Below are 72,089 nucleotides of genomic sequence, written 5' to 3' on the forward strand. Positions count from 1 at the left end.
TTAAGTCTCAAGTTGATTAGATGAGATGGCGGAATTATAAGATGGATATGAAACTTAGATTACTGTCTTAATCCCTTTTTCCTAATCTCAAACTCCCTTGTGAGGACGTTCTCGAATATAGGGAATCATCAAGCTTCTACGGTATCTCTAAGGTCAATTAATATGAAGAAGATTAAGATACATGCAACCACATTAAAATAGATTAATCTCCCACTTTCTTTACGTAGTTAATTCGCTAGGGTTAACACAACCCTAGTCAAGAAAATTAGCCGCTCATGTTCATGCAACAATCCCTTATAATCAATAAAGAAAACATCTAGTTAATTGTAATAAGAATAAAAGGAAGAAAATCCAAAGTCTTCAATTGAATAAAAACCCAAAATCTCAAGAACAAAAATCTCAATGATCAATGTATGTTAAAAGTAGTAAAAGTAATGTTAAAGTGCATAACCTAATTAAAATAAAATAGGAGAAGTATGTCAGCACAAGGTGCAACTTGTGTAGTCCACTCTTAAGGCATTCTTACGAGTCGTACAATGCTAGTCATAAGTACTCCAATAACTGATCTTTTAGGATTCAGTCTTCTGTTGTCTATACGACTTATCCTCACGAGTCGTAACCATACCTTATGACTTGTGGTTTTCACTTATCACTACCCAGGACTTATTCTTCATGGCTTTTGTACACTGGTTAGCTCACGACTTATCACTATGAGTCATTATCAAAACTTACAACTCGTCTCTTCCTTTGACTTCACCTCTGAATAACATCTTGAGTTTTTGCTCTCTTTATGATTGCTTGTTACGACTTGTAATTACTCCTTACGAGTCGTGATCGTTCTTTACTTAGTTCCTACAGCTTAACCTTGGTTACTGTTATGTTCACGAGCGAGCCTACGATTTGTATGATGTGTTAACGACTTGTATGCTTACTCGTAAGATGAGCAAACTTTATCTTTTTCAGAGATTTTTCTTCCAATTTTCATTCTAGGTGTTTCATACCTATTTTTTTGCAATCAAGTAACAAACACCTCATATCTACGAAAATAACCTAAGTGCAAGCACAAATTTTTTGTTTTTAGGTATCAAATGTGCCGTGTTTCCACAACACATCAACACCCTCAACTTAGACTTTTTGTGTGTCCTCAGGCAAAACAAAACTCAAAACTACTAAAAACAATGATACTTAAATAGGAATATCCTATGATACCCATGGCCGTGACTTTTTATTTTAGTTATCAACATTTCATTCCTCTTCCTAGTTTTTTTTACTTTTCAAGAATCCAACTGTGTATATTGATTTGGTACATGGAGTGATAGAATGGAATCCAATGATGGCATTACATTAGTAACAGACAACTTAGGCATAAACACAAATAACATTTATTGAATTGTTTAGTAACCTAATAAAATAACCCTTACACGCTCTCAATCAAAGAAATCATATTCACTCAGTTTAGATTAATAATGTTTATTAAGGGATGTTTCAAAAGATGCTCTTGCTCACAAATAAGTATCGGCTGGTATATATAGAATACCATAGGGTTGCCCATGTGCTGCTCTCTTTCTGAGTTTTCAGACAGCCGGGATAGGACCACTAGAGGATTTTATTCATCTTGTAATATAGGTTTGGGGCTGGTATGATATCTTTTTGGAATTTTCAGTGACTAAGCCTCCTTGATACTATGCTTTATTTGGGGTCCACTTATTTTCCAACTTTGTTTCTTTATTTTATTTTTGCCCTTATTTCTCCTTTTTTATTTTAAAGTACATTAAGATTGGGCTAGGTGTGGTTTTCTTTTCTCACTTTTTTCTTTCTGTTTCTTTTCTTTTATTATCTTTTTATTTTCACCGCACCTGTCCTTCTTCATTTTTCTTTCTACACTTCTTTCTTCATACTCATTTTTTCCTACACACCCCTATAAAAGCCATCCACAACTTAGGCGATTTGCTTGAGTTGAGTTGCATAGTGTCCAAGGAGAACCATGGAAAAAACAGGTTCATTGTAGTAGAAATGGAAAGGTGAAATTGGTGTAAACAATAAAAATGGGTTAATTAGGCTAAACTTTTTAGATCAAAGGATTCATATTACATTTGGGTAGACATTTAGGCTCGAGTGGACTGATAATTAAAAATGACCTATGATTATCTCCTAGTAGACTATCCTAAACCCTAAGTAAGAGCAATCGGGAAAGTTCTAAATTTTGACATATTGGAAACTAGCTAACGCCTCACACACTCCTCGTACAGGGTCATCCTTCTAGTTACTACTTATCTAGTTATGCAATTATTTCCATAGTTGTTCTATCCCTAATTCTAATGCCATTATTATATTCACAGTCATCCCTCACATATATGCACTTCACACAATCAACAAAATTTTCGGAAGGGTAGCCATTTTTCAACACAGTTATTCAAAATCAAAATCAGTTCAGCGTAATCACTAAAAACCCTATATACCACCGCAAGTACAAATTTTCTTCCAATTTTCAGCATCACATACAGATAAACTAACAAAAATAAAAACAACAACAAAATATGTCAGTTTACAAGCTTTTCATATTATGGCCTACGGGTTTTGAAACACGGCAAGTGTAACCCATGGAAACCTTGGTATACCCCCACCCCAACTAAAATATATGCGCTATCCCCAGTGTATTTAATAATTTATTACAGGGATCAAGTACACACCTGGGCGCTCAAGGTGCCAGCTCATGCTGCAGCATCACAAGGGCCCTCATATCGGGCTCCACCATCCTCAACAGTAGTCCCACCAGATGTTGGGACTATCTCCACAGTAGTGGCACCGATTGTAGCCAGTGTAATTAATGGTACATCAGATGTTGGGGCTATATCATTTCCCCTCTAGTATCTTCACTTGCCGATTTTGAGCTATCGGTACCAACTGTAATTTTCGGACCCTTACCTGCCTGTCCTTTTCATTTTGCCCACTAATTTTCTTTGTCTTTTTTTATTTTTTCTTTCTTAATACTTTGGGTTTTTCTCTTCTTTCTCTCCTTACCCTCTTCTACAATGAGGACCTTCCAGATGTTTTCAACTTCAACCTCAGGCTCGACCTCCGTTATAATAGGTGCTGGGATAAATGACCTATCGTACATTTCCTATATCATCTTACTTAGCTCAGCCACTTCATCTTTCACGTCTGTAATACTGGGGTTCTGGCAACCTGTAAGCTACTGTGTAAGTCTTCTCTTAAAATTATCCAATCTCATTTGGACTCTCCTATTCTACTCTTCCAGTTTATCTTTAACCTAGGGTTGAACACCCTCCTCTATATATTGGACCTTCGTCTCCAGCATTTTCAATTGCTTTATTACATCATCTTATATGTCCTATGAGATGACTATCAAACCAGCCAATATTGATCTGGAAAAAACTGGGCAAGGTGGTGCAGACTGTGCAGGGGGAGGGGCAATGGATATACCCGCTGCATCAGACGATTGTGGCTCAGTTTGAACACCTTCACCTGTCTCATTCAGCCTTATAGCCTTAGAATTTTCACCCTAGTTTCTAAATATTTCAGCTAATAATGCAGCTTCTTGCCTTGCTTGCCGGGCCATGGGGTTCGTTGTACCTTTAATTAACCGCAAATCCATAGTATTTTTTGACTCAATGTATTGATAAATGTTGGGTAGGTCTGACACTCCTGCAACCAAGCAATTCTATGTTAATAAATAAGGGAATGCTAGAATTACTTTCTCTATTCCCACAGCTCTATCACGTATCTCTCTCATAATAAATTGGATGGCATCAAACTCTTATCTGGCCATAAGTCCTGCTTCCAATGCTGCATGGACAAATCTGAGTACATTGTCCCCTATAGTGGGACATAGTCTGTGTTGAGCCAATGTCTACTGAGCCTTGGCTTCAAAATTCAGGGTCTGCTTCTCAATTTTACGTGAAGAAATACTTGGGCTACTTATCTCCCAACTTGCTTCTTCCTTAAAATAAAAAAACCCATTAACTGAGTAATCTACCTCCCAGTGACGGCCGGAGTGACGGCCTATCACTAGGTTGATGGTCAGTTAACTAGGCCGTCAACTTAAGCCAGTGGCAAAATATGCTGGGCTTCTTGGTACGGCTCTAGTGATAGCCAGTCACCTTAGTGATGGTCCGTTGCACCTCTAGTCAGGCCAAACTAGTAAAGTACACTTTTTTTCTTATCTCCATGGACTCCTAAACTGATCCTTATTATATGGTATCCCTTGATACACATCAATAAAAGCTTTATCACTTCCTCTTTGGCAAACATAGCTTGCAACTCTTGGAGTCCTTTAGTTTAGCTCTGAGTGAATGGCCTTGAGGATTTTTGGCTTGCATCAGGATATTAGGGAAGCAAAGGCAGAAGAGTTTGTTAATTTGAAGCAGGGTAAGATATCAGTCAAGGAGTATGCCTTGAATTTTCACCTGTTATCTTAGTATGCTCTGGAGTTGGTTTGTAGCATGAGGGCTAGAATGAGGAATTTTTCTTCTAGTTTGTAAGGATGCCTTGTTAATAAAGGACATGGATATCTCCAGATTTGTTGTGTACATACAACAAGTGAAGAAAGAAAAGAAAAATCAGACTGAGATAGGGGAGAGATAGGGCAAGAAGTTTAGGTTCTCTGAGTAGGTTTGTGGCTAATCGCAGAATAGTAGGGAGGATGGTAAGTGACCCAAGAAGAAGTGGGGCAATTTTAGGTCTTACTCGACGGCTAGTGCTCCCTACCTAAAGCCATCAGTGACAGGCATTTTTAAGGTGGCAACAACTTTAGGGAACAAGATTCCCAATCTCAGGCTAGTGGGGGCCAGTCAGCTCTTTCATATTTTTTCTGCAGGTTTTATGGTAGACTACATCATGGTTTCTGTGATGAGGGAAGGGACAGGTGTTTCAACTATGGTCAGCTAGGGCACATGCTTAGAAACTTTCCTATTGGTATGGTTGCCTCTGGGGCAACCAAGGTTCTAGTTGCCTCTTCTTTAGCTCTGACACCAAAGGGTGCACCATCTATTTGTAATACTTGTCAGAACTGTATTTATGATCTCACTACGCATCGAGAGTTTGAGTCATTGCCTAATGTCATGATTAGTATGTTGAAACTCTTTTCCCGTGATGTGTATTGTTTACTTAATCCAGGGTCCACTCTATTTTATGTGACCCCATTTGTGGCTATGCATTTTGGTTTTGGTCTGGAGTATGTTTCAGACCTATTTTCTATTTCTACCCTGATAGGTGACTGTGATTGCTATAAAAGTCTATAGGGTATATGTGGTATCTGTTGGTAGTAAATAAGCTTTGGTGGATTTGTTTGAATTAGATATAGTGGATTTTGATATCATATTGAGGATGGATTGGTTGCACTAATGCTATGATTCTCTAGACCGTCAGACCTATAAAGTGTTCTTTAAATTCCCTAATAAGCCGGTTATTGAGTGAGGGGTGGTTCCCTAGCCTTTAAGGGGAAGTTCATATCATATCTTAGAGATTGGAGATTAATCTCCAAGGGGTGTCTCTATCATCTAGTCTAGGTTAAAGATTCTAACACGGAGGGTCTTTCTTTGCATTCCATCCCTGCGGTGAATAAATTTCCTGAGGCCTTACCTAATGACCTTCCTGGTGTTCCTCCTGATAAGGAGATGGAGTTTGGGATTGATCTTACTCCGGACTCTCATCCAATTTCTATTCCTCTGTACAGAATGACTCTGACTGAGTTGAAGGAGCTTAAGAAGTAGCTAAAGGGTTTTTTAGATAAGGGTTTCATCCATCCTAGTGTATCCCCATAGGGTGAACCGGTGTTATTAGTGCATAATAAAGATGGTTCCCTTCGGATGTTCATTGATTATCAGTAGTTGAATAAGGTGATGGTAAAGAATAAATATCTGCCTCCAAGGATAGATGATTTGTTTGATTAGTTGTAGGGTGCTAAGGTTTTCTCCAATATTGATATTTGATCCGAGTATCATCAGTTAGAGATTAGGGAGGAGGATATCCCTAAGACTGCTTTTTGTACTCGATATAGGCATTTTGAGTTTTTGGTTATGTCTTTTGGGTTGACCAATGCCCCAGTGACATTTATGGATTTGATAAATAGGGTCCTCCATCAATTTTTGGACTTGTTCATCATTGTATTCATAGACGATATTCCGGTGTACTCTAAGAGTGAGGTGGATCATGCCGATCACCTCTGTATTATGTTGCATACCTTAAAGGAGCAGTAGTTGTATGGGAAGTTTTCAAAATATGAATTCTGGTTGAACGCTGTCACTTTTTTGGGTCATATCATTTCTATTAAAGGGATCATGGTAGATCCGTAGAAGGTTGTAGTGGTTAAGAAGTGACCTAGACCCATGACTCCAACCGACATTCGAAGCTTCTTGGGTTTGGCTGGCTATTATAAGAGGTTTGTGTAGTGTTTTTCTACTATAGCTGCCTCATGGACTAAATTGACTCAACAGAAGGTAAAGTTCTTGTGGTCTGATGCTTGTGAAGGTAGTTTTGAGAAACTAAAGGATAATTTAACTTCGGCTCTGGTTTTGACTTTGCCCGAAGGCACTGATAGGTTTGTGGTCTACTGTGATGCGTCCCATATGGGGCTTAGTTGCATTTTGATGCAACATGATAAGGTGATAGCTTATGCCTCTAGGAAGTTGAAGGTGCATAACAGGAATTATCTAACTCATGATTTGGAATTGTTATCTATGGTGTTCGCGATGAAAATCTGGCATCACTATTTTTATGGAGTGTATGTGGATATCTTTTCTAATTATAAGAGACTGCAATATATGTTTACTCAGAAAGATCATAACCTCAGGCAAAGGAGATGGCTTGAGATGCTCAAGGAATATGACATGAGTCTTCACTACCATCCAAGTAGAGCTAATCTTGTTGTTGATACTCTTAGCAGGTTATTCATAGGGAGTCTAGCTCATATAGATAAAGAGAAGTGGGAGTTGGTGAAGGACATTCACCATTTGGCTAACCTTGGAGTTTGTCTCTTGGACTCTGAGGATGGTGGTGTGTTCTTTAAAAAGCGGTGCAGTTTTCTCTTGGTGCTAAAATTAAGGAGAAACATATGTTAGATCCTTTCTTGATGAGGATCAAGGGTGATGTAGGTGGGCAGAAGGTTATGGCCTTTGAGATTAGTGGTAATGGTACCAAGAAAAGTTATGTATTCCTGATGTCGATGGTTTGAGAGAGAGGATCATGGCTGAGGCACATGAGTTGCGCTATGTCGTTCATCTTGGTTTAATGAAAATGTATCATGGCCTCAAGGAGAAGTATTGGTTGAATAATAGGAAGAGGGATGTGGCAAATTTTATAACCAATTGCATGGTGTGTCAACAAGTGAAGATTGAGCATATGAGGCCTGGAGGTTTGTATTATGAAATTGAGTTGCCAGAGTTGAAGTCAGAAGTGATTAATATGGATGTCATTATCGGTCTTCCTCATTCTCGGAATTAGTTTAATTTGATTTGGGTAATCATGGATAGGATGACAAAGTTGACTCACTTTTTACCAGTGAGGATGAACTTCTCGATCGAGGATTATGCAAGGTTGTATCTCTATGAGGTTGTGAAGCTGTATGGGGTACCTATTTTCACCATCTCGGGTCATGGTATGCAGTTTTATTGTACTTTTAGTGGTCATTTCAGAAAGGTTTGGGGACCAAGGTGAGTCTTAGTACTATTTTTTACCCACAGTCGAATGGACAGGCAAAAAGGATTGTAGATGCTAGAGGACATGTTTATAACTGCGTGATTGATTATGGTGGTAGTTGGATTTAGCAGTTACCTCTTATAGAGTTTGCTTATAATAATAGCTACCACTTAAGCATTGGGATGACTCTATTTGAATCTTTGTATGGTAGGAGGTGTAGGTCTCCTATTGGTTGGTTTGAGGTTGGTAAGGCGGAGAAGTTTGGCCTAGATTTGGTTCACCAAGCCATGGAGAAGGTAAAGGTGATTCGGGATAGACTTAAGGCTGCCCAAAGTCACCAAAAGTCCTATGTAGATGTGAGGTGAAGAGAGTTAGAGTTTGAGGTTGGGGATAAGGTATTCTTAAAGGTATCTCCCATGAAGAGAGTGATGCGGTTTTGGAAGAAGGGGAAGCTCAATCTTTGGTATGTTGGTCTGTACTTGGTTTTGAGGTGGGTTGGTAATGTTGCTTATGAGTTGGAGTTGCCTTCTAGCTTGAGCTCCATTCACTCGGTATTCCATGTCTCTATGTTGAGGAAGTGTATGGGTGATCTGTATCAAATTGTTCCTATTGAGGATATTGATATTTTGGATTCTTTGTCTTATGAGGAGGATCCGATTGAGATATTGGATCGGTAGGTTCGTTGGTTGTGGACAAAGGACGTATCTTTGGTGAAGGTTATATGGAGGAACCACAAGTTGAAAAGACTACTTGGGAAGCTGGAGAGGACGTGAAGTCTAAGTATCCGTTCCTATTTCTTACTCTGAAAATTCATGCGGAAAGTATGTGTTTTCATCATACTTTTGTTTTCTAACTTAGCTAAAGGAAAGATTGCTTTCCTTGTATTTTTGTTTTCTAACATAGTTAAAGGTCAGAGTTAAGATATTGGGGTGTAAATCGTGCTTGTACTTCCTTGTTCTATCATTTGAGGATGAATGATCCAAGTAAGGAAGAATTTAAACACCCTTGGTTTTGTCCCTTAGAAATTTCCTGAGTTTTGAGCCTTCTGTTGATCATACAACTCACCATACTATTCATATGGTGTGGGTATAGGTATAGGGACCCTAGTTGTATGGTGGTCATTGTGATGTTGTCCAAGTTTTGTTCTTGGTAGGAGAAGACTCCATACGAGTCATATGTATATGATACGAGATATAGGGTCCAACTGTATGTTTTCCAGTGTCTAGCCTAGATGTTTTTGCTTTGGCTACAACTTGAAGGGAACTAGCCATATGGTTAGGGTACGAGTTAGGTTAAGGAGTTGAATATTGGAAAAAATGTGACGTCCAACTTTCTAATTAAGATACGTGTAGAAGGTACCACTCGTATAATGTGGGTACGAGTAAGGGGTTCAAATTGCACCCACCTGTGGAAATTTTTATAGTTTAAGTTGGGGGTATTATGGACATTTCCCCTCTTAACTTCTTTTGACTCCATGACTTAAAACACTCTTGGGACTTCATTAACCTACTATTCCCAAATCAAACACTCCCAAAACACTCTTAAATCTCTCTTAAGCTCTTCGTTCAAAAGAGGCTAGGGTTTCTTCAAGGTGGTCAATTAAGGGTTTCAAGGGCGGTTTCACTCTATTTCCTTGGTATCTAAGTCATGTTACCCATCCCTAATTTTTAGTTCAACTAAAAGCATGTTTTAATGAATGGTTTTCATGGCATTATTATGGGTTTGTGTTGCTTTTGAAAAATATGTTGGGGGTTTGGTTACTAATGATTGGATAATGTTTTCCCATGTTCTATTTATGGTTTTCCATGTTATAATGTTGGTTTGAACATGTGGTTGCATGGAATGATTATTTGGTTCTTGATTTTGGTTTTGGAAATTATATTCCCTCAATATGTTTGTTAAAATGCCAATGAGAATGTTTTTGTCACATAGTTGACTTTTATTGTAAACCTTGCATTGCATAATATGGTAATGGAACCTAAATTGGTTTTGTTGAATTAAGTGATTTGGAAAGGCCTTGGTGGCCATGGTTTTAATTAATTGGAAATCCTATGGGGTACATGGGAATCCCTTAAGTGTTGGCTAATGACATTGTTTGCAAGCTATAGTCGGTATGATGATACCACTCTATAATGCCTTGGTAATTAAATTCTAGAATTGGTCGTTTGATTATGTGCTAAAGGTTTTAATTGGGAAATAATGAAGGGTTGTGATAGATAATCATGAAGGTGTGAGTTTGATGGACGGACACTACAAACTCATGTTTGCCGACTTGAGGGTTGGTCATGGTGACCATATACTTTTAGGCTACATGGAATCCCCTAAGTTTATACTTATGTAGATGTATCATTGAGGGAGAAGGGCATGTGGAATCCCTGATCCCTATGATGTCTCCAGTTCGTGCGGCTACATGCACTGGGGCTCGTTCAGGGGGTAAACTGGACCCATATAGCCCGTGGGTGGTTTTAGGACGGTCAAGATACACAACCCAGTTTAAAGGTTTAAAATGCATTGTAAACCCAATTCTCTTTTCTAGCATGGTATATATGTATATATGTATGTGATCGCACATGGTTATTTACTTTGGTTTTGAATGATGACATTATTTAATCCTTACTTCTGAGTACATACTAGAGTTTATCATGCTAACCATCTTTGGGCGTTGTTTCCCCACGCGATATAGGAATCGACCATACTATTTCTCCTGCTCAGTGACTTAGATTCGGGGACAACATTAGAGTCAGATTGAAGTGGTGAGCATCCATACTCCAAAAGACTCCATTTCATGTTATGGATTTCTTTACTTTGTTTTTATTATTTCTTGGACTTTGGTTTTGCCTAGGGTCAAGGGCATATCCTGATCGAATGTTCTTTGCTTTCTATTAGAGGCTTTGTGTGACTACTATGGGTATGGACGGTGTCGGTATTGGTGTCAACCTTGGCATTAGTATTGGTATTGAGGCTGACACCGGTTGGATACTTGGATGTTTATGATTATGAACTTTATCTAATGCTCTTTAATTATAATTGTTTATCTTGTTATATGTTTGGAATTTATCCAACATAGGGTGCATGGTGGTTATGGTTGGGTATTGGGGGTAGTCTCCAGTCCCGGTTGGGCTTGAGGCACCCACATGACTAGGCCTTGGTTTGGGTTGTGTCAAAAAAAATATTGAAATGTATTGAATCCCATTGTTTGGGTTTTCACAGGTAATTGGTTGAAATGGAGTGGAATCGATGCTGAAAAGGAAAGAAAAGGACCAAAATCTGTAAAAGCTAAAAATTAGGACCAGGGATCGACCCTTAGGTACCGCGATCATGATTCAAAGCCAAGTTACGCCACTGCGGTCATGATGCGACTATCATGATTGTGGGATCACAATCACCGTTGGCATATGGTGATCGCGATAGGGCGGAAAAAGCTCAGGGGAAAGATTGTAATTTCACAGAGTTGTTTCCCAAATCTTAAGGGGCTAAACCTTTTCACAAGAGAACATTGATAAGTCATTAATTTGAGGATTTTCTACCACCTTTTAAGCCTAAATTACCATGCTTTTCCATTGATTTTGTGTTCATCTCTTACTTAATGCTCATTTGTGTAGGAAAAGTCAAAAAGGAAAGATGAGTAAGTCATTTAAGTCAAAATGAAGTTAAATGTGAAAGAAAAGAGCCAAATGCTAGAAATCAAAGCCTAAAAATCGACCCTCAGTTACGGAGATCGCGGCGTGATGGTCGCAATCGCGACCAATCAACAAGTCAATCAGAGGGCGATCGCGATATGACTACCGCTATCGCGGGAGTAGCGAATGCGGTGAAGAGGTGGCGATCGCGGTAGAGCGAAAAACTTTCAAGGGAATTTTTGTAATATTTATAAAATATGGAATTGGGGCTCAAATAAGGTTTTTTAGCTTATTTTTTGCCATCTTCATCCATTAATTATCATACATCAGCCTGAACTTAACTTTGTTTTGGGTTTTCTTACTTGGCGCTTGGAGAAAATTTTGTACTAATTTTGAGATTAGAAGAAATTAGAGTGACTCCTAAGTGAAGAATTGGCAAATCCCATTAAGGATTCATTGAAATTTAAAGTGTGGTTTGAATTTTTCTTCATGAATCAATTTGATGGAGATTTTGGTATATTTTTGTTTATTATATTTATGAGTTGCTAGTTCTTCCTCTTGGGATTATGTTAGAATAGGGTGCAATTGTGTGTGGGTTTTGATGTATTTGTGTAGATTCTAGTTTGTTGATGATGGGTTTCACTATTGCTTGATTTAATTAGTTGGGATTTGTGGATGAAAACCCCAAACACCCAAAATGGGTTATTGGGTGAAAACCCTAAACTCTTGAAAGCTCACTTCATCCTTGAAAGAGGGATGTGGGTGAACTTTGGAACCCATGGCATCCTTGAAAGAGGGATATAGGGGACAAAGCAATAGTGGACAATAATGAATGTAGTTTACTATCTTTTTGCTATATTAGAAATAAGGGTGAATAGAGAGTAGACTATGTTTTGGGCATCTTCCTAGAATAAGGGATGCCCAATTGAAGTGTTGGGTGACTTTAATTGACACACTCTTTAGATATTCGAAAGGGTCAATGAGTGACATCGTTGAGACTTTGTTGACAAACTAGCCTCAAGGACATTCAACCTAGCCTACCACGACATTAACAATTATAATTTGCATTGAATCATCATGTTCCCATGCATAACTTGCACCTAGGAAAGCATAATCCCAAGATCTGTTTCGAATTAATTATACTCTAATTATTCTTAGTCTCGAATTAGTCCTTTAGAAGCCCAATAATTATCTTACACATTTGAAAACATTTAAAATCTCCCAAAATACCTGTACCTTAGGCTTGAACTTAACAAGTAACTTTAATTTTGAACTTGTTTAATCGCCACTCATATTGTTCCTCGTGGATTCGACCCCTACTCAAAGTTGGATAATTATATTGATGATGACCGCCTTGCACTAAAATTGACGTGTAAGTTAAGCATTATCAAAAATGGCACTGTTGTCAGGAACCAATTTAGCATATTGAGTTAGTTTGGAATTTTAGCTTACTTGATTGGATTAAAACTTATAAATATTTGTTTGTGATTTTCTTTTGTTTCTTGTGTTAGGTAGATTTTTTTGGTTGTTTGTTACTATGGCATCTTGGGATGAATGTGAGTTTGGTGGTTGGAAATCTTATCTTGATGATCCACGTTCATATTGTGAAGGACCCCAGTTTTGGCGAGATTGTAGATATAATTCTCGAGAAGAGATGTGTGCACCATCTCGATCCTATTAGGAGTATGATTGTTCTTTATGTGATGGTCGGGATGAACGTTGGAGTGATTGTCTAAATGCCCCTCCCCTTGTTATGCTAACTAAATGCCAGTTCTTCTTATGAGTTTGATAGGTCTCATGATGCATTAAAGGAAGAACAACATATCGCGTAGAATAGTTTTGAAGCAATTCTTCAAACTCTTTTGGATCGGGCAACTACATTGGAGGAGGACATGCATGACTTGCATCAATCCATGGAGGCATTTGTAAAGGAGAATGAAAAAACAGAAGAAGTGGGTGAGGGCACCGATCTTTCAAGTACCATAAAAACACCCAATCTTCAAAATGAGGAGAATAAAGAAAATATATCAAGCCATGTCATTGACGGCGATCTTGATAGTGAAGAAACCTCAATGGTTTCCCAACCAACCGAACCAAACATGAGAGATAATGCCAAGCACGAGGAAATGGTACTAGAGTCAAAAGAAAAAGCCAAGCAAATTCTTTGTGAAATCTCTAGTTCATTTCAAGGTGAGAATATCGAGAAGGATGCAACTCCGGAATCAGGAAGAAAACCTCTCTCAAACTATTTTTCAACATTATGCTTGGTGGATGTGATGAAAGTCGAACCTGCAAATAATAACTTTTGGATGCGAGGAGATAAATCCCTATATATGGAGTTTGCCATTCCAAAAGGGAAAAATAAATCCCACCAATTAAAGGTCAACAAATGCAAAATTCTAGGTGTATCAAGTGGATTTTTGATGTCCTCACAAATACCCAATGATCCTAATCAGAAATTTAATGTAAAGTTGGGTAAGAGATTCAAGTATTTAAAATGGCGTGATAGAGGTAATATTGATGAATCCTCACCTCGTCCCCGAGTTCCACAAAGATGTATGGATCGAAAGTTGGGGCATTGTTTCAAGTCTTCCAAATGGATACATCAATGATAGGCAAAAAATGTCATGCCGCGACTTTAACTAAGGCGCTTCTTGGGAGGCAACCTAAGGAAATTTTCTTGATGTTTTCTAATTTTTTTGGTTGAATTTTTAGCTTGTTTTTGGGTATTTGTAGGTTATAGCACAAGTTTGAATGGGTACCTCAAAAATGAAACACCAGATAAGTATATTGGACTTTCTTTTCATCACTTTCCTCTCTTAAGTAAGCTTACAAGGTATGATCTTTAAAATATAAATGATGATTACATTCCATGGTTTCTTTTGGTTTGAATTTAATTAACTTAAGCTTAATGTGGTAGACTATGGTTGTTGCGATATAGATTTTTGAATGTGTGCCTTGTCTCAAATGCTAAATTGCAAAATTTTTATTTTCATACACTAGTGCACACCATGTGTTTGATGAAACACCCACTTGAGGTTTGTTTTCTTAATTGAGTGGTGGGTGATTTAATTGGGTTAGTATGATTACAAGTGGTGTGTTTGGTGATGAATTGATGCATTGGGCCTTTTCACATGTTTTGTTATTCTATCTATTCAATTTCTTATTTTTCATGCACACCACATGTTTATTAAAATGTCAATAAGATAAAAATGCATTATATGCTTGAAAAGGTTAATGTGAACTTTCTTGGAGCATTATATGATCATTTTTAGAGCATAGGCTTGAGTTCAATTTGTCTTGAATGTAGAATAACCGGTGGTATTTGGTTTAAATTATTGAGGAATGTTACGCCCATGGTAAGAGAGACATGAATGCTTGCCTTGCCCTATGGTAGATTGGGTGACGCCATTCTTAAGGGTATAGGGTCATTTGTATTTCTATTAGTGTTATGAGTGTTTTATGATCTAGATGGGCGATATGTGAAGTTGTGAGGAAAGAATCCCATGAAGTTTAATGATAATTTTGCCTTGCATTCCCCTAAGTTTTTCTTTAATTATTTAGGAAGAGGAAAAAGTTCAAAAATGCTTTCAAAATGTTATTGGCAAGAAATGAAATGATTTTGGAAAAAAACCAAAAAACTATAATTTTCTTTAAGAAAGTGATCAAGGATGTTTTTGAGCTTTCTTTTGAATGAGGACATTAAATTCAATTTTTAGCTTTCTCTTTACAAGGATGAGTTCTTGACTCGGAGTAACTTATTAAGCTCAAATTGCTCAAATTTGTTGGGAGATTAACTTTTTGATCTATAAGTACGATGCCATGAGTGGTGAGATTTTTGAATAATTCTTGTACATATGTGAAGTCTAGAACTTTTCCCGAGTGTTTTTAAAGAGAAATTCTAGACAAGCCTGGTTTGGAGAATTACCCGAGGCCATCCAGTCATATAGCCAAATTCTCACCTTAACATCATTCCCTGGTTAGCCCCTTTGAACCCTTTTGCCCATTTTCTTTATTTTTATAATGATAACCTTGCTAAAACACCTAACCTTTTTAAAATCTTCCTTTTGGAACTTAAACTCCTTTGATGCATCGAATGATTCAAAGTATTAAAATATGTGAGAAAGCCTAAGTTTGGGGGGTTTATGTAGTTGGGAGAATAATATAAGGGTGGTTCAAACTCTAAGTTTGAGGGGGGGGGGGTTAATGTGATGTGCTAAGATAAGCCAAGAAAAGTGTGTGTAAGGTGGTCAAATCATGTGCTTAAGAGACAAGAGACATACTTAATGGTAAAGTTGTATAGCCTAGCCTATAGAATGTGAAGAGAAAAAAGGCAAATGAGGGGGCTAAGAAGAGCTTAAAGTTAAAAAGTCTCTTGAATAAAAATCCAAAGAAATGAAGAAAGAAAATTGTGGCTTTGAATTGTTTGTAAATGCTAATAAAAAGGTAGGGAAATATAAGAAATGATTTGAAGGAGAATAAGGTTGATAGTTTGAAAATTTTGGGGTAGAAGGGGTTGAGGAATTACATTGAAGGAGGTATTACTTGATCCATGTATATTCCTTCCCACACCTTGAACCTTCATCTTGACCCATAAGACCTTGGTGATTCTAAACTAGGTAAGTCTACATTAGTGGCTAAAAAAACAAAGAGCAAGCCTATGGTTCTACTCATTGTACTTGAATTTCTTTGCGAGAGTGAGTGTGAATTCTTTTATTATTTGAGCCCCTTTATAATTTTCAATGTCTTTCGTGTGTGTGGAGATAACCCTACTTGTGAGTGGCATCAATACTTTGGGGTAGAGGGTGAAGTCTTACTCTCGGTTTGGGTAAATGGATTAAGTTGCATTGTAAAGATTGAGACAATCTTTGAACATTTTGTGTCTCGTCTTAATATGCTTTGTTGATTTGGAAGGTTCATGTGATATAAACTTGCATCCTTGCTTCATAAAGATGTGCTTATTAAAATTTTTTAGTTCACTTGTTGCCTTGACATGTTTGAAAGTCCTTATAGAGCTTTGTTAGATTGTTCCTTTAGTATAGCTTTCTTTTGGGTGGATTTGAGTTGAATACCCTATATCAGAGAATTGTTCTTAGTTGCTTGAGGACAAGCGTTAGTTTAAGTTTGGGTGTATTTATAATTCGTCAATTTGAGGATTTTCTAGAACCTTTTAAGCCTAAATTACCATGCTTTTCCATTGATTTTGTGTTAATCTCTTACTTAATGCTCATTTGTGTAGGAAAAGTTGCAAAGGGAAGATGAGAAAGTCATTCAAGTCAAAAAGAGGTTAAATGTTAAAGAAAAGAGCCAAATGCTAGAAATCAAGCCTAAAAATCGACCCTCAGTTACTGTAATCGCGGTTTGAGGGTCGCGATCACGACCAGTCAAAAAGTCAATCGGAAGTCAGTCACGATATCACTACCGCGATCGTGGGAGTTGCGAATGCGGTGAAGATCACGGTAAAGCGGAAAAGTTTCAAGAGCATTTTTTCTATATCTGAAAAATATGGAATCGGGGCTCAAATAAGGGTTTTTAGCTCATTTTTCACCATATTCATCCATTAATCATCTTACATCATCTTGAACTTAGCTTAGTTTGGGGGGTTTAATCACTTGGATCTTGGAGTAAAATTTGTATTAATTTTGAGATAAAGAAGATATTAGAGTGACTCCTAAGTGAAGAATTGGCAAATCCCACTGAGGATTCATTGGAATTTAAAGTGTGGTTTGCATTCTCTTTATTTTTGATGAATCAAATTGATGGAGATTGTATATTTTTGTTTATTATCTTTATGAGTTGCTAGTTCTTCCTCTTGGGATTATGTTAGAATAGGGTGCAATTTTGTGTGGGTTGTGATGTATTTGTGTAGATTCTAGTTTGTTGATGATATGTTTCACTATTGCTTGATTTAATTAGTTGGGATTTATGGGTGAAAACCCCAAACTCTTGAAAGCTCACATCATCCTTGAAAGAGGGATGTAGGTGAACTTTTGTAACCCATGGCATCCTTGAAAGAGGGATATAGGGGACAAAGCAATAGTGGACAATAATGGATGTAGTTTACTAACTTTTTTCTATCTTAGCAATAAGGGTAAATAGAGAGTAGACTATGTTTTGGGAATCTTCCTAGAAATAGGGATGCTCAATTGATGTGTTGGGTGGATTTAATTGACACACTCATTAGGTACTCAAAAGTGTCAATGAGTGACATCGTTGAGACTTTGTTGACAAACTAGCCTCCAGGACTTACAACCTAGCCTACCACATTATTAATGATTAGAATTTTCACCGAATCATTACGTTCCCATGCATAACTTTCCCCTACGAAAGCATACCCAAGATTCGTTCTGAATTGATTAGGCTCTAATTATTCTTAGTCTCAAATTAGTCCTTTAGAAGCCCAAGAATTGTCTTACACCTTTGAAACATTCAAAATCCCCCAAAATAGTTGTACCTTAGGTTTGGACTTAACAAGTAACTTTAATTTTGAACTTTTTTAATTTTCACTCACATTGTTCCTTGTGGATTCGACCCTGACTCAAATTTGGGTAATTATATTGAAGACAACCGCCTTGAACTTAAATTGACGTGTAAGTTGAGCATTATCAAACATCATCTATCCATCTTTACCCATCATAAATTTTTGTCATCTTTGAAACCCTATTGTACTACTCTTAAGCTAAGAAGACATTAGAGTAATTCCTAAGCGAATGATTAGCAAATTCCACTGAAGATTCATTGAAATTTAAAGTTTGGATTCACATTCTCTTTATCTTTCATTGATCAATTTGGTGAAAATTTTGATATATCTTTATTTCTATCATTATGAGTAGCTAATTCTTGCTTTTGGGGTTATACTTGAATAGGTGTGAGTAGTGCATGGGTGTTGTTTAATTATCTATCTAATTAGTTAATAGTTATGGGTTTTGCTATTACTTTATATTTGAATAGAAAATTATAGGTGAAAGCCCCAATTGGTTTGGATCCCACATTATCCTTGAAAGAGGGATGTGGGTGATGAGTAGTAGTGAACAACTAGTTGATACTAGTTATTTCCTTGGCATTGTCTTAGAAATAAATATGTTAAGTGATGTAGCTAGATTGAAGGGCATCATCCTAGCAATACAGATGATAAGTTAAGGTCTTGGATTGGTTAATTAGGTATGCTCATGAGGTATTCGAAAGAATCCATGAGAGAAATTTAGTGTTTTGTTGAAAGACTAACACTAAGAGTTAAAATCTAGCCTACCCGAATCTTTGACTAAATTTTGATAAATTCCCAATTACCTATGCATGAATTAACACCTAGAATGGAATTACCCCAGAATTCATTCCTAATTGATTATACTCTAATTATTCTTTGCCTCGAGTTAGTCTTCTAGAAACCCTAAAGTTGTTATAGTTTCAAAAACTTTCAAAACCCCCAAATGTTTGTATCCTAGATTTGAATTTAGCAAGAAACTTTCATTTTAAACTTACTCGATCACCATTCGCATTATTCCTCGTGGATTCAACCTTGACTCTTTTTAGGTTTATACTTACAACGATCGCCTTGCAATTAATTTGACTTGTAAGTTGAGTGTTATCACAGACCCAACAGTAAAGATGCTTATAGGTACTTTGTATGATTTTCTAGTAAAGGTCAAGTCATTTATCTTCTTAATTAATTTTGTCATTCTAGACTATAAAGTTAATTTCTATGTTCCCATCATACCGGGGCGACCATTACTAGCTACTAGACGAGCATTAGTTGACGTGAAAATTGGACAATTTTAAATTTTGATTGAATAATGAGGAAGTGATAATTAATGTTTGATAATCAATGAAGCAATCAAATGACATATGTGTGGTCTCAGATATTAATAAGATAGATGAAGAGGCCCTGGTAGTTCCCACTAAAAAAGACTTCATATTGATGTACTAGCAACTGTGATCATGAACTTTGATGGAGATGATATAGATAAGTATGATGATATTGTGAGTGCACTCACCAATATGGTGTCCTATATTTATTCTTTGAAAAATTTATATTTGGATTTGAATAACCATGCAACAACCCTAGCCAAGCCTTCTATTAAGGAGCCTCTAGTCTTTGAGCTCAAGTCTTCACATCCAAACATTAGTATATTTTCTTGGGAGCCAATAATACCTTGACAGTCATTATTACAACATATTTAGTCGAATAGTAGGTTGAGATCTAGTATCTATGTTGAAGAAGCTCAAAAGGGCTATTAGATCGTCTGTTGCTGACTTATTGGTATTCCATCGGGAATCTAAACTCATAAATCCAGCTCGATCTCAATTGTATTTATAGTATTGAGAATCGGTGTAGGATGAATCCACTATGTAAGAGTCTTTGCTAAAAATGAAATCATCAAGTGGTTCGATGCAGGTATGATCTACTCTATTATAGACAGTAAATAGGTAGGTTCGATCTAATGTGTGTTGAAGAAGGATGGAATAGTATGGTTTCTAATGTAAAGAATGAGCTTATTCTGATGAGACCAGTCATAGGCTAGTGAGTATGCATGGATTATCAAAAAATAAATGTATAGACTAAAAAAGATCACTTTTCGATGTAGTTTATGGTTTAAATGTTAGACTATCTTATTGATAGAGGATGATATTGCTTTCTTGATGGTTATTTGGGATATAATCAAATTTGATTTCTCTGAAAGACCAAGAAAATACCATTTTAACTTAGCCATATGGGACATTTTCCTTCAAGAATATGTCCTTTAAATTATGTAATGCAGCAACGACCTTTCGGTGTTGTATGCAGTCTTTCTTCTCAAACATGATGGAGAACGCTATCGGGGGATTCATGAATGATATTTTAGTAAAAGGTGACTCCTTTGAAGATTGTTTTTCCCATTTATCTAGTGTCTCGAGGAGGTATAAAGATGTAATTTAGTGCTCAATTGGGAAAGGTTTTAGTTTATGGTAAAGAAAGGATAGAGCTCAACCATAAGATCTCAAAGAAATGGATCAATGTTGATAAGGCAAAAATTAAGGTGATTGAAAAACTGCCTCCACTGAGATTTGTGAAAGTTATTTGAAGATTTTGGAAATATGGGATTTTATTGTAGGTTCATTAAGGACTTCTCTAAAATCGCACATCATTGTGTAAATCATTGTAGAAGGAGGTGAAGTTCGTGTTTGATTATGTGTGTCCAAAGGCATTTGAGTATCTTAAGGAAAAATTGATATCAACCCGTATCATTATTTCACCCAATTGGTCCATGCCTTTTGAGGTTATGTATAATACTAGTAGAGCGGAGCTAGGAGCAGTCCTAGGACAAAGGCATGGAATGATACTCCATCATATCTATTATGCTATTAAGGCACTTAATCAATCTCAAAAAAATCATATTATGATAGCACAAGAGTTGCTTATTTTATTTTATTCCTTTGAGAAGTTTAGATCCTACTTGCATGGCACTAAAGTAATTATGCATACTGACCATGCAACTCTTAGGTAACTCATGGCAAAGAAGAATGTAAAGACTATATTGATTCGATAGGAACTTATGTTGGAAGAATTTTAGTTCAAGGTCAAGGGTCAAAAATGGACTAAAATTCAAGTTGTTTATTACTTGCCATGATTGAAGAAAAGGAAATAGTAACGCCTGAAAAGTTCCCGAGACTTTAAGACTTAGCATAAAACATCGGTCAGAAAACTGAAAAAAATCATAAAACAACTCAGGCGATGAGTCGTTCTTAGTGCCAATGACTCATTGGGTGAGCCGTCCTGAGTGTTAGCCCAAAGATCTTGAAGATTAAAATTTCTCCCTATGGTAACTAGTGGAGGCCATGACTCGTGGTATCCACCTATGAGTCGTTGTTTGACTCATAGGGTACCTATCAAGTTTTAGCATTCATTTAAAATATTCCTTTCCCAATCCCATGACATATCAACTACCAAGGACCCATATATATATAAGTGAAATGGTGGTATTAGATGTGATTTGAGGTCATAAGAGGTCCCTAACACCGAACTGGATTGGAAGTTCCTCTTCTGACCAAGTTTTAGTACAAGATTCTTCTTAGGTCAACTTCAATCAATAATTGATCTTAGTAGATGAATAGTTAGATAGCCTAATACAAACTAAACTAAATGTATTTGAATTTTCTTACCAATGCCATCGACCGTTTGTCAATTCAATTCTAGAGAAAAAGATTATGGATATTTTAGTAGAGCACGGTCAAATATGTTAGTAGCTATTACTCACACTACAAGCTAGTGGGTGATGTTAAGGATCGTACTCTTGACTCATAAGATGGACAAAGAAGTGAAAGAAAGGGTCTGAATCGACGAATGGGCTACAACTCATCCCCCAGGCTATGGGTCGCCACTTGAGCTGTTGTACTGACACCAACAACTTTCTATTTGATTTTTAAACGGCTTTTTGTTCTTTATACACTAATTAAACACTCATACTATGTCATTTAAGGATATTCTTTGGGATATTAAAGAGGGATTAGTCGAGATTAATTCTCCCATTCTCTTTTAGAACTTAGAAAATAAGAAATCAAAATGCTTAGGACTCTCCCAAGTTAGAAGTTAGGTCTTTCTTCTCTAAAAGCTCAAAGTCTAAGTTCTTAACAATATTCATCCAAATTCCAAGTATGTAGGAATTCAATGAGGGCCTCCTTTCTCCCTCATGTCCAAATATGTTTTCCAGTCTATTTTTATGAAATCATGAATTAGGGCAAAATCTGTCACGCCTCAAATCCTATTGGGGCGGACTGGCACCCGTAACCGAGGAGGCCCGGGAGAACTAGCTCATAACCTTATACTTACCATGCATACCTCTATGACAACTCGAAATTCGGACAACATCATGTCGTATATAAAAGGAAATAATCACCTGTATAAGCTCAAGCACACATATATATGTATATACAATACTTGGCCGTTGGAGCCATCATGTCTATTAACAAAATACCACCTTGACTGTACATTAGGTCTACAAAGCCTCTAGACAATACACAGAGTTTAACTAAGGTCGGGACACACCCCGCCATATAAGTAACTTCTATACAATACCAAAAGTGACTGGATATGACACGGAAAGCCCCGAAGCAAACTGGAGCTCACCAAAAGTAGCTGGGTATCCTGGCTCCTACTTATGCGGTGTATGAGCTGAGGTACCTGTGCCTGCAGCATGAAATGCAGGTCCCCCATGGGGGACGTCAGCACGAAATATGTACTGAGTATGTAAAGCTGTAGATAATCACATATGATATAGGAGCTCAATAGAAATCAGAAACAAGTGAATAAATCGTAATAGGAGTGGACCACACTTACTAGAACTTGTGACAACCTGTACATTGTATTTATTCAATCACTTTACCTTCGTTCTTATCATCTTTGTAACCATTACTGTACTGTACTATGACCATTAGGCTGCCTCCAGTACATATCAACTGGGATCGACCCATGATAGGCTTATGCCCCTGGGATACCACCCGATAAGAGAGAACTTCCATCACTTAGTTCAATTAATCTTTGAGATTGTTATTTCGGTCGCCACCACATTTTTGATACTTTGAAACAATGATACATCAATAAGAGACATATAAATAGACCATCAATGCAATAACAATGAAGTAAGAACTCATTGGCACATCAATAAAGTGTTTTGGAGTCATCAATGACATAACAATGAAGTAGGAACTTATTGGTATATCAATGAAGCGTTTTGGAGTCATTAATAGTACATGGATCTTGTTCGAGTAAGCGGATACCTTATGACATTCATTAGTGCAATAAATATGTAAGATTTGGAAAACAAGTAAGTATTGGAATGTCTTGACATCTTGTAGGGTGGAAACAAGTTCATTGGTAACGTAGGACATCATACAAAATCATTATGGATCACATGTTACTGAATAACTTTGGAAACTTTCTTAATAGAACAATTGTTCACTTTCATGCCAAAGATATGGTATAGAGTATGCTTTACATACCTGACTGTCAACCTTCAATACTAGTCCCAAATTGACTTCTTGTCTTTTCGGATTACTTATCTACAATGAACATATATAGCAATCTAGTATTAGCGACCAAATGTCACAATTCAATTATTTGAATTCACCAAACTAGTGGTTAAGTAGTAAACCTTAATTACACCATAAAGGGTGTCACTTTAACCCTCTTATACTCCAATTACATTCTCATGCCATGCATATTCATACAACATCCTCCAATATCAAGTTTGGATTCATTTATCCTTCCAACCAATCCATTAAACCAAATTGAGCCATAGACATAAATAATCATCAATTCAATAGTATATCACCATATACGCCTTCCATAACTCAATTACCATATCCACCTTCCACAATTCAATACAACCAAACCATGCAAAATAGTCCATAACCCTATTTTCATCACCTTTCAATAACAACCAATACATATAATCCTCTATCACACATATACATATGGAAGAGAACAAAGGCAAACAATATTCATACCTTAGAATTCACCTCTTGATTATGCAATCCTGTTTTCACAAATAATAGGTGCCGTTCGAAGCTCTCGAGATGATAAACGCAGTTATCGGATTACTTTAGAATTTCCACGGTTGAATCAAAAGTAATTTAAAGGTCAAATTTGGCTAGGGTTTGTTCTTTCTCAATGATTGATGATGAAAATGAGTTTTTGAACTCATATACATGTATATATACACATATTCCCATCCATAATATCATAGGGAATGACCAAAGTGCCTTTAAAATTTAAATAATGTCAAATCTGTCCTTTGGTGGACTGTTTTGATAAGCTAAAATAGATCGACCATAACTCTTTGCTCCGATATCGGATTTGGGTGAAATTGGTATCGTTGGAAAGATAATTCAAAGGGATTTCATTTCATATAAAGTAGGCCACCCAGTTCTTCCTGTACAAGGAGTTATGGTCGTTTGAAGTTGACTCTAAAAATCTATTTTGAGAGGCTGAAGTAAAACGAGTATAACTCCTTACTCAGACGTTGGATTTGGATGAAACCAATTGAATTGGAAATAAGACTCAAAGATCTTTCTTTTCATAGGTCGCATCTCTCCCAGTTCATTATATTAAGGGAGTTATGATCGTTCAAAGTTGGCCCAAAAAATTGGTTGGCCTCAGTAGTTTGTGTGCAGGAAATTTCCTGCACATTTATTATTCCCAATATCCCGGCCACCGTTTTATAGTTTCGAACGTGCTCGATTATATCAACAACCTATCCATTTTTGGAAATCTTTATATCGTTGGAAAGCTTATTCAATAACCTTCGTATGGAACCATCGACGGGCAAATTCCGGTATAAAGAAAATAAAAAAAAATTAATTCCATATAAATAAGACCAATACACGTACTTGAATACGCCAATACACGTACTTGAATACGGGGTGTTACAAAATCCCAAGTATATCAGCCTTATAATTTCTTTTAGTGAATTGTGTTTGTAGATATTTTATAATCATTGATATCAGTTTATGCATAATTTTAAATTAGGTTTTGGTATATGTTTGCGTGTTATGAACACATGATTCTAGATTTATGAATAATTAGCATGTCATATATAATTCAAGCATGATCTCAAACAAACTTTTAGTATACCATGATTATTATGATTTTTAGACATAGTAATTTGCATATAACTAGTTCCATGCTTTCTGTTATCTTCAATTATAGTAAATTGAACTATTTTATGTGTTTTATTCGGCTTTCAATATTTTTATGAGCATACATACATATATACATACATACATATACGTATATATAGAGAGAGAAAAGACATCTTTCCCCCCCTGAACTTGTCCTCCAAATTCACTTGAGCACTTAAACTTAACTTTCGTTTATTTACCCCCCTTAACATCTTTAAAGTGAATTATTTTCACCCCTCAATACCGAATACCACTCTCACAACGGAGAGTGTGTTACACTCGCCTACACATCAACGCTACGTCAACGCCACGTCGGAGCCACATCATTGCCATGTAAGAAGTCCAATTTTTCTAAAAAAAAAAATTAACCCCCCACACTTTATTTTTATATATATTTTTTTAAAAAATAAAAAATATATATTTTGCTAGTATTTTATTAAATAAAAAAGGCACTCCCACCCTCATTTTCTTTCTTCTTCACACCCCCACCTACCCCGCCCACCCCGCCCCTACCCTGCAACGCAGCCCCCCTCCCCCCTTTCTATCTTCTTCAAACTACCCCACCTCTTCCCTCACCTCCATTTTCTATCTTCTTCAAACTTAAAGCATATTACCAATTCAAGAAACAACCAATGCAAGAAACAACCAATGCAAGAAACAACAATTCAAGAAACACCAATTATTTCTTCATCAAACCATCAATTCAAGAAACTTAAATTTCAGGCATAACTTTACACATCATCAGAAAACTCCAATAATCAATTTAGACATCAATCATGAATTCAACGAACTCAATTTTTTTGTTTTCAAGTTTTTTCAAGCTTCAACAATAGCGGATACAAAATTAAACTAGCAAAATTCATATCAATCAAACTCAAAATTCAAGTACAACTTCACATCGTCATCAGAAAACCACAATAATCAATTTGAACATCAACCACAAATTCAACAAACTCATTTTTTTTGTCTTCAAGGTTCAATAATGGTGGATACAAAGGGCAATCTCATAAATCCAACAACAGTTTTCTTGAAAAATCACATAAATAATTTAGTTCAACAATCATGTATTGAAAGAATTTTTTTTCCAAAATTATTTTCTAACACATTAAAATTCATAACTTTTCACACACATTTTTTTCTTTCTAGAAGAAATTAATGAAGATAATAGAAGTGAAGATGGATATGGAGAATTAGAAGAAGGAGAAAAGGAATTGAGGTGGGCTGTAAGAAGAAATACAAGAAAACAGGGATGGGGGGCGAGGGGGGGCTGAGGGGTATGAAGAAGATGAAGATAGAGTGGGGTGAGAGGCAAGGGGTGTGTATATATATATTAAAGAAAAAAAATTACTTAAGCTTGAGGGATGAAAATAACTCACTTTAAATATGTTAAGGGGGTAAATAAATGAAAGTTACGTTTAGGTGTTAAAGTGAATTTGGAGGACAAGTTCAGGGGGAAAAAGATGTCTTTTCTCACACACACACACACATATATATAATTATGGGAGTAGTAGTCACGGTGCATTTGTTTTTTTTAAGATTAAGACGTCTGAATCTGAATGAATGTCTAAATGATTAAGATGTTGTTTCTAGATTTGAATACTCAATGATTAAGACTGTTTGTTTTTTTTAACATCTGAATATACGTAATTTATTTATTTGTAATAAATATGTAATTTAAAATTAAAAAAATTATAAAATATCATATTATCTGAAAAATATTATATCATACAACCACTTTCAGTTTCATCCCGAAATTATCAATTCAATCAATGTCTTTTGACGGAGTAGTATGAAACTCTACAAGTAGGATATTTCCTATAGACCCCTGATTTAGGAATGTACAAAGTAGCAAAAGAATAAATTAAAGTGTTCCACTTCTAATCTTAAACGTTCTAATATTTGTTATTTCATTCATTTATATGTTCTAACCTACACGATGAGCAAAACAACAATATACATCTATGCGCATTCTTACAAAAACTAAAGTGAAGCAAAACAAACTACATGTCAATCTTTTCCACCTTTATTTTATACGTAATGAATTAAAAAAATTAAACATGATTTTAATTGAAGATTTAATTATATCTTCTGGAGTAGAGCATGAATATTAAGCAGCAAGCTTAAATTGATAATAAAAATATTTATAAATAATTTTGGTAAATCATACTGAAAGAGAAGGAAAATAATGTGAAGAGGAAGAGGAAGAGAGAGAAACATGAAAAGAGAGAGCAATGTGAAAAGAAGTGTGAAGAGAGGTGGGAGAACAGCGTATTTAGAAAAAATAATAAAATTTGAAATTTTTGAGAAAATAATTATTTAGCTCATTCAAACTTTTTTTCATGTCGGACTGATTCAGAATTTTAAAGATGTTTTAAGAGGTTTTTTAAAAAGAAAAATACACTTAATGCGCTGAACTGTTCAGTTTCAGTACTCCGTTAGACAATTCAAGTCCCAAACAACGTGCCACCAAACGTTAAAACGGTCTTTGCCAGTTGAGAATGTCTCCTCTGCCCAAATGGGCTCATTAGTGAATTCAAGCCAGTCATGTTTCTTTCCCTTGGTAAGGTAATTGAATAACAGGTTGTTGCTCACATGGAAAAGCCTCCTTAAGGTTTGGTTAGGTTAGTCAATCCGGCCGAGACGCGTTCGTTGACAAAACCGCCGCAAAAACCCTTGAAAGGCCGACTCTTTAACAGTTCCTCCTCCACCTAATTTCCTTTTACATATTCACCATACAACAGTTAAGCTCGTATATACATGTATATTTTCTGCTATGCTGAATTTTATCTGCAAACTTTGATGCATCACTTGTGCTTATCATGTAATTTTTTGTTGATTGATTTGCTTTTCTTTTTGTGTGCGTGTGTGTGTGGATTTTGATTCTCTTGCAGCATATTATTCAACCTTTTAACTGAAAATTTCTATTTTATGCAAATTTAGAATTTTTTTGTTAGATTGTGTTTGAGAGTTTTAGAATTCTAAAGGGTAATAGTGGAAAGTAGTTATTAATTTATGTCCTTGAATGTTTTTTCTTAAGGGGTGTATATTGACCTAAGAAAACCTTGTTTACTTTTGTAATTTTGTTATTGGATAGGAAGTAAATCACCCTTTACCATATTGTTGCGGATTTCCACTTACGCAGTTGTCTTCTTGTAACTTAAAATGTGATATTTTCATCTCAATGTCATGGATATGAATTCTAAAGCTCGGTTCATTGAAGGTTGATTTCATTTATGAAAACCTCCAAAAATAGTTACTTTATCGTAATTTGCAATGAAGTTATCGAAACTTGGACGAGGTAAACTGGTGGTTCTATCTGAGCAGGTTTTTGGATAGAGATTATGTGTTGTAATATGGTATTTCCATCTCTAATACATGTCATAATAGTATGTTGAGGTACTAATGGAATTGATTGGAAAAACACAATAGAGTAGTCTAGCTGTAAATTTTGGATTTGAGGCTGAAAATTCTCGTGTATATTTTCTTAGTCTAAGGATTTGAAGGGACACTTAATACGATTTTTAATGGAAGACAATGTTTTGTAATTCAATGGGAAGTTTGGGGAGAGGTGATTAGACGAGACTTGGCGCAACTTCAAGTTATCGAGAACATGACCTTAGATAGGAGAGTGTGGAGGTATCGTGTATTTGGGTAGAAGGTTAGTAGGTAGGAGTGTGTTCTCTTGCTTTTAGAGGGATTTAGTCTTGGTGGTGCCTATTGTAGTATTATCTTTATTCTCGTGTGTCTTGCTTTTGATTTCTATATCATGTTTTGTTTATTGTGTTTAGGTTATCCACTATCGTGGTTGTTACTAATCCCTTATTAGTTGTTATGTTTCTTTTTTTCCTGTTTCATACCTACTTTGATTTGTTGTACTCAGCTGAAGGTACTCCGAAAACAGCCTCCCTACTCCTATGAAGTAGGGACAAGGTCTGCCTACACTCTATCCTTTTCAGACTCCACTTGTATGATGTTGTTGAATTGTTGAGTGTGATTGGTTCGAGAGAGATCAGTTGGATGATGGGTCTTTTTATTTTTGGCACTGGGCTGGACTAGCAATCTGTAAAGAAGGCCCTAATAGGGAAGGTGGATAAATTGCAGAAAATTACGTGAGTCTTTTGACCCTTTCGCGAAGAAGAAAACATCGTATTTCCCTCCCTTTTAAGTAGACAAAAAATCTCAAAGCTTTCTGTCCAAAGTTTCCTAAAAATGTTTTCTTCATCCTCGAGACACACTAGGTTCATTCTAAACAATTCGTCGGAGGAAGAGTTTTTGTTGTTAAAGTGGTTAATGTGCTCCCACGACTCGACATAGCGTTACTTAGGCTGGATAGAAGCGATTGAATGAACCGTAGATACACGTAATGTTTGTTTTTGTTGGGGATGAATTATTTGTTCTTGGAAGTTGCTATCCAAAATCGTATCAACAAGGAGTTATTTGTGGAGTTGGGAGGTTCATTGATTCGCGGTCTCTTTCAAACAACGGTGGGTACAATTTCATCCCAAGGGTGCATCACTTTTATCTTGCCTAAGCAACGCTATGTCGAGTCGTGCAGTTCTTTAACAACAAAAACTCTTTCCTCTGACGAATTATTTAAAAGGGATCTAGCGTGTCTCAAGAATGAAGAAAATGTTTTAGAGAACCTGAACAAAAAACTTTTAAGTTTTTTTTGTCTAGTTAAAAGGAATGGAAATACGTTGTTTGCTTCGCGAAAGAGTCAAAAACTCATGTTTCTGTAATTTATCCACCTTTTCTATCAAGGCCTTCTTTACGCTACTGACTACTTGTAGGATTCATCGTGACATAAGGCTAGCGGAGAAAATTATGGAGTTCCTAGTCGAACAGGATCTTGCTACTCCAGGAAGTTATGTTCTGCTATCCAATATATATGCCGCTTCTGGTGATTGGGATGGGGTGGCAAAGGTGAGGGCATTGATGAAGAGAGGCGGGGTTTGACAAGGAACCTGGCTGTAGCTCCATTGAGGTAAATAATAAAGTGCATGAGTTCCTTGCGGGTGATATGAAGCATCCCAAAAGCAAAGAAATCTACATAATGCTTGAGGAGATGAACAAGTGGCTCGACGCTCATGGTTACTTGCCACAGACTGATATAGTCTTGCATAATATTGGGGATGTTGAGAAGCAGCAATCACTTGCAGTTCATAGTGAAAGATTAACCATTGCTTATGGGCTAATTAGTACACAGGTAGGAGATTCAATCAAGATTGTCAAGAATCTACGTGTTTATCCAGATTGTCATGCTGTCACAAAGCTCATTTCAAAAATCACAGGACGCAAAATCATTGTGAGGGATCGGAATTGTTTTCATCATTTTGTGGAGGGTTCATGTTGTTGTGGTGATTTCTGGTAGAACTATTAGTTCATGTTAACATGAAGGCAGGTTTGCTGTAAAGCACTCTCTTTTTCGTTTTTGTAGATTTCTTTTGCTGTTTTGGATGGAAATCTCCTTTTCGCCTTTTTGGAAGTATTTGGTTTCTTTTTGTATTGTAACATTATTGGGAATGGAAAAAAAAGGAGGACCTTTGATACGGGAATTCCTAGCTCGAGACCTTTCACACGAAGCCAAGCACATGAGTTGCAACGACTCTAAGCCTTGTTCACATCCTTGGCCGTGTGTGAGGCCCTTGTGAGCCCATCTAAGGGCCTATACTTATTAAAGTGTGAAGAGGCCTACCAAAGCAACCCAAACCCGTTCGCTTAATGCCAAGGGTGTCTTGGTCTTTTGTCCCTCCTTTATAATTGACTATATAAGCCATGTGTTAGGGCCAATCCTCTTTAGTTCATTCATGATATTGGTGACTACAAACACCAGTAATATTTTGACTTCTCTCTTCCATTTTGGAGAAGCCAAAACCGAAACTCACAAGTAGAGTGATACTTGTGTTGTATCTTGGCTAGAAACTAGGATCTTGGGGTTCTTTGAATTCCTCTTGGTCCAAGTAAGAGTTTGGTGTTAACATTCATTAATCTTAGGGTCCTTACATGTGGTTAGGGTTCTTAGATTCTTGAATATTATATGTCAAACTATCTATTCATCTCTTTTGTTATCGTTGTATTATTGTTGGTCTTTGAAGTCTAGTGAAGCCGTGTGGGGCTCTTTCGATTCACTAGCATTGTTGTTCTTGTGTTCATCTCTTTTCTTGTTCAAAAACTAAATCTAAAGTCTAGTGGAGCCGTGAGTGGCCTATTTCGATTCACTAGCACCTTGTTGTTCATCTTGTTGCTCTTGTGTTGGCTTGAATCTCTTGATACACACTTAGTCTTGTATCAACCTTCACATGAGAAACTGAATTCAGTTTTGGTATGATAGAGGATTTTTCCATTCTCGCTTATTACTTCCATTTATTTTAATGAAAACGTCAATATGGAAACAAAGTCTATATTTTGTGAATTCTGTGGTTTCACTTATTTTGAGTAATTTGTAGACATGTAAGTCGTCCTCTCCCATCTTTGTATGGATAATCTTTCTAATATGTTTCTCTTTACCACCATCTTTGCAGGAAAGGGGTTCAAGAATTTTCTTATTTGAATATTGTTCAACTTGAGATTGAGTGATTTGACTTTTGGTTACCTGTTTATTTGCCGCCTTCTGCCTGAATTACTTGAGCTTGTTCCTTTTGTCTCTCCCGGTTTAGTTGACAGTTTCTCCGAAATCTTTCATTTTTGTTTTGAGTTTTTACTGGCTAATTCATTTTCATTTTCAATGTATGTGCCTTCATGATTCGACTCATTTCGTAACGAGGATCACATTTGTCTTGTCAATGAAATGAATTGCTCTTATTGATGATAGCTGCTGGTATATGTGGAAGGAGAGTATGTACTAAACCTGCTGTTTGTCTGAGGTACTGAATGTTATACTAAACCTGCTGTTTGTCTGAGGTACTGAATGTTATAACTTCTAAGCATCGTGTTGCACCATGGTACCTGTCGTAGCTTGATGACATCCTCATACGGTGTTATACTCAAACAAAAGCTTATACAGTTGAAACTGCAAATGACCATTGTCTGCTTAACAGAATTTGCAGAACAGGTGGGTAATAACTTGTCTACTTTCTTTCTCAATCATTAAATTTATGTACAGAATTTTGCAGATTTCTTCCATAGTAGCCCCTTCGTCAAGAATCTGATGGTAAACCAGCTGCTATCTTAGCATATTTCCCAGTGCACTGGGGTGCAAAATATGGAAGAAACAAGCGTTTCAATGAACCCTATTTCCAAATTTTCCTCCCCTTCATATCTCCATTACTACATATCACATCGCGTGATCAGAAATTGGAAATATTGTTCTTTTTAGTGACATCAATCATATTTTCATTTTATCTGGAAAGTATATATCTTTTTCTCAATATGGTCTTTGTAATTTGATTCAATATTGTTCCATTATACAGAACTAAAGCTACTAAACAATGATAACTCTCAGTTAGAGCATTAGAACTAAAATATCCATAAGATAATGATATATTGGTTCTAGTACATCCATGTTTCTTCCCGCTATCATCACCGTTAAGGACTGACTTGGCTTGCGTTTATTGAATTGACTCCAGAGAAGAAAAGTAAAGAAGGAGCTTTCTATTTGGGTCCACTCGACGAGTATCCCTTGAATTTACGTTCCATAAGTGAAAGCCTTCCATTTCGGCGGATTGAAAGCGTTGTTTGGAATAGATTCCATTTTGAGAGAGTTGAAAAGGCACTATCTCGTTGAAAGGTTTTATACATCTGCCTTTTCTCAACGCATTTCTTTAGACATGATTCGTTTTTTCCTCTTTTTGGATGATAAATCTTTCTCAGAACGTGGAGTGTGAATCAAACCTGGTCAGGTACATGATCCCGAGAGGGGGAGTATAGGAGTATTTGGCTAGGAGCCTTTGCTGGATAGACTGAACGGAATCACCCCCCCCCCCCCCCCCCCCCCCCCCCCCCCCCGCCGAATCACTTCATCCAGTTGATACGGATAGGGGACCACCTGTGGGGGCTGATTCGATGGACCGGCGGCTGGGGGTTGGTCGACGACCAGGGGCGGTTGATTATCCTGATCTGGGGTTGGAGTTTGAAAATGGTCAATATATTTGGAGAAGTTGCAATTATGCCGTTTGTTTTAAACCACAAATTTCAAAAATTGTTCTTTCATCTTTAAACTTGATACGTATTCAAACATTATATCACATAAATTGAGATGGAAGGAGTAGTATTTAAAACGACAAACTAGGCATATGTAACAACGTCAATATCTTAGTGGAGATTTGTGTAATTATCCATAAATCAAATTAAAATTAGTCCAATAGTGCTCAAAGGGGTGTCAAATGGGTGAATTCATGACTAAGTTGGATGTTCATGGTGAGTTTGGTTCGGATTTATAAAAAACGAAACAAAAACAGCTATTTTTGCTTTTTCTGGTTCAGTTTACCAATTTCTTTTTTAATAATATCAATTTTGTTTTAAATATTTCTAGGCACATTAAATACAAATTCTAGTAAATGAGTCATTATACACGTTAAAATTAAAATATTTAAATAACCAAAAAATTGATCCTCTATAATAGGCATATAAGTGCTACATCTGGAGCCATCAACATGGGTTAGGTCTATTGAGTTGATCCGATCAAGCCTGTAATTAGATGAGATTGAGCTAAGATATTTGCAGTCCATATAAAAATAACTAAAAATTATAAAAATACACAACTTATATTTTCAATATTACAAAAAATCCCAACTCCCTAAAAATACTATAAAAATCTCATCTTTTATGTTTCTCTATCTAAAACTACATATACAAAAGTACTCCTCTTTCTTTCCTCTTATTTTCACCGCCTTTTCTCCTATAAAAAGGCTTCAGTTAAGGGAACGTTACCATTTTGAAATCAGTCGTCTTTGAATTCAACTGATAGCATTCAATTTTAACTTAATCTCCTTTTATCATTATGATTTTTAAGATTTGAGGTTAGTAATTTTTCTTCTATCTTTAGTTAACCGATTTTGGAGATTTTCGATTGAACTTTTTGTTGTATGTTCTGATTAAGTAATTTTTTGGGTTTCTACTTTACCAAATTTTAGTTGTTATATCTGGATTCTCCTTTTTTCTTAGTAAATGGATGATTCTCCTTTTAGTTTAGGTTTAACTCAGGTAGAGCATAATGAACAAACAAATTTCGTAGTTGGGTTCATTCCTGGAGTTTTTGATTACGAGGAACCTAAGATTCATGAAAACAGATTTAAATATCGTAACGACCCCAACAAGATGAAAAAGATTAAAACGGTTGTTGCTGGAAAATCGAAAAAAGTTGATACTGGAAAGTAAAAAAAATCAATTGGAGAATCCTCAAGAAAATTCAAAAAAGATGATATTGCACGTCCACGTCTTCCAAAGGTATTTATGATTTTTTCAATTTTGATTTTTTTTATTTTATTTTGAGTTTTTTTTTTTTTCAGTAATATAAGGTTTTAAATCTGTTAATTAATATGGAATGGTTGTTAGTTGTTATATAGATTATGATTTTTTTAATGAGTTTGAATTTCTCTCAGAAGTTGCATGCGCAAATACAAAACAAATCTTTATATATATTAGGCATATACATATGTGCTGATGTGTTTGTTTGAACTACAATTATCTATATAGTTCATATACATAAATGATTAATGGGTATTTGTACATTAATATGTATGTATTGCACATACTTTATTCAGTAAATATACATAAGTTATGTTTGGTAATATGTTTTGTTATGTTAGTTTGAGTCACTAGACATTTCATGTGTATATGACTTACATATACAAAAACTACCATATGATTTTAAACTTTTAGTGAGATGTCTAGTTCATTACATCTGTTTTTCTATGTATATGTTCTCAATTTTGCTATGAGAAATTGAGGCAATGGACATCATCTATGTATATGTTAATATATACATCAGTTGTGATATGTTGTTAGATGTGTTATTGAATCTATAGTTCACACACTTTATTTTTTTATGTATTTGTTATTAATATACATAAGTGTTGTATATGTATTGAAAACATATGCTCACATATGATGTCTTGTTTCATTTTCAATAGGGTAGGAAATATAAAATAAAAAATATCCCCGCACATCCATTGCATTTCGGTAGTTATTGCAACCGAAATTTTGGAGCAACCATAAAGAATTATCTTGATGAAGAAGTTCTAAATCTGTTCCGTCAAATAATTTTTGGTTCATTTCTAGACATGCCGCAGTTAATTATCAGGGTCAAATATTCAAATGCTTACTTATGCTTGAGATAGAGCAAGACAACCTGGAGGAAATTCACGTTTACGTGCAGGGAACCATTCTCAAGTTTTCTATTATTGAGTTTGCATTATATCTGGACTTAAATGTACAGGGAACATCGAGAAACACATTTATACCAAATCATCAAAGTTCGTATTAGTGGCGAAGTATTTTCCAGCTTCAAAAAATTTGCTTAAAAGGTGTCTTTTTATACAATGATTCAAGTTGAAAAATTTTGACAATAATATTGATGCTTTGAACATGTCAATACTTTACTTCATCCACACTTTTCTGCATTCACAAATATGTGATGCGACTATTAGCAGATCAGATTTTGTGATGGTTGAGAATAGTAGGTATGAACAATTTTCATGGGGGAAGAGTTCATTTCAAAAGCTTCTTGCAACACGGAGACAAAATTTTTGGTTGAGAAATAACTATACTCGATGGGGGGGAATGCCTCATGTGCTGAATGTTTGGATGTATGAATGTTGTTCAGAGGTAGACAGTAATATTGCTGAGCGGGTGGAAAATGTAATTTCACGTATTTTTAACTGAAAGATGGTTGAAATCAAAGTAAAGTACGAGAAATTTATGTGTAGTATGTTCAGCAAGGTAAGCATGTACTATATTATTTCGAGTTTATGTTTATATTTCAAAGCACTGACTTTAACAGAGTGTTAATGTTGCCATTTTTTATTGCTCAACAATTTATACACAACAATTTACGGACAACTCGTGAAGAAGTGCAAAGACTTGATTGCCAATGACTGAGGGCTTTGAATTAAACAATGTTGAATCTGCATTTTCACGTGAAACTGTTGTCGATCGTACTGGTAAAAGACATGTTGTCGATATACATTCACATTCGAACCTCTACATACAAGGTTTTAAGGATTTTAGTACAGTTCCACCTACAGAAATTCTTAAGAAGACAGGTTTGATTACAGATGCATCAGCCAACCTACTAAGAGGCGTAGGACAGTTCGTTTTGATGCTGAAACTGTCGAGGAGCAAGATCACGAGAAAACACCATCTACTATTTCAAGAAGAACTGTGCCAACTAAAAAAATACCACCTTCTGATTTAGAGCGTGTTCATGTCGCAAAGACAACTCCATCATCATCCAGCAAGTCTATTCATCAGGACAATTTTGATGAAAAATGGGACAAGATAAAATTATCTTTACATTCTTATGTAAGTTTATTCATATGGTGAACACTATAAAATACTTTTACAAAATATTAACATGTTTACAGTCATTGATTATGCAGGTTGACGAAAAATTTAACTTTCTTCATGATCTAATTGTTAAACAACATGAAGACTCAAATGACAAAATAGGTAAACAACACGCTGAACTCATGCAAATGTTGAAACACAACAAACAAAAAAATGAAAAGGTAAACTAAATTTGATTTACATTATATAATTAATGAATTTGTATTTCTTTGTTATTTATATTCGTGTATTTATATATTTTTTGAATTATAACTGTCTTATATATTTTTTGTTATTTTTTATGCATGTTTTATAATGTACATAAATGATTAACTTATGTTATACAATATACATACAATGTGTTATGTATATTATATATAATACATGAAAATGTCATGTATATTTACATAACAACAGTGACTTATGTTATGTATGTTAGTTAACGTACATAACAGTGTTATGTATGTTAGTTATGTATGTTAGTTAACAATATGTTATGTATGTTAGAGAATATACATAACTGTGTTATGTATATTACACTACACAAATACAATTAGATGTGTATATTGTAACATATACACATAACACTAATATGTATATTAGATAACATGCTCCAACTGTATTACCTGTGTTAGAGGATATACATAACTGTGTGATAACTAATTTTTCCCAAAAGTACATTATTGAATATCTTTAGATAAAATATTTCATTTCATATTAAAAAACAATAATCTTATTTTGGATGCCATCAGTGTTTGTGTTATTATATAAGGACGGTGAAGAATCAAACCTTCCGGTAGAAAAGGGAGCAGTCAAAATAAATATAAATTGGAATCAAATTAAGGTTATTTCTGCCTATTATTTTAGTCCAAATTGATGTTTTCAAATTTAATCTTACATATCTTCTATAATAAAATCAAAAGAATCATGATTTGAAAGGTTCAACATTGGAGATAAACCATCACAAGAGCAAGTTAATGAGATGAATATCATGCCAAATGTTGAAGACAAAGAAAAAGGGGTATTTTTTTTTATAAATAAACATTTTACTTATCATAGATTGATATTATCAAAATTATTCATAACCATATACCATACTAATTTTAACGGCATCAGGAAGTAGGAGTTTTCAAAACAGAAAATGTACCATCTATAGACGACGTTGAAGAGATTACTATCGTCACAAGCTTGAAAAACAAAGGAAAAAAGGTATTTTTTCATAAATAATATGTTACACCTAAAATTTTTTTGAATATAAATTAATATTATAAAAACCATAAGATCAAGGTTATGAAGGGTGGTGCATATATAATTATCTATCTAAGTAGTGGATGTTAAAATAATTAAATTATATTCCCCTTATATATTTTCTATGATTATTATTAAAAATAAGGTAGGTGGGGACCATCTTTTCTTTTATTTATTTACTTTTTTATTATAATTCCCTCAAAATAGGGTTAAGATATAAAAAGGGGAAAGGAGTTCACTGAAAGCAATTCCAGGAACAAAAGCAACCTATCACTTTTTCTTTTATTTCCTTTCCATTTGTGACATCAAAAGAAATAAAAAGTAAAGTTATTGAAAGAAAGAAAAAAGACATCGGAGAAGGGATCCCCGTAGCCTTAAGGAGCATATGAGCTAGGAAATTTTGTGGCTACTCCAAAGTATCTCAAGAATTAGTTTAAACAATCTCTAGTTGGAAATTTGAACTCCAAGAGGTAAATTTCTTATCCTATTTTTGGATATGATTATAGATATGTATTTGGTGATGTTTAATTTCTTTGCACTACTCTTTGAATTGAGTTCTTGAAAAAAAAAAAAAGGAAACTGGGAAATTTAATAAAAGAGGAGTTTTTAGGGATTTCTATCAATTGAGTGAATTTAGTATTGAATTGCATAAGCTGAGAAAGTTAGAATTCATTCCAGATTCTTGTTAGGGAATTCAATTAATTTTGGGCATAAGTAAAGATTAGAGGAATAAGTTACTAAATGCTCCTATGGATTATTGATTGACATATATGTTATTCTTATAGCTAGTGAATTGCGTATCGAATAGAAGCTGCTAGTGGTTGGAAGGATAAAGGCTTCAATATCGCGGGTTAAATTATTTGAGGCTCAAATTACTATCGTAGTTAATAAAGCATTAAGGTATGTAAAGCTAAACCTTCCTTCGCCGCTAAGGCACCACCCTACGTCTTACGTTCTTTCCCATTAGGGGACTCTCTATATTGCCTTGCATATCATTCCCTCGTTCTATCATCAAGCTTATAAGTATCTATCTTTCCCTCTTTGTGTTAAATTTTCATGATACTTCCATATTATCATAAGTTTCTATACTTGAAGTCCTTAATCCACAATATATATACGTATATCACAAGTTAGGAGTAAAACTAAATAGTAACAGTATAGTTGCACTTGTATATGTTAGCTAGACGATCATTATCGTAACTCACATGTCATAGGCCTTCAAGGCATTATCTGATAAATATTAACGACATGAGGGTACATAGGTTTGGGTTGGCATATCGCTCGACGTGATTCTGTGCACAAGATCGAGATCAGACCACTACAGTGAGCTCAACCATTGGACGTACTCGCCTTTGTGGCATCATTTGTATTTGAAGGCAGCTAGAACGTCGTGTATTGGTTTCTCATGACCTGAGCCAACATATGGCATATATGGCCTGTGGGCATACCTTTATAGTGAGCTCCTGGGTGGGGCGTACTTGGTTACAGATTGCAATTATGGTTATATATATGGAATCATAGCAACAAGTATTTGAGCAACATATGCTTTATACTTGCCTCAGATTGCCTTCGGTAAGCTATTTTATGATCATTTGTACTACTTATAGGATGAATACATCACCTAGGCAAATTACAGGCCCTATATTATAATGAACGCCTTTCTAAACATTACACAATATGCTAGTAAGACCGGTGCATAGTTTACTAGTTCATATCTTATTCGTGTTACTGTTGGCTCATACATTTTTACTTCAATATTTGACTCATATGAGTTTATGTACTTGTCCAACTGTTATTCTGTCTGCTTTCATACCAGTACATGTTGTTTATGTACTTATGTTCTGGGGGCACTACATTATATTGATGCAGGCTCAGATCCTCAGGATAGCAGACGTCCACATTATGCCCTATTGCCGCTTTCAACTAATATTTTGGTGAGTTCTATTTCTTTCTGGAGCCAGTCTAGGATTTTGATTATGTGTACAGGACTCTAGTTGGGTATGTCGGGCCTTAAGCAACTAGTTACTTTTAGTACAGTGTGTTAAACTGACTAGAGGCTTCATAGACATCATGCAATTTTGTATTGTACAGTTTTTGATAACGTAACCTCCTCATGCATATATACAACTCTTATTGGATATCCTGCTCATCATTATCCTTTAATCTTGCATACGTCATAGAGTGCATGTAAGATAGGTGTATACGGTTCTTGTCCGTTATTATCATTTTGGGGCGTGACAAACTTGGTATCAAAGACTAGGTTCACTTGTCCCAGGGAGTCTATGAAATCATTTCTAGTAGGACCTTACTTATTGATGTGTTGCGCGCCACATTAATAATTAAGGAACTACATGGATAATTAGAAATTTGACCTTCATTTTTAATCTAGATCTTACAATAGGGTTAAGTCATAGAAAGTTACTTCTGACTCCTATTCTACTTAGTTGTGCTACAAACCATGTCTGCTACAGAAAAGGATAAAGTAGCCCAGCAGGCCACTACTAGCACTACTCGGGAGGCAACCACTACTGGTAATCTCCCGTATTACTGGATCTAAATAGGACTCAAGAAAGTTTGTTGGGTTTTATACCTTCAGGTTCTCAAATGCTCGGAACGGAAGGACCTACAGGGGCTTCTGCACCTCCCGTTGTTCCAATGGTAGTTCCTATCCCGCCACCAAGTGCCTCAGACCCAAATCTTAAGGGAGCAATATAGTTACTTTCACAGTTGGTCGTTGCTCAGGCCCAGAGATAGAATGTGGGAGTACCTATTGCTACACAGAGAGGGATAGCTGAATCTAAGATCAAAGATTTCCTTCGTATGAATACACCAGAATTCACAGGTTCTAAGCTTGTAGAGGACTCTCAACAATTCATTGATGAGGCTTATAGAATTTGTAAGGTGATGTAGGTATCGAATACAGATGCAGTTGAATTAGCCGCCCATCTACTAAACGATATTATTAATTGGTATAATACATGGGTTGCCTCGAGAGGTCAAGAAGCTCTTCCAGCTATCTGGACAGAATTTGCAAAAGCCTCCATGGATCATTTAATGCCATTAGAGCTCAGAGAGAGAAAGGTGGATGAATTTCTATCCTTAAAGTAGGGTAATATTAGTGTCAAGGAGTATTGTTTGCGGTTTACACAATTGTCATAATATGCTCCTGAGGTGGTTAGCACACAAGAAAAATAGATTCATCGCTTTGTGAATGGCCTCGTGGGTCCCTAGAAGGTCCTTATTTCTGTTATTGCTATGAATAAAAATTTGGATATAGTAAGAATCATGGCACGCGCTTAGCAGTTGGAGGAGGATCAATGTAATTGTGAGGTAGATAACAAGAGGGGGCAAAGTAAAAGGGCTACGACGGCCAACTAGTATCAGGGAAACAGTGGAGCTTCCACTAGTAGAGGGCTAGCTAGGCAGACCCAGTCAGCTATGCGCTCCACATCTAATGCTCCGAGTCAGTTCTTGAGGCACAGGTATGAGTAGAGTTAGACTTCTAGAGCACCAAATTTATGACCTCATAGGGGTGCTAGTCGAGGGTTACCACCTCAACCTACATGCAGGAAGTGTGGCAGACCACATAAAGAGGAGTATCAGCATGGTTCAAATGCATATTATTGGTATAGTATAGAGGGTCAGCATCTCAGTGGTAAAGGTAGAGGTGATTGATCATAGCCTACAGGTTTTGCATCAGCTTCATCTTCATCAGTGCCTACTACTTCTCGTGGTCCTCAGGCACCAGTAGATAGAGGGCCCGATTTGAGCACTGGTCTAAACCATATGTATGCACTAATTGGTCAGCAAGATTCAGAGGCATATCCAGATGTAGTCATAGGTACCTTAATCATTTTTTCACATGGCGTATATGCCTTGATAGACCCAAGATCTACCTTGTCATATGTTATCCCATTTGTTGCTAAGAAGTTTGGAATAGAGCCGGAGTTTTTATGTGAACCATTTGCAGTATTGATTCTAGTAGGAGATCTATTATAGCTATACAGGTATATTATGATTGTTTGGTGATAGTATGTGGTCGTGCTACATTGGCTAATCTGATTGAAATTAAAATGGTCGACTTTGATGTTATTATGGGCATGGATTGGTTATCCTCTTGTTATGCTACAGTTGATTGTCAAGCCAAAATAGCCTATTTCCACTTCCCAGGAAAGCCATTCTTAGAGTGGAGGGTGATTATATGATGCTCAGAGAGAGGTTTATTTTCTTTCTTAAAGCACAAAAACTTATCGCAAAGGGGTGTTTATATCACCTAGTCCAAGTGAAAGACATTGAGGTCGAAAAGAAGGTACCAACTCTAGAATCTGTACCAGTGGTGAATGAGTACTTAGATGTGTTTCCTGATGAACTTCCTAGATAACCTCCCGTCAGAAAGATCGATTTTGGTATTGATATAGATCCCGATACCCGACCGATATCAATTCCACCTTGGAGAATAGCACCTGCAGAATTAAGAAAGCTAAAAGACTTACTTGATTAAGGCTTCATTCAACCTAGTATATCACCTTGGGGTGCACCAGTACTTTTTGTACGCAAAAAGGATGGCACATTGTGAATGTGTATAGATTACAGGCAGCTGAACAAAATGACAATAAAGAATAAGTACACTCTCCCCCAAATAGATGATTTATTCGATCAATTGCAGGGATATAAATACTTTTAAAAGATCTATTTGAGGTCCGGTTATCACCAGTTAAGAATTTATAAAGCAGATATTCCCAAAACAGCCTTTCGAACAAGATATGGGAACTTTGAGTTTCTTGTCATGTTATTTGGACTAACGAATGCTTTGGCAGCTTTCATGGACATGATGAACAGGATTTTCAAACCTTTTCTTAACATGTATGTGATTGTATTTATAGATGATATTTTGATATATTTACGTAGTGAAGTGGAGCATGCAGATCATTTGAGGACAGTATTATAGACACTTAGAGAGCACTAGTTGTATGCTAAGTTCTCTAAGTGTGAGTTTTGGTTGACCTCGATAGCCTTTCTTAGTCATGCGGTGTCTGGGGAAGGCATCAGAGTAGATTTTTAGAAGATAGAAGCTGTGAAAAATTGGCCTCGACCAACTAATCCTACTGAGGTATGCAGTTTCTTGGGGCTATCTGGTTATTATAGGAGATTTGTAGAGGGATTTTCCTCTATTTCTGCCTCATTGACCAAATTGACATAGAAACCAGTTAAGTACCAGTGGTTAGATGTTTGTGAAAAAAGTTTTCAAGAGTTAAGACATAGGTTGACTACTGTGCCAATATGAGCCTTGCCAGAGGGCACCGAAGGATATGTGGTGTACAGTGATGCTTCAGGTGTTGTCTTGGGTTGCGTCCTAATGCAACATGGAAGATTTATAGAGTATGTGTAACGACCCGAGACTACCCCCGAGTTGTCACACGGTGCTGAGGACCATAAGTGATCCTAAGCTAACCCTTGTACTTGCATAACTCATAAGCAATTGAAACAAATACATAAGTTCGAAATGAAATAAGCGGAGGATAAATATTTAGCTGAACATCTTCAAAACAAACTATTAAATTATTACAACTCTGCTTTATACAAAACCAAAACTGAAATCCAATACATTAACTCTACTGACTATCTACGAAGCCTCTACTAGTACTGACTATAGGTAGCCGGGACATGACCCCCAGCTATCCCAAATCAATACGACTGAATAAAGAAAAAAAAATACTACTCAAAATATGACTGACTTGAGCCCTTGAATCGAAAGGACTCACCACCTGCTAACTGAAAGTTACAAGCTGTCTGAATATGATATGCACACTACAACTCGTACCTACATTATAAGATAATGTAACATATAGACATATATGTGGATCAGTACTTTTGGAATGTACTGATCATGTGGGGGTGAATAGATAAGAAAAACAATATCTCAATGTTTATATAAACTGGTAAAAGAATGCATGCTAAGTGTAAATGACTCACTTTGGCTTGAATAACTGAAAACTGAAAATCATAAATCATGAATGATAAAACATACTGTATAAATCTCGTGAGCTATAACACTTAGTTCTAAAAGTTGTATCTTTACTCTTTCTAGTGGGAATTTCTTCTAACCGACATAAACCATATGAGCTGTTATGGAGTCCAACATCTCATACCCACGTTGGTAGATTTGTTCTACCCTTGCCATCGGAATAGAACCTAGCTAAGAGTGATCACTGACTTAGCCCACTATGGGCGCTTAAACCTACGATGGCTCATAGTTCTGGGGAATGAGACCTTGGAATCATCCCCAACTCGGTGCTAAATACTACTCCCATACTTATCGCTCAGAACTTTAAGAAATCCACCTTAAAATAGCACAAGGTTTTAAAATGAAAACAAAAATGCTTCTCTTTCTTTAAATATCAAACTATATGAACAATGTGGATTCCTTATCCTAGCTTAGGATCAAAAGATCATTTTATTTTCTCAAAATCTTGGTAAACAATTATCAAAAGCAACTTAAGACTATAGTCTTCTTGAAATCTCAAACACATTCTTGATATGGATTACCAAATAAGACTTAAGAGCATGATATTCTTAAAATCTCAACGCTTGGACTGTGGGCTTAAAATTCATGCTTAAGCTAATGACAATTCACAACAAACCTTCATGCTAAATGTCATTCTTGAAATCATTCAGCAATATCGATTCATAAGAAGAAAGTGCAATTCATGATATAAATCTTCAATTCAAATCATAAGTAGGTAAGATAAATATGCACTTCAATACTTAAAGCATTTATAAATTCATAAACTCAAAACAATATAATTTGGGTATGAACCCTAATATGAAATTCATGAAATCTTAAATTAAAAACAAGTTTTGGGCACAAGGATGAAAGGGTATCCTTGTTCATAAATCCCATACACCTTAATAGGTTTTATTTGATGTAGAGAACTTGACTTGGAAACCTTGGGGATGTTCTTGAAAACTTTTCTTGGAATTCTTGAACTTAAGAACTCAAATTCTTGTTTATCTTGAAGATATTGTAATGAAGTTTTGAATTTCTTGGATAGATGAACCTTAATTTATTGATTGTCTTGAAGAAAATTTGATGAAGTTCTCGGTGTTCTTGAGGGGGCCTAGGGTTTTCTTGGAGAGAAAAAGATGAATAAGAATGTGTATAATGCTTTTGGGAGTTGAAATTAAGTGTTATGGGAGGACTTGGGTGAAGGAAAGTGACCAAAGTGCCCCTAGACCCTTTAGAAACTGAATTAGAGTGTGAAACATTTTCATAACGTGTTGGCCGATGCTTCGCATTGCTATCGCGTCGTCTTACTGCCTCACACAAAAAATGCTATAACTTTTCGCTCGGGTATCGGATTTAGGCAAAATTGGTATCGTTGGAAAGCTAATTCAATTATCTACAATTTGATGGGTATTAAGCCTCAAAATTATTTGTATATAAAAATTTATACATGTTTAAAGTATACCCTTGTAGAATTGAATACCAAACTTTGGACGAATCAAAGGCTCTAAGCTCAACTTTGTTCTAAGTGATTCTTATGAACATTTTTCACCTCAAAAGCAAATCAAACATGAGGATAAATATCATCAAACTCATATTTTCATGGGAATCATTTAGACTATAGCTTATACACGTAGGAACGACAGTTCAAAGACTAGCCCAAAAATGCGGGGTATTACAGTATGCTTCTCGACAATTAAAGAAGCATGAACAGAATTATCCCACTCATGAATTAGAGCTTGCAGTTGTAGTTTTTGCGCTTAAAATGTGGCACCATTATTTATATGGACTGCATGTTGATATCTATACTGATCATAAGTCTTCAATATCTATTCAAGTAGAAAGAGCTGAACTTAAGGCAAAGGAGATAGCTAGAATTACTAAAGGATTATGATGTCAATATTCTCTATCATCCTGGTAAAGATAAATTGTAGCTGATGCTATTAGTCGACTATACATGGGCAGTCTAGCACACCTATTACTTGTTCAGTGGAAAGTAGCAAGAGATGTTCACAAATTGGCCAATATTGGCATTCGCCTTATGGTTTTGAAGATGGTGGCGTTGTGGTACTCAATATAGCTGAGTCGTCACTTGTGGCATTGGTTAAATAGAAGCATTATGATGACCCTTTATTGATCCAATACAAAAAGGGAATTCAACAATATCGAATCACGACATTTGAACTAGCAGGTGATGGCACCTTGAGGTGTCGAGGTAGATTATGTGTGCCTGATGTAGATGGGTTGCGACAATAGATTATGGCTGAGGCACATTGCTCTCGTTATTCAATTCATCCCGTCTCTACAAAAATGTATCATGATCTTAAAGAGATCTACTGGTGGAACGACATGAAGAAAGACATAGCAAAATATGTGGCACAGTGCTCTAATTGTCAGCAAGTGAAAGTGGAATATCAAAAACCCGGTGGCCTAGCTCAAACCTTTAGTATTCCTATGTGGAAATGGGATGCTATTAATATGGACTTCGTTTTAGGCTTATCTTTTTATTATCGGAAGTATGACTCTATTTGGGTAATAGTTGATTGGTTTACGAAATCAACTCATTTTCATCTTGTTCAATCTACCAGCTCGGCTGAAGATTATGCCAAGCTATATGTAAAAGAGATTGCTCACCTACATGGGACCCCGATGTCCATTATTTTAGATAGAGGTTATCCATTTAAAGCTCAGGTTTGGAAATCTTCCATAGGAGCTTGGGTACGCAGGTGAACCTTAGTACTGCATTTCATCCACAAATAGATGGCCAAGCTGAGCGCACCATCCAGACGCTCGAAGACATATTGAGAACATGCGTACTTGATTTTAAAGGTAATTGGGGTGATCATTTGCCTTTAATAGAATTTGCATACACTAATAGTTATCACTCCAGCATTGACATGGCTCCTTTCACTCCAGCATTGACATGGCTCCTTTCACTCCAGCATTGACATGGCTCCTTTTAAAGGTTCTTTTGGAGAAACCAGAATGTAGAAGAAGCCACCTGAAAAGAAAAGTGGATATGAAAACTAAATATCTTTATTTGTTCCAAAACTACTAGAAGGTTCTTGAACTACTTGTCCCTTTATATGACCATTAGTTTCTACTATATTTTGTTCTGTTGATATCTGATTCTATCCTGATATGTTTAGGTACATGATTTGTGCCTATAAATCTTGAGATTTATATGGAAACAACATGTAGATGCAGAGTATAAGGTAAGTTACATGGTTGGTTATGACTTTTAATGGTGTTTAAGGCCAAGAGGAGCCTCGTGTACTCTTGTTTTTTAGTTTAAGGCCAAGCAGAGCCTCATGTATTATCTGTTGAGTATTATATGTGTTGTGAAACTCTGTGAAGCGTATTGGAACGTATTTTGGTTAGCTAACAAGTACCCGATAGTCCTATTTATAAAGGAAACTCTAGTGAAATTTTTGGATATTTGAAGAGTTAGTAAAATTTTAAGGCCTTATGATGGGATAAAGTGAGACCGAAGTTAGTTAAATGATCTAGTAAAAGTCTTGGATTGTGGTGGGTTGGAGAGTAATCTTCAAGCATCATTCAAGGGCGAATGATCCTAAGTGGGGGAGGTTGTTACACCTCAAAATTTTTTGAATCTAAGTTAATATTATAAAAGCCATAAGATCAAGGTTATGAAGGGTGGTGCATATACAATCATCTATCTCAGTATTGGGTGTTAAAATAATTAAATGATATTCCCCATATATATTTTCTATGGTTATTATTAACAATAAGGTAGGTGGGGACCATCTTTTCTTTTATTTATTTACTTTTTTATTATAATTCCCTCAAAATAGGGTTAAGATATAAAAAGGGAAAAGGAGTTCACTGGAAGCAATTCCAGGAACAAAAGCAACCCGTCACTTTCTCTTCTGTTTTCTTTCCATTTGTGACATCAAAGAAAAAAAAGGAAAGTTATTGAAATAAAGAAAAAGAATATCAGAGATAGGATCCCCATAGCCTTAAGGAGCATATGAGCTAGGGAATTTTGTTGCAACTCCAAAGGATCTCAAGAATTAGTTTAAATAATCTCTAGTTAGAAATTTAAACTCCAAGAGGTAAATTCCTTATCCTACTTTTGGATATGATTATAGATATGTATTTGGTGATGTTTAATTTCTTCGCACTACTCCTTGAATTGAGTTCGTAAAAAATAAAACAAAAATGAGAAATTTAATAAAAGAGGAGTTTTTAGGAATTTCTATCAATTGGGTGAATTTAGTATTGAATTACATAAGCTGAGAAAGTTAGAATTCATTCCAGATTCTTGTTAAGGAATTCAATTAATTTTGGGCATAAGTAAATACTAGAGGAATAAGTTATTAAATGTTCCTATGGATTATTGATTGACATATATGTTATTCTTGTAGCTAGTGAATTGCGTATAGGATAGTAGGTGCTAGTGGTTGGAAGGATAAAAGCTTCAATATCGTGGGTTGAATTATTTGAGGCTCGAATTACTATCGTAGTTAATAAAGCATTAAGGTATGTAAAGCTAAACCTTCCTTTGCCGCTAAGGCACCACCCTACGTCTTATGTTCCTTCCCATTTGATGTTATTATAATCCTCATGAAAAATGAAAGTGGACTGTCTATATTGCCTTGCAAATCATTCCCTCGTTCTACCATCAAGCTTATAAGTATCTATCTTTCCCTCTTTGTGTTAAATTTTCATGATACTTCCATATTATCATAAGTTTCTATACTTTAACCCCTTAGGCCACAATATATATACGTATATCACAAGTTAGGAGTAAAAGTAAATAGTAATAGTATAGTTGCACTTGTATATGTTAGCTAGACAATCATTATCATAACTCACATGTCATAGGCCTTCAAGGCATTATCTAATAAACATTAACGATAAGAGGGTATATAGGTTTGGCTTGGCATATCGCTTGTGATTCTGTGCACAAGATCGAGACCAGACCACTATAGTGAGCTCAACCATTGGACATACTCGCCTTTGTGGCATCATTTGTATTTGAAGTCAGCTGGAACGTCGTGTATTGGTTTCCCCTGACTCGAGCCAACATATGGCATATATGGCCTACGGGCAGACCCTCATAGTGAGCTCCTGGGTGGGGGCGTACTTGGTTATAGATTGCAATTAGAGTTATACATATGGAATCATAGCAACAAGCATTTGAGCAATATATGCTTTATACTTGCCTCAGATTGCCTTCGGTAAGCTATTTTGTGATCATTTGTACTACTTATAGGATGAATACATCATCTAGGCAAATTACAGGACCTATATTATAATGAACGCCTTTCTAAACATTACATAAGATGCTAGTAAGACTGGTGCATAGGTTACTAGTTCATATCTTATACGTGTTACTGTTGTCTCATACATTTCACTTCAATATTTGACTCATATGAGTTTCTGTACTTGTCCAACTGTTATTATGTCTGCTTTCATACCAGTACATGTTATTTATGTATTAATGTTCTTGGGGAACCATAGTTTTCTTATGCAGCCCCAGATCCTTAGGATAGCAGACGTCCACATTAGGCCATGTTGCCGCTTTCAGCTGATATTTTGGTGAGCTCCATCTCTTTCTGGAGTCAGTCTAGTATTTTTATTATATGTACAGGACTCTAGTTGGGTATGTTGGGCCCTAAGCAACTAGTCGCTTGTAGTATAGTGTGTCAAATGACTAGAGGCTTCATAGACATCATGCAATTTTGCATTGTACAATTTTTGATAACGTAACTTCCTCATGCATATATACAAATCTTATTGGATATCCTGCTCACCATTATCTCTTAATCTTGTGTACGTCATAGAGTACGTGTGAGGTAGGTGTATACGGTTCTTGTCCGTCATTATCATTTTGGGGCGTGACATAATAGTTAGACATAGATTGTTACAGATATTAATTTACCTTTAATTCTTTAATGTTATGATTTTTTTGAGTTGAGATTGTGATGCAAATTGAATGGCGTGTCTGTCAGTTCTATTAGCATTACAATATGTAGGTGATATGTTATATGTATATTATTATATTATACATATGCAACACATAAAAAATTTGACGGCTTTATTAAACAATGCAATTCACATTTTTTATTTGTAGGTTATCGGCAACACTGATAAATCAATAGGCATTGAGTCTGGTGATGCTACAATGGAGGATGTTTATTTTGATTGGAACCGCAGTCCTATACATCAACAATCTGAGGTTACACATCTCATATTTTAATGCTTTCAATTAAAACAATAAACTTAGTTATGTATATGTTTTATGTTATCTCTACAAGGATATTGAAGGATGTAGTGAGAATATTGAAACTGTCACATTAGATGCTCTTGTCGAATCTGTGGAAAATCAAAAATCGAATAACCCTAATATTGGAACATCTAGTACCGTGAATATCCATAAAGATCATATGGTAAATACATGAAGTCATTTTTTTCATATATAGGTCAAATATGTTAAAAATCTCATATTTTAATGCTTACAATTAAAACAATAAGAATTAAAACAATAAGATGACTTACTTTTATATATGTTTTATGTTATCTATTCAAGAATATTGAAGGAGGTAGTGCGGATATTAGAACTGCCACATTCGATGCTCTCGTCAAAGCTGTGGAAAATAAGAAACCTAATAATGTTAATGTTGGAACATCTAATACGGTGCATATCCATAAAGATCAGTGGGTAAACTCATAAAATCATTTTTTTAAATTACGTGTCTAATTTTTCACATATGACACTACTTTTACTAATGCTTTTAACCAAAACTAACACTAAAAACATAATATTTAATGTTAAGATGATTACTCAAGTACACTTCCTAAATCTGCTCAAGATGAGTTAGATGCCATATTAGAAGGTCTTGCAGCACCGGTGAATGAACTACCTCTAGAAGTCGCTCCCCCGTCAAAAGAAATCGTGACTCAACACCCTATATCTGATAGTCAATTTCCTCCAGATTTTTTTGATGCAGTTGTTGCAGCTCATAAAGCTATAAAAACCCCTGCTAAGAGAACCAGGACTGAATCCAAAGTTTTAAAGTCATCATACTTGACAGAATTTGCTTCTGGTTCAAAAGTCATTGAGGATCAAACCGAAGAAATGAAATAGAAATTCGCATTTGATGGTTTTCTAATATCTGGCTATATGCCAAGGGGTGTAATTAAACAGTACAAACAGTGGATTAAGGAAGGTATATTGAAGTTTCATGCTAAAAAGTAAGTTTTATCATTAGTAAAGTGGAAATTTTTGTCAATAGGAGTATACTACTATTTTTTTCGTACTAACAAAATTTTTTTATATATATAAAAATGAATGATGATCACTACAAAGCAAAAGCCTCTGCTCTTGGAGCTCAAGATATCGATTTTGTTGTTGCTCATGCATGATCAAAGAATTGATTTTTCTTGATGTCTCAAATGAATTCATGTTGGAATGATGAGGTATTTAAACTTTTTAATTTTATAATCTTTCATATTTACATTCATATCACTAAGATCATGAGACTTACATATACAAAATTTTGTTAAGTTTTTCGAAAGAGTCAGTTGTAGAATGATTTTTTTTTTGCACGTAACAGTTACATATATGTATGCCTGTTATGTATGTGAATTAACAGAATTTAAATAGTTGCCTACCTGGAAATCTTATGCATGCCTACAGTTCACAGTATATATATATATATATATATATATATATATATATATACCTAATTGCAAATTACAATACATTTTTGTATTTGCTATATGTCTGCCTTATTTTATGTATATTTTTCTAGTTGACATGTATGTTCAAATGATAATGTTTTGATACCTATGCATATTAGAGCATTGCTTTGTATATGCAGTACCAATTTTATAAATGTCAGATCACTCGGGTTATGTACATTACCCTTAATAGTTATGTGTTATATTTTCTTCTCACATAACTTATTACAAACATATAAATATGTTCACAATTTGTCAGTGTGAAAAGATGCACTATTTTTATTTAATTGCTATATTTCTACATATTATATGTATATGCATGCTTATTGCGATGTATGTTCAAATTCTTTTTTAATCTGCATGACCTGTATATTACATACATGATGATCTATGACATAATGCTATTCTTTATTTTTCAATTTGTAGCATATTGATGTGATATTCTATCACTTGAGAAAGAAATCAAAATTAAGGGAAGATCAAGAATACAGATTCACAACAACAAATTATTTTTTCAAAAACTACATTGGAAGACATACTATAGATATTATCACGGTGATATAGATACAGTACTTTCTACACCATGGAATTATGCTCAGTCTATAGTTGTGGCCCAAAATGAAGAGGCAATAACAAACATAATCAAGGGATATTGCATGCCAGCTGGGTTGCCATGGCACCTAGTTGATGAGGTGTATATTCCCGTCAATTGCAATAAAAAGTTTCATTGGGTGTTAGCTGTTATTGCCTTAAAGGATAGAAGCATATGCGTCTATGACTCACTGTCCAATCTAAGAAATATGGAATCCATTATTGAGATCCACAAGTTGGTTGTGGTGTTGCCAACTTACTTGTCTTACAACGGATATTTTTAAAAAACATCTCGTACAAATTGGGCAAATCTTGAAGCATATAGGGATAAGATGAGTCAAAAGACACAGTTTGTGAATCAACATCCCTTCGAGGTTGAGTATGTACAAAACATTATGCAACAATAATGTGACAGCGTGTAAGTATACTTCCATTTTTTTTTGTGAACTATTATTGTACATGTGTTATACGAAATAACATCTAAGGTTTTTTATGCCTTTCAGGAATTATAGAGTCTTTATTGCTGGGTATGCAGAATACCTAAGTGAAGGAATGGACGTGTCTTCTGTTGGTTTTGAAGCAGAATACCATCGAATGTGATACGCGTCACTCCTTTGGAATTACGGTATTCGAAAAGCAAAGAAAGGTTATATTAGTGAAAATAATGACCCTCCAAGACCAAGGACAAAAACTATACCATTTTCTGATGAAAGTGGAATAGTTAGCATTGAGTAGTCTTAGTGATGAAATAGTGAAGACTTTTTCTATGAATTTGTTAGGAATGTTGAATGTTAAACTACTTTAGATGTTTTGAACGGCAGAATACAAAGAATTTATTTTTAGAGATGAATATGATGGAGACCTTTTTTTCTATGAATTTGTTAGGAATGTTGAATTTGATGTTTCAAACAAAGATATGTTTGAACGATGAGGAAAAAATTATTTGCATGATTATTGTGTCTTGTACATTACATATTGAATTTTGCGTATAATAACATACATACATATATATATATATATATATATATATATATATATATATATATATATATATATATATATTTAAATTTGCAAAAATAATGGCATAGCTTAAACATTAAACACATAACTGCTGTACAACAATTCTTAATATTTTTTTTATATAAAGTTATCGATCCTATATAATTCTTACGGGGTGTAAACGTGTATATGATCACCTATACATAAAATTTATATTCATAAGTGTATATGTATTTTAGAAACTATACATAGTTAAGTTAAAGTCTTTTAAATGGTTATGTTTGCTAAAAAATATACATAATTGTGTTTTGTATGTTGCATAACATACATACAATTAGTTACGTAATTTGCACCTTATATTGCTTTCAGGGTGTAAAAGTGTATATGGTCGCCTATACATAGAATTTAAATTCAATGCAAATCAATTAAGAAATCAATAAATATTTATATTTTCATACATAAATTTTTCATAGCTTTAACGTATACATAATTCAATTGTACACAAAAGAAGAATCATATTTATTTCAATCTATCAACACACATTCTACACTGTTTTAAAAAAAATCAAATAAATATTTTTCAAGAGTATAGGCAAAACTAATAACCTGCATTTTTTTATTATACGTGTATATCTATAATATATTAAAAGCCTGAAGGCCCTTTGAAAAGTGAATTGAACTTTTTGCCCTTCATTAAAAGAATCCGCTTTAGACAAAACTGTCTTTTACCCTTTTTCCTAAAATTTAATTCTTCAAAATAAATATATTAAATTTTTCCAAGAATTAAATTCTTCCCAAATTTATTTTGATTTGTACGTGGTTTATTTCACCAAAAAAACACCCTAAATTTCTCCATAATTAACCTTTTCCAAATTTAGCTTTTCCCCATTTTTTATACGTTTTTTTCCTTCTTGTAAAACATACAGCCCTTTTTTTATTTTATCCTATTTGGTTCCTTCTTTGTTTCTTACAACTCACAAACACCCTATATTTCCTTGCAATTAAATTTTTTTCAAATTTAACTTTTCCCTCTTTTTTTTAATCCTATTTGATTCCTACTTGATTTTTTTCAACCAAAAAACACACGCATACTTGGTTTCACCAAAAATTACATTCAAATTTGTCTTGGTTTGTACCTTCTGTCCTTTTATATAAACCCTTGAGCTTTTTCCATTGTTCATCGTCATAAACAGTTGCATCTTTCATTGTTTTTCATCTCATCACAGTTTCAACAATTTTATTTTCAGGTTTTAGATCGTAATATCATCTCTCCCTTTTTACATTGTTAATTTAAACACAATATTACTTGTTATGCCAACTTAAATTGCTTAGTTTAATTTAGTGTAGTGTGTATCTTAATGTGACCTGTTAATTCAATATATTATGAATTCTACGTTGTTATCGTTCTATGTGTCGTTTTAATATGTGTTGTTTTAATAGAATATATTATAATTTATGTTTCTCATAACTTTCTTTATCTACCCGCCTACCAAGAAGATTCACATATTCAGGTATAATTCTTCTCATCTCACAAATTTACCTCTATTATGAAATTCTACGTTCTTATCATTCTAACTTTTATTTTCTTAAAGATTATTTAACGGATCCTATCACCGAAGTTGTGAGTATCAACACTTTGAAGTCAAGGGATTATATCTGGATGATCAAAGTCTTGGTCATCAGAAGCGGCCCAACGAAGCCGTTTAAGAATAGAGGCGGTTCTCGAAAAATGGTGATATTAGTTGATGAGGAGGTAATATTATTCTTTCATACCTCACGTGTTTAATAAACCTAAGCAATTTATTCTTTTTGCCTTTAGTAGGTCGTTCTGTATTCTCTCATTATATGTAGCTATTTTCTGGTAACTAAAATCCTAATTAAATTACTCTAGAATTAATTTATCCCGCTTGAAAAGTGAAACAAAATAATGTCAAGTTTAATGGAACAAATATATGTTATTGTTTTTGCCTTTAGTAATTGGTTGTTCTGTATTCTCTCATTATACGTAGCTATTTACAGCTAACTAAAAGTAACCTCGTGATAGCTTCACACATATCAACAAATACATATCTTCTCACTTTCTGCTTTACTCTTATATCTATCAATTTCATATTATGCTTCTTTTTTTCAAGGTACAAAAATTAATGGTACACTTTTCAATGAACATATTGAAATGTTTGGACATTCTTTACAGCAATCCAAAGTTTGCTATATCATAAACGGTCGCATTACTGGGGTCAATTCTAATTTTCAATCCGTTAATAAGGACATTGAACTTGGATTCTTAACATCCACTATAGTTCAAGAATATCACAGCCCTTTTTTTACATTTTCTTTTTCTAAGATTTTTGTTTCATTCGAAGATGAAAAATTGCATACCAAAGAAACAATAGTAGGTAATTCCTTTAACTTCCATCAAGTAATTACCATTGTCGTAAATTTAATATTTTACTATTATTTATCTACTCATACATAATTAATATTTTTTTCAGATATATTTGGCATTTTCGTCAGTTCTAAGTTGTTCATAAAAGGCACAATCCGAAGAGAAATAGTACTTATGAATGAAGAGTAAGTTAAACTTAATTTTTTTACAAAGCAAAAGTCTTTGTATAATATATAAACTGTCTTATTAATTTACTAATTTAATCTTATTTTCTTTGTTTGAAAAATAAAGGTGTGATAGAAAAACTATCACATTATGGGGCGAATTCTTTGAAATAAATGACGCGTTGCTAGAAAAGCTATCTGCAGAAAATTCTGTCGTGGCATTTTGTGATTTAAGGACTACATTATATCAAGGTATGTACTATCATTAGCAATTACAACATTTACAATAAATACTGTGTTATTTTTTTTCTCCTAACATTTTATGTTGCATGAAATTTCGGCCTATCTTCTACCTATGCCAGTAGTATGTGGGTAGACCCCACATTTGAAAAACCAACATCTCTCCAAGAATGGTAATATGTCTATTCATATTCATGTAAATAAATTATAGTAGACTATTTTTATTATAATACACTAAGTAACAAACATGCAGGTTTATTTCCCAGAAGAAAACTCATAATGATATTACTTTACTGCCAACTAAACAAATTAAAAGGGCCAAAGAAATGACAATTGTTGAAATCGCAGATTGTTTATCTTGTGATAAAGAGGTACTATTTTGAACTACAATAATTTAATATTTTGTTTTTTCCTTAGTACGACGCCTAACTTTTCTTTCTTCTCTGTAGGTTAAGTATGACAAATTTAGCTCAACTATCGCAACTATAGTGAATAGTAATGAACCCTACTATGATTCTTGCACCAATTGCTATAAAAAAGTGAAAATCGATGATAACATTGCAAAATGTCCTGGCTATCCCACCGAAAAAATTACTTATGCCAACAAGTAACACACATAACAACCATCAAATTACTTTCAGCCATTTGAACGTTCAGAAAATGAGATAAATGTCTATTTTCCACTAACTTTACAGATTTTTTCTAAAATTGGATGTATTTGTTGGGGATGAACGTTGTTCCGTTACATTGTTTGAGGCTACAAAATCCTTGGTTGGTTGCGATGTTACAACATATAAGCAATCAAATTTGAAAAAGGTCATATTACACTATTCTTTAACACTTATCAAGCACTAAAATAATCAACTTTATTTTGAATTCAACGAATTATCCTTTGCTAATTAATACATTCTTTTCATGGATATAGAAAGAGGAATCCTCATTTTATCAGAACTTGATGCTAAGTACAAAAAAAGTCTTCACATTTCTCATCAAAATTGATGCAAAAAGTGAAGGAGATCGAGCAGGCAGATGAATCATTGCAGAAGAAGTCCAAGAAATTAAAGAGATTGTTACAATTAACATAGTAGATGAAGACATCAACTCAGAAAACTCACTCAACGGGATCAAAAAAATGAAAAACCATGATGACACATTGTATCATAAAAGAATCAATGTAGAAAAGAATTAGTCATTTTTTTCTCTAGGAATAGGTTAATATTTTTTCAGTCTCGATTGTTAATGGGTAGTTCTTCATTCTTTGTGCTTTTTTCTATTTTAAACGCAAAGCAAATTCTGTTGGCATAACAAATAATATTGATTATTAGATCTTTCTCTAACTTCATCTAGCTATACACTATTTATTTTCACTTATAATATGTTTTAATAGCTTATTCTATATCGCAGGTTATTATTCGTTAAGCACATGGCACAAGGTAGCTTTTAAAACTAATTGATACATAAAACTTTAATTCATTTTTTATCACTTTAATGAATAATTTTATTATTTTTCTATATAGATCAAGAAAAAGTTAATAAAGTTATTCGAATGCATAACAAATATTGTTGCACTTGCAACAAATTTAAATGCTGCAATCAACAATTCTGACAAACAAGAAGATTCAGGTACCCACTTTAAATTTAAATCTTTTATAATATAGTTTTGACTAGATAGAAAAAACACATAAAAAACAGTAAACTTAGCTCTCTACTAACAACAATAAATTCACTCGTTTACAAAATAGAAACACATTTACCAACAATAAGAAATTAACTAGATGTTCATTACTAACCTCAAAGAAGATAAATAAGGGACCCTTTTAGTGTAGAAACTTTGTTCTTGCTAGCTAAGACCTGCAAAAAAAATATGTGTACTATAGGTTCTAACCATACAAGCAGCGAGAACGAACAAAAGATGAAAATAAGATATTAACCTGTAATCGAGGTTGACTGGCCATTGAAAAAAACTTCAACTTATTCCACTTATCACTAAGCTTCTGAGCTGCCTTTAAGAAGTACCTGGCATCAGTCCATAGAAGTGCTTAATTCTTAGTTATAACCGCCAACATATGGTTAAATAACATCGATCCACCAGTTCCTGTGAATCCAGATCCAGTAAAACAACACCAACGTCAATACTTTTCATATCTTCCTCTTTAACAAATTTGCACTTCTCTTCAGTGTTTCGCAACCCCTCTTCGATTCAACCACTGCTACTACATAAGCTAATATCCATATAACATGTAGCCACACCAGAATCGGTATGATCAAACTTAGCCCACCAAAAAATATGAAGACACTCAAGCCTTCGTCGACTTCAGTTAGTCTTACAACTTGAGGAACATGCAACACAAAAGTCAATAATTGGTCCCACTAGCTGTTTTAATGAAAATTAAGCAACAAACCAACGGATTTCCACAAATTGGCATCATCAAATCCATTTACTCATCATTGACTGAAAAAATATACAATATTTATGCGCAAGGGAAGTTTGGTAGTAAGACATCAACAAATTCATTGGCCCATCATTGCCTATAAAAAGATCTATGTTATTTCAAACATTAAGTGGCAAACATAATATGATAATGAAACAAAAGAATAATATATCACAACACATACTTCCACGATCCATTTCTTGCACCTACAGACTCTTTTTTAGCTGATAATTAGCACTAGATCCCAAAAAAGTAGTTTCCTATGCACCATGTGATGTTTAAGTCTAAAAAATATATAATTACTTGATCTGCCACTGCATATAAAATAGCAAAAATAAATGGTAGACTGCAACAAACATCAATTCCAATGAGACATGCCATGGAAACACATATAACAACAAAGAACACATCGAATGCTAGAAATGTGAGACAAAGCCTGCAAAGAACCCAAATAAACATCACAAGGAAGTAAATAACAACAAATACAGAGACCAGAGATTCTCTTGGGACAAACTAGTAAAGTTCAGGTGCATCATGGGTCAACAATAATGAAGAGTATCAAAAATGAAGAAGAACAACGTCGTACCCAGTATATTTCCATAAAGTGGCTATGATAACTGAATAATACAAAACTAACCAGCACTTCCTGTGAATCCAGAGACAAATGCATGCCTTTTGTCCCGTGCTGATACATATTTGCTCTATCACATAATCCACCAATAACACAAATCTTCACTTCAATCTTGTCATTGCAGATCTTCAAAATGCAAAATGATAACAGATTTATTAGATTCTTTCAATTTTGAATCAAACTGAATGTAGTGTTTACTTCTTTTTAAAGGTAATAAAACAATTGAGTCCATAGAAGATGTCGATATTGAAGAAATAAGGCCAACAAAAAGATGCAAAATCTATTGGTTCCTAAAGGCTCTATTGCAAAGGTATGAAATTGAAGGTAATGCAATACTATTTTATTAATTTAAGTTACTTATATTCTATTTCTGCTCGCTTTATTATTTATTAACATTTCTAACATTTTACACAACAAATTTAGGTGAAATTGACTACATACCATCAATATTGTATAATCCAAAAGTTGGAAAATGTTCCTAAATGCACTTATTGTCATGCTATGAGATTTCAACACGAGACTCCAATATTTTATTGCGACAGTGGATCAATAAAACTTGCAAATATTGTAGTTCCAACTCAATTATATGATTTATTCTTCTCTAAATCTAAAGTAGTAGAAGAATTTTGTAGGCACATTAGAGCATATAACAGCATATTTAGTGTAACGCCCCAATTTTCTGAACCGAAATACTACACGGTGCTCATGACCCCGAAGGACCACAAGCTAACCCATGACTGATATCTGTACCTGTAACTACATAATATACATATAACATGCAGAAACATGAACAAAGAGGGTGTAAGGTTCAATCTTGAATAATAAAATATCTGAAATAAGGTGGTATCACAGTACCCAAAACAAAACTGAAAATACTAAAGTCTAAATCTGAAAACTCTATAATCGTCTGAAAGCCTCTAAACTGTCTGACTAAGGAGTTGAAGGAACATGTCTCCAACTAACTCCCTAAACTGAAAATAAACTGAAATACTGGAATAATGAATATAATGATCATGTCCTCGAAAGATGAGGACTTACTACTTACTGAACTGCTACTGGTGATCTAGAATCCGCACCTCAAAACCTATGGTGTAACATAAAAGAAAGCACCATAGCACAAATGCGTCAGTACAACTAAAATACTGAGTATACGTGGGGGTAGGCTAAATGCATGGGGTTTATATGCATAAACATGCTGACTAATATGGATGTGAGAATACATGCATACATACATACATACATATGTAACTGCTACTGAACTCGTGGAGATACTGACTACTTGAGTTTGAACTCTGACAACATGAGTTTCGTGATACTGAGATACTGAATGACTGATAACATGGATGACTGTATATAACAGTCCTAATTCTGGGGAACTATCTAAGTTCCAAACTGTATTTAAATATCTGAGTCTGAGATTAGTCCTATCTAACGGAAGATCTCTGAAACTAATAATGAGAATACTCAAATGAATCTGAGATTGAGATCAAGCCTATCTGCCGGGTGATCTCTATATCTAATAATAAGCATCTAAATATGAGACCAAACCTATCTGGCGGGATGGTCCCTGAATCAATGGAACTATTAAAGTTCCTTACTTTATCTGAGTATTTGAATCTAAGATCAGTCCTAGCTAACGAGTGATCTCTGAATACATTGATAAATAAGAATGACTTAGCTTAGTCTGAGATCAGTCCTACCTAATGGGTGATCTCTAGATTTGATAATACTGATAATAATTGACCGTGTCTAACGGTTCTAAGTCTGTACTACTGAGCTGAATTGACTGTATCTGACAGTCCTAATTTCTGTAACTGAGACTATAACTGTGGGAAGTAGTCACCTAACCGATATGCCCTGATACTGAACTGGTGGGGTCCAATCTTTGCCCTAATTGAAAGGGTGTCAATACCGTGCCATGGGTAGAGACCTCTTCTATGTTCAAGCCGCTCTGACGGGTGACCCTGAACAGAAAATCAAGCCTAAGGTAATATAATAGTCAAGTATAGCCTTAATCTGATGGGTGACTCCTGTCCTGCGCTGGCTATGCAGTTCTGGAGTATAGGGCTTTTATCTAATGGTTCTGCCTCTCTGACGGGGAAACCGCCATCCCCATACTCACTCGGTGCTAGTTCCAACTCCCAACTAAAAGACACTGAACAGGTTAACTGAACTGAACTGACTAACTAAACTGAACTGATTCTGAGTTTACTGAGTTCCTTGGACTAATGGAACACTACTAACATCTGATATCTAGCTAAGTCATGAGATTGTCGATCTTACTGAGTACTGAGTTTTCATGAGATTTCTGAGTCTTTCCTGAGTCACATGACTAACTACAATTTATGGAACATAGGTTGACTGAGGATGTCTTGAAACATGACACTAGCTCTAGGCACACATCTATAGTTTTCGGGTACAAGTACCCCCAGGACTCGATAGAAGGAAACTAACACACATGACTGACTTAATCATAAGAGTAGAGTCCAGAATTCACAATATCATAAGTAAGGATTTCATAATAAGAATGATTCTCAACAAACTATCACATGATCGGGAATGCACACAACATGTATATACTTGCATGGCTTCAATATCATGGTCATTCCATATCACAACAATATCATGAGCATCTCATACAACATCTTCAATTCAAGACAATAGCATGGGGATCACGTTGAACATAAACTTGGAACAGGGAATAGTCATTTAGGACGTATTATGTCATAAAAGCATGATTTCTATTCCCTTAGGTATTTCACAAACACCTTACATGCACATCTTAGGCATAGGTGGATTCATCAAGATTACAAATATTCAACCACCAATTTCACATATTTATACATTAAATACCACCATATCCTCACACAAAACATACAAAGATCCCATCTTAGGCATCATCAAACTCCAACCACATGAACATCAACCACCAACAACATAAATATCATAATACATAATTTAGAAGATGGTTCTTGAGCTTCATGGATGAAAGGAGTCCATGAATTAACTCACGCATACCTTAGAAGGAAGATTCTTGATGATTGAGGGAGGAATTTCCTTGAAATTGGATCTTCAAGCTTAATTATGCAACCCTAGTTGTTTTTTCTCTTTTAGTTCTCTTGGATGAAGAACTTAAGATGTTAGTAGGGTTGTAATGCAATTAGGAGCTATATATTTCGTAGGGTTAAGTTTACGAACGTGTAAGGAGTGTTAAAGGACTTGATTACCCTCAAAATAACTCAAAACGGAGTGTTTTTGGCACTTGGAACTGACTTAGGCGGCGCCCAAGTAATCGCACAAGCTAGGTTGGGCAGCGCCTAACAAATCGCCTAAGTTTGGTTGGGCGGCGCCTAACCAATCGCATACCCTTACTGTCTCTCACAAAAATGGGCATAACTTTTCGCTCGGGTATTGGATTAAGGCGAAATTGGTATCAGTGGAAAGATAATTTGTTTCTCTATAATTTGGTGGTAGAAATATGTAGAAATACCACATTAACATCGAGTTATACTCGTTCAAATATGACCTTTACGAAATCGAACACTAAAACTTGATGGATTCAAAAACTCTTAGCTTGTATTACCCTAAGTAACTCATATGAACATGCTTAACATATCATAAGCTATCTTATCGCTAGGATACTCATTGTAAGTCATGTACTCAAGTATGAATCACAGGATAGGAGATTCCATATGTAGGAAAAATGGTTCGTCTCCTAGCTTAGAAACATGCGGGGTATTACATTTGGATTTACGTCTTTTGGTGTTAAACTTGACAATGATCTGGCAGCTTCGCGAAAAGGAGTTTATACATTTCGAGCAAAGGGTCAAATATATCATGATCTCCCCTCATTACTACCCCATGATAATAACCCATGCTATTTTCAGATGTACTTTTTTGACACAAAAATGAGTCACGCAATAGGATTTCTGATACGGAACAAACAAGGGAACATGAAATCACACCCTAAAATAGTTCACAAATTATAACAAATCGTGGACCAAATAGGGACCTCTCTCGGATTCACTATGTAGAACACGAAAGAAGAGGATACAAGGTGTTAATACACCAAAACAGCCAGCCAACAACAAGATTAGCAACACAAGATGAAGCTCTACAATATTACAATAGCAACAAAAACAAACGGGTTACATTAACAACACAAAAAGCCGAATCTAAAACAAGATACAAGATAGGTAGTTAGACAGGTGTTGATGTAGTCTTAACAACCCAAGAGCATATTCCACTCTTGGACCTTTAATACTTCACAGAACAAACACCTAACTCTTATAATTGACACAAGAGAGGCGTCCACCACCCAAGCACCAACGTATCAAGCAAAATGCAACACACAAGAAAATCTACCCTTATGTTATGCCCTAGTTTCAATTGGACGCTCTCTCATTCTAAGAGAAGTATTCTTCAATAATAATGATCAACTAAAGAAATAAACCCTAAAATATTCTATTTATACTACATTACAATAATAGACAAAATAACAAAAGGGCCCTTTAGTGACTAGTCTTCAAAAATACTCAAAAGTGTCATGATCATGATCATACTTGTATCATCCTCTCCATCTTAAGAGGAATTTGCCCACAAATTCATAACATCACCTCTTTTACAAAGGCACTTCACAATCTCCTTCACATGGCCACACATCTTCTATATCTTCCTCGCCTTGCATTTTAACCTCTTTTTTCTCTCCATCTTGAGGCTTGCCATCAACCTTAGCCGATTCAATTACTACTTCTTCCCTAAGATATACCATTTTCCCTCCCTTAGGATCACGTTCCTCTGATTTGGGTACTCACTAGCCTTGTGCCCCCACCCTTGGCATTTGAAGCATTGAAATCCCTTAGGATTGGAAGTAGAATTCAATTTACCTTCATACCTTGGAGGATGTTTTTGGACAACCTTGGTGGCCTAGGGTTGGGTAGCCATGAATGAGTTATCTTTGAGCTCCCTCTCAACCTCTAAAGCCGCATGGAAGACGTCATCTATGGTGTCGAATTTGTAAAGCATCATACGAGTGGAGATGTCCTTGTTTAACCCAACCTTGAAGTGCACAATTTCATGACTTACTTGCTCGCCTCGGTGGTCAAGTTTCAACATCAATTGCTGAAATTCATCGTAGTAAGCCATGACACTCTTATTCCCTTGCCTCAAATTATAAAATTTAGCAAGGAGATCATGCCTATAAGTCTCGGGCAAGTACCTTTGTCGCATAAGTTTCTTCAATTGAAACCAAGGAGGAGGTTGTCCCCCAATCATCTCATTCCCAAACCGTTTAACATACTCCCATCATGTATTAGCATACCCTTCGAAGTGAGCTATAGCATAACAACTTTTTTCTCTTCGGTGAGATCATTAAGTTGGAAGATCTTGTCACAAGATGACTCTCATGCAAGGCTGGCTTCGGGATCACTCTCACCTTTGAAAATGGGAAGGCTCACTTTGATGGAATTGAGACCTACATCTCAGTTTGGGAGGCCATATCTCACCTCTCAGCCTAACTCCCCATGTCTACGCCTCATTCTTTCTTCCCTCAAGTAAACATCATCATACGGCCCATAACCATCATGTTGTCCTCCCCTACTATATCCCTCAACATGGATAGGTCTATTTGGGTTAAGTGGGGCTTGTAGTGGCGGGATTGGATTTGGATAGTGAGGTCTTTGGTCAAGTGGAGTTTGGATGGGAGGGTTCGGGTTTGGGGATGGTATTTGGGTTCCAAGCCCTTCTTGTTGGACTTGGTGGAGTGGAGAATGGCTTGGTCTATCTTGTTCTCAGCTTCGGGAGTAAAGATTGGTTTGATTTATGGCAATTGGTGTATATTGCATTTAGTGCAAGGTCTCGGAGTATTAGTTGGGGAAATGTTTTGAGGGGTAGAAGGTCGACTCCTTTGTATTTCCACACGTTCTAATATCCCACTCATTGATGCCACATCCGTATCTAATTTTTGAAGACCCACATTCAATCTAGCCACATCTCGGGACATAGTTTCAAGGCGAGCCAAAATGAGATTGATGGCATTATTATCCATTATTTGAGCATTTGAAGCCTCGGGTTCCATTGTGGTGGTATCGAAAATAACCCTTCAAGTTACGGTCCAATCAAGATACCAAATCAGTCTGCAACATCACACATAACAATACAATGCAAAATCTACAACACAAAACACACGTTATTTCAAAACAACCTCCCACAATGAGATCCCACCTTCAAGTTTCTTCAAACTCAAGCTCAACATTGGTGGATGGCTCAAATAACCTCCAATTTAGCTCAAATTCGAACCCTATACTCCTATAGTGTTAGAGAACACAAATCTAACACTAAAAACACAAGAAAAATGCAAAATTAAAAACTCAAAATTTGACCTAGGGTCAAAAACGGGTTTAGTATATTTTGGGGGGATTTTTGATTTTGACACTTCTTTTTTTGTTGGGATTTTCAATTTCTATACTCTAATAGTGTTAGGGAACAAGATCTAACACTAGAAACACATAAAGATCAAGTTTTTTGAAAGACCCTAAAAACGTGAACAGTAACTTTTTTTTTCAAGATAACAATCCCAAGATTGATTTTGTTGGAATAAAATCAAACCTTGCTCTGATACCAAATGATACGGAATAAACAAGGGAACACAAATCACACCCCAAAATAGTCCACAAATCGTGGACCAAATGGGGACCTCTCTCGGATTCACTATCTAGAACAAAAAAGAAGAGGATACAAGGTGTTAATACACTAAAACAGCCAGCCAACAACAAGTTTAGCAACACAAGATGAAGCTTCACAATATTACAATAGCAACAAGAACAAACGGGTTACATTAACAACACAAGAAGCTGAAACAAAAACAAGATACAAGATAGCTAGTTAGACAAGTGTTGATGTAGTCTTAACAACCCAAGAGAATATTCCACTCTTAGACCTTTAAAACTTCACACAACAAATATCTAACTCTTAAAATTGACATAAGAGAGGCGTCCAACACCCAAGCACCAACGTATCAAGCAAAATGCAACAAACAAGAGAATCCACCCTTATGTTATGCCCCAGTTTCAATTGGACTCTCTCTCACTCTAAGAGAAGTATTCTTCAATAATAATGATCAACTAAAGAAATAAACCCTACAATGTTCTATTTATACTACATTACAATAATAGACAAAATGACAAAAGGGCCCTTTAGTGACTAGTCTTCAAAAATACTCAAAAGTGTCATGATCATGATCATACTTGTATCATCAATGATACTATAAAAACTTGGAAGACACAAAATTGGATCAAAGAAGTCCAAACACACTCCAAAAATAGTCCACTAATTCAAAGAACCGAGGACCCTTTTGGAGACCACTTTTGAATTCAAGAATGCAATACAAGAAGGACAATATTACTAAGTGTTTGACACCTTTGCAGCCAACAACATCCTAGGATTACAATTTACAAATACGCCTAGACTAAATCTTCACCAAAAAGTTATGTAATTTTTTAAAATCACTATAAAAATAAATGTCAAATGTATATGTTTATTTGATTTTTTCTTTTTACAAAGTAACCAAACCAGGTCCATGCCATCCTTTTTATAAATCAACTAGTATAAGTGCCCACGCAATGCGTGGATAATATTAAAATATTATTTCTAATCATTTTATATTTTAATGTCTCATTTGAGAATGTTAAATCCTATTACCTTAAAAAAATTCGGCTATCATATTATTTTCCAATGAAATGAGAAAAATAAAAATAAAAATTTTACCTCTACCCCCGCCCCTCCTCATCCATCCCCATACCCCTGCCCTTGCCCCCCCCCCCCCTCAATTTTGAAAAAATAAAATAAAAACTTTTTTTACCCTCCCCCACCCAAACACGACCTCCACCCCCATCCACTCCAATCACTCTGCATCTAATCAATCGATTCGAAAAGACAATCATGTAATTCTAAAAAAAATTATGATTCATATTTTTCTTTATAATGTTATTCATAATTTAAACATATTAGATTATATTAGCAATTCTATGCTTTGACATTTGACAGATATTTGACAAGCGAAATTCTTTATGGAAGTATCATTAAACAATACTACCTTATTCATTTGAAATAAGAAATCGAAGTTTGAAAAAGTTCAATTGTTTTATATTGACATATTTTAAACTATTACTATAAATTATTAAAAATAAATCTTGTTAAATACATTTATTTATATGTAAAGAATCCCTAAAGAAAATAAAAAAGATATTCAAAATTACATATGTATGAAAAGATTAACTATTGCATGAAATTTATACAACTGATTTTAAATGAGTTAGCATAATCACATATTTTGTATAGAATAGCATAATATCGGACAAAAAAAAAATTAAACTTTAAGGTAAAGAAAGAAAAGAAGATCGTATATTGTTAATTGATTAATCCAAAAATGATTGATTTTATGTTGGACATACTTATTATAAATCTATTTTTCTATGCTTGTTATCGGCAAGTGAACGCACATGAGAAATATTTTTTTTACTGATTAGTTAATACTTAAAGTTAATATTTCAAGTTCAATACAACTTTAAAAACTCTTTTGATGGTATAACTTGTCGATTCTGTAATAGCTTCTCCTTTTCATACAACCAAAATATACATATGTACTCACACATATCTAAATTCAACAAAAATCCTTGCAAATCTTTTATTTTTTTAGTAGAGAAATAAAAAAAATAGGCTTATATAAAATAAATATATACAGATGAATTTTACGTTAACATGAAAATAAAGATGATAATTGATGGTCCATACAATTTTGAATTAGTAGTCACTGTAATCATACTGATCATATTATAAACATAGCTTTCAATTTTTTATTATTTTTTAAAATTTTAAGAAAGAACAAAAGAATATTATACATACACAATGTAATATCCTTCATAATTTTGAATTAGCTCCTGCAATCAAATCATTCAAAATAATAGTTACTACAATCAAATCATCCAAAATCTCAATAAGGATCTCCAAAAGAGCGGAGGCAATAAATATTATTAATGTGCATAAAATGATTCTTCAATATCTTTATGAATAAAACGATCATAGAAATTTATTTGAGATAAGCAAAATCTAAATTTAAAAATAGTCTAATTAACAACGAAAGAAGAAAAAGAAAGCTTACGTCGATATATGTGTCGTTTGAGGAGATATATATAGGAACTTAGGAAATGAATTTTTATGCTAGCTAAAATTTCAGTCAAATTCAAATTTGAATATAATATCAGTTTGTTAGAAAAATATAAGATTCTAAAATATCAGCATCTATCTGATAGTTTATAATTTCAAAATTTCTAAAAATAGGAGATAATTTGAGAAGTTGTATCATTTTCAAACTTTACAACTATATAATTAGCATTTATTAGGAACTCAAATTCATTTAATTGATTTTTAGAAAAAAAATAAAATAAAAGAGGAGACATTGTTTAAAAAAAAAAAAAAAGAAAGTGGCCAAAACGTGTGCTTAATCTCCCTAACTATGTAATTTTCTTGTAAATCATATTTAATTATTTCTTGGATTTTTTTTTTAAATTGTAATAGTGTTTCTATATTTCTTTTAACAATTAGTTTATTGTACATGCTTTCACGTGTATGTCACGTTAATAAAAAGTCATATCTTTTATAATATTTATATAATTTAGTTAAACTACAAGTACTACGGAGAGGAATTGATAAACTTTTTTTACTTGAAATAGTTAAAAAATAATTAATTGGTCAAAACTTAATAACTATAAAAGGATTCCCTAAATCTAAATGAGGTCAAAGTGCTACTATATAACTTTCGGAATTGATACATTATTCCTAAATACAATTCTTAAATACACTCTTAAATCTAAATGGAGTTGAAAGTATAGAATTTTTAAATGTATCAAATCACAACGTTTGGGTTGCCTTCTTAAATACACTCCTAAATCTAAATGGAGTTGAAAGTATAGAATTTTTGAAAGTAAAAGAATTGAAAGCATGCTTGAAATACATAGTGTCCTAAATATACGCTAGTAATTAAATAGTTATGACTTGTTTTTCTGCTTCTTCCTTCTTTTAACGAGTAATTTTCTAAATTTAGGAGTTTATTGGGAGTATATTTAGTAATAAAATATCAGTACTCCTCTATTCGTTTTAAAAATCTAAAAATAAGCTAAGTGGTATATTTAGGAGTCTCTACCTAATTTAAAAAGAAAATATTTAATAACTATAATTTTTAATTAATTTTATTAAAGATGAAAAGATGATTTTGTCTATTGCGAAGTGTTTTAATGAAGGGCAAAAAGTTTGAATCAATTTTTTAAGAGTCTTCACACTTTTAATATATTATTATTATTATTATTATTATTATTATTATTATTATTATTATTATATTACTAGTTTAAACATATGCGCTTTGCGGGTGTACCTATACAATGAGTATACGATTAAATAAATAAATATAATTAAGTAATGTGTTTTAAGTAATACAATTTAAAAAGGAAATCATGATTTTTTTTAAAAAGAGTAGTGTTGATCATATTTAGCGAGATAAAGAAAGAAAGAAATCATGTCATATAGAAATTCTCAGACAAATAATGTAAATACTTATAGGATAAATTATAAACTAAAATATGTATGACAAGCATAAATTCAAATAATAGTTACATTTAATTATCAGTTTGAATATCATAAATATGATCTATCACTGATTTAAAAAAAATAAATGGCACAATCTTAATTAAATTCAAAGTTCACCAAAAGCTAAAACTTAATATTAAGAAAATTAATATAAATATTTTAATTTATGTAGCTAGTAATCCCAAACCTATTCTATTTTTTCTCTAATCAACAACATGTTACACTGTATGTTGAATCACATATGTTTTGCTTTTTTAAATTGTTGAATCTTAAACTTGTTTTGATTTTCTCTTCATTTTCTTTTATGAATTTCAAAGGCATTATTAGATTAACTTACTATTCAGTATTCTCGGTTTTTACGTCACTGTTCACCTCCATCATACAATTATATTTATTGTCACCACCACCACCATCATCGTATTGCTAGCACCATTACTATTAGGCATTAGCTACTATTACCACTATGATTAATCCCTACTACCAACTACCTCCAATACACAAATCATTTTCAAAATTATTAACGAACATAAATATTTTATTTTTTAATAAATCATAATTTTATTTTATTAAATTTATAGTGTGTATAGTATTTAATTAATTTTTATTTGATTTATATATTTAATACGTTTATAAATAAATAAATTATTTGCATTCAAATGTTGAAAAAAATAGATTTAATCATTAGTTTTTTAAATCTAGAGACAACATCTTAGTCATCCAAATGTGCATCAGATTCAGACGTTTTAATCTTAAATAAAACAAATTAAGCATGAATGAAAGACAATGTTACCTTAGTTGTGAGATGACCAGAACCACCAGTTGCTTGATAATGCTCGATGACACTATTTTATTCAATGTTCTTAAACATTATAAAATCTATAATTGCTTCATGCTTAACAACTCTATTTAGCTAAATTTTTTGGCCTATAACTCCAATCCCTCCTCCAAAACCTCCCCATCACTCAACACAAATAGCTCCATTATGTAATATGACTTCTCAAAAAGATGTTTCTGTTTCACTTATACCATGAACTATACCATAAGCGGTCGTTTGGCACACTGACTTGAATAAATTGAGATATTTTATGAGTTTGAATATTTCATGAGGTAATTTATTATACCATCCTTCATATAAGATAGTAATTTCATCATTCTAGTACAAATGATATAATAAGATAGTTCGAAGATAATTAATTTCTTAGATCAGATAAGTTAATTCTAAATTTACCACAAAATTATTTTCCTTATATAGTGTACCAAACAACCCCAAAATTCTCAAACTTTCCGTTTAGTTCTTGATTCTATTGTTGATTCAATATGTCCCAGTCACTTATGTAACTTAGAACAACCTCTTTCACTGTGTTAGCTGATGTTGTATAAAAAAAAACAATATCTTTTTCTTTTCTCTATTTCACCTAGGGGTGGGCGTTCGGTCGGTTCGATCTGATTGTTTAATATCAGTTCGGTTTATCGATTTTCGGATTGACAAAAATGACAATCATAACCAAACTGAAATAAAATCGGTTTGGTTCGATTTCTACAAATTCGGTTCGGTTATTTCGAATTTTTATTTCGATTTAAAATATTAAAGTAGAGAGCCTCTCTTTTTTATAACTGAGCATTTACAATTGATGATTTTTTTAAGAAAAATGATTTTTTTTCAAATCTATTTTTCATTCCCAAATATAAATAACTATAAATAACTCAATGAAACGAAATAATGTCAACAAGTTTTGTATGGTAACAAGCAATGTCATCGTTGGGACTAACATACGGAGTTTCTTGGGTGATGCAGTACTCGTTTCCATTCCAAATGTAAAATGAAGAAAATGCAATAAACTACCATGTTAAGCAGAAAATGCCATAAAATCACCTGAATGCTCCTCTTTAGACACAAACACGAAACACCAAATTCGCGGATCGCGGGTTGCGGTTTCAGGTCGCCGGTCGCAATGTCATTGTAAAGAAAGGGAGTAGATCGCCGGTCTTTTGTCTATTTCGCTGAATCGCCGGTGGTGTAAATCGAAAAAGACGCCTTGGATTTACTGTTTACTGTTCGTGAGTGTTGAGACTTGAGTGTGAATGGTAATATGTTTACTGTTTAGGAATTTAGGCGCTTTGAAGTTGGAATTAGGATTACTAAAATGTATATATAATTAATATAATATATTGATAATATATATTATAATATTATTTATATAATTTTAGTTTTTGATTTTTCGGTTTAATCAAAATCTTTTTTAAGAAAACCGTAAAACGAACCATTTAACCGAAATTTAAAAATTGAAAACCGAAATCAATCCGAAAAAACAAAACCAAAATTAAATTTTGGTTTGATTTTTTAGTTTTTTCAATTTTTCGGTATTTATGTCCATCCCTAATTTCACCTTTGCAATAGATTTGTCAACTATGTCCTCAGCATCTTGTGCCAAGTCCCTAATTTCATCAACTCAATTTTTGACTCTTTTTTCTGTCTATGTTTTCGTGAATCAACGTCTTTCAAGAAAGCTCACATACGTCTTAGCAGTGACTAAAAGTAAAAAAAAAATCTCAAATATAAATCCTTGTTCAATTCTTTTTTTGTAACTTGCAAACTTGCTTAGCAAATTATTCACAAAATAATAAGCTACTCCA

At 34.5% G+C, this 72,089-nt stretch overlaps 2 long non-coding RNA genes across 5 annotated transcripts; both read left to right on the top strand.

Annotated features, from left to right (window-relative positions):
- Positions 1-27,286: 27,286 nt before the first annotated feature.
- LOC124888757 lies at positions 27,287-32,867 on the top strand. Its single transcript, XR_007047608.1, has 2 exons — positions 27,287-31,980; positions 32,495-32,867. It is a non-coding gene; the product is annotated as an uncharacterized LOC124888757 (long non-coding RNA).
- A 5,011-nt stretch (positions 32,868-37,878) lies between these two features.
- LOC107843961 lies at positions 37,879-52,907 on the top strand. 4 transcript variants are annotated; one of them, XR_007047614.1, is made up of 8 exons: positions 37,879-38,131; positions 38,447-38,561; positions 39,531-39,595; positions 49,153-49,230; positions 49,766-50,886; positions 51,002-51,111; positions 51,802-52,384; positions 52,470-52,907. It is a non-coding gene; the product is annotated as an uncharacterized LOC107843961 (long non-coding RNA). The 4 variants fall into 4 exon arrangements; XR_007047619.1 differs by having other exon boundaries at positions 49,766-49,870; positions 50,628-51,111; XR_001666530.2 differs by having other exon boundaries at positions 49,766-51,111.
- The last annotated feature ends 19,182 nt before the right edge of the window (positions 52,908-72,089 follow it).

This window comes from Capsicum annuum, chromosome 1 (assembly GCF_002878395.1).
Source record: "Capsicum annuum cultivar UCD-10X-F1 chromosome 1, UCD10Xv1.1, whole genome shotgun sequence".
Lineage (NCBI taxonomy): Eukaryota > Viridiplantae > Streptophyta > Magnoliopsida > Solanales > Solanaceae > Capsicum > Capsicum annuum.